Source organism: Chiloscyllium punctatum, chromosome 41 (assembly GCF_047496795.1).
Source record: "Chiloscyllium punctatum isolate Juve2018m chromosome 41, sChiPun1.3, whole genome shotgun sequence".
NCBI classification, from domain to species: domain Eukaryota; kingdom Metazoa; phylum Chordata; class Chondrichthyes; order Orectolobiformes; family Hemiscylliidae; genus Chiloscyllium; species Chiloscyllium punctatum.
This window is the reverse complement of record NC_092779.1, coordinates 61,682,350-61,754,438: the sequence shown is the minus strand read 5'-3', so window position 1 is coordinate 61,754,438 and position 72,089 is coordinate 61,682,350.

The window sequence follows — 72,089 nt, the reverse complement described above, 5'->3', positions numbered from 1 at the left end:
GAATTAATGACTGAACAGTGCGACTTACCAGGTACACCAACAAAAGCCAGGATTGGATAATAAAAATATTGCATAATGTAAAGTACGTATTTGATCCGCCACGATAATGACCTTCGATCATAATACGTAGAAAGAAACCAAACATCCAAATATAAACTCCTGCCCATTCTTGGGACATTCCAGTTTAATGTTCTCAGATTCTGATTAATTGTTGAAACATTCCAGACTCTTGTGCTCAGACTCTGATCTCTCCCCCGGTCTCTGTGGGACTGCTGATTCCTGTTAATACTGTTGGTGATGCTCCCACCATACTGTGGGATAACACATTGAATGGAGCCCAACTATCATTAAAAGATGGAAACCGTCCACTGGGGTAATTGCAACCCATGGAGACTAACATTAATCACAGTCACTGAACAAACAGGTCCAGTTAACCCCTTCCTGACATCACTTTACATATCCCAATAAAAGGGAACATTTACTCGGTGTGGTCGGAATGGATGGGCGTTGCTTAGGGATGGACCATAAATCTGTCAATATTCTTATTGCTTCCTGTGTATGTGCCAGAACACTGCAGGACTGTATATATTACATACTGTTTGTAAACGGCGACAGTGAAAAAGTAACAGACCAACTGCATAAGGTGACTGGTGGGGTAATTTGCAGAGCCAATAAACCAGTGTATATATTTAATGTCCATTTACCTTGTGTAATGTCGCTTCTGGTTTTATGTGCACTGTTGTCAAATTCTTCCATAACCTTGGGACATCATTCAGAGCATCGGGACTGCTGCGCAGGGACAGGAGGAAGTAATTCTGTCCCCTGTCCCTGTTACAAAGGGACAGGGGGAGGCCATTGAGCCTCTCAAGTCTCTTACAGAGGGACAGGAGGAGATCATTCTGTTTCTTGAGTCTGTTATGCAGTAACTATCAGGTATAAAATACTTATGGAGAAGAATACTCCTAATATAAATTTTAAAGTTGTAAGTTGTCTCAGGCCAAATTTGATTGTTTTATGTTGACACTTTGAAAAGCTGCTTTGGAGAATCTATTGGCAGGAAGGTGGAAGACCTTCACAAATGATTGACAGAGACTAGTGACAGCATGTTCCTGTGTATGAGCAGGGTAAGGCTGGTAGGTGTAGGGAATGCTGAATGGTGAGCAGAATTGAGGCTTTGTTCAAGAAAAGGCGGAAGCATACGATAGGTACAGACAGTAGGGATCGAGTGAATCCATTGTGGAGTACCAGGGATGTAGGCTAATACTCAAGAGGGAAATCAGGAGGGCAAAATGGGGACATAAGATATCTTTCGAAAGTAGGGTAAGGGACATTCCAAAGTGATTCTACAAATACATTAAGGTCAAAAGAGTAACTCGAGAGAGAACAGGACCCCTTAAAGATCAGCAAAGTGACCTATGTGTGGAACTATAGTAGATCGGTGAGATACTAAATATTTTGCATCAGTATTTACTGTGGAGTAGGATATGGAAGGTAGAGAACTTGGGGAAATGAATAGTGATATCTTGAAATTTGTTCATATTACAGAAGATGAGGAGCTGGATATGTTAAAATACATTAAGGTGGATAACCCCCCCGACCTTTTAAGTGACTCTTGGTTAGGCACATGGATTTTAGTACAATGAAGGGCATGAAGCATAGTCTGACCCTTGAGTAGGATAAACTGCCAGCACAACATCAGCAGCTCAAGGGCCCGTTCTGTGTTCATGATCCATGAACTAATCAGATGTACCCCAGATCTGTTGGAAAGCTAGAGAAGTAATTGTTCGGTCTCTGGATGAGATATTTGTATCATGGACAGCCACAGGTAAGGTTGTGTCATTGTTTAAGAACAGTTGGTAAGGAAAAGCCAGGAAACTGTAGACAAATGGGACTGCTGGATTAGTGGTGCTGGAAGAGCACAGCAGTTCAGGCAGCATCCAAGTAGCTTCAAAATCGACGTTTCGTGCAAAAGCCCTTACCTCGTAGATGTCATTGGTGGGTAAGTTGTTGGAGGGGATTCTGCCAGACGGCATTTATTTGTGTTTAGAAATGTAAATTCCGATTAGCGATATTCAACATGACTTTGTCTGTGGGAAATCGTGTCCCAATAATTTGATTTAGCGTTTTGAAGAAGTGACAAATAAGATTGACGAAGGCACAGAAATAGAACTGTAGAATAGAATATAGACTTTAGTATAGCATTCAAAAAGGTTCCGCATGGTAAACTGGTTAGCATGGTGAGATCACATGGAATACAGGGAGAGTTGGATGTAATTGGCTCGAAGGTAATAGACGAAGGAAATGTTTGTGAACTGGTATATGTTTTTTGGACTGGAGGCCTGTGACCCGCAGTGTACCACAAGGATCGAATGGATTTTGTCATTTTATATAAATGATTTGGATGAGAATACAATAGGAATGGTTAGTGAGTTTGCATATAAAACCAAAATTATTGAGGTAGTGGAGAGTGAAGATAGTTTACTCAGAGTAAAACGGGACCCTGATCAGATAGGCTAAAGGGCTGAGGAGTAGCTGATGGAGTTCATGTTAGACAAACGGAAGGTGTAACATTTTGTTGAGGCAAATTGTGTTAGCACTTATAAGTAGGATCCTGGGAAGTGTTTTCAAACACAGACAGCTACATAGAAATTATAGAAGCCCTGAAGTGTGGAACCAGGCCATTTGGCCCACCAAGTCCACACTGACTCTCCAGATAACATCCCGAACAACAAACCCAAACGTTACCCCGCTAATTCTACATTTTCCATAGACAATCCAATGAGCCTGCACATCCCTGGATATTGCAGAAAAATTTAGTAAGGTCACTGAACCTAAACTGGACATTTTTGGCTGTGAGAGGAAAACCAAACACCTAGAGGAAACTCACACACACACGGAGAGCGTGAAAACACCGCACAGAATGTCACCAAAGGGTGGAATCGAACCCAGGTAATTGATGCTGTAAGGCCGTATTGCTCTCCACTGTGACACTCAATGACCAGCTGCGCGAGAAACTGCATCCTCCCACTTTCTCTGGATCTGTCACATCTGTTCAAATGATGCCGAATTCCAGTGTGGTGCTTCCAACAAGCCTTCCTTTACCTCCACAGGAACTGAAGCTGTGACTGACACATTGTCTGCTCTTTGCCCTCACCCCTTCCCCTTATTCTCAGATCAAGTTGTCCATTAATACTGCAGCATGCAAGATAATTGCTGATCTAAAATAAAACAAAGAGCTACATATACTGGAGATCAAAAACAAAAGCTGTTCTGATGAAGAATTCCCAAATTAAAAATGTTGACTCACTCTCTTCCTACAGAGGATTAGGAAAAAGTGAATTCTGAAGTGAATTCCTGATGAAGGGCTTATGACCGAAACATAGACTTTCCTGCTCCTTGGATGTGCCCTAACCTGCTGTGCTATTTGACGGCTACACTTTCGACTTTTCCCTTCAAATGGTCCCAGACCCATCGGGTTTTGCCTGCAAACGCTTGTATATCTAATGTCCTGTTTAGAACGTACACTTTTTTTCCCTGCTGTGTTGACTTCCATACACATCTCTCACCAGTGTTTACTTGTACTTCTTGTTTATAACCTCCAGCCAAATTGTTTCTTTGTAATCTGATTGCTAGGGTAAGATGAATGGTAGATTCAATGAGATCTTTCCTGAGGCCTTCCTTGATGTCACAAAACCTCGCTGCACTTTGTTCGAACAATATATGAATTGGAAAGGCAGAGAAGGATATGGGCCAAGTGCAGGGAATTGGGGTTAATGTGGATGGACATTTTGGTTGGTATGGACCAGTTTTGGCTGAAGGCCCTGTCTCTGTGCATGACTGTAAATGAAAGTGGTTTTGGGTATAGACAGAGAGGGTGAGATTGAGCAACAATATCATGGAAGGATGTGCTCACAGGTTTCAGAATGCTGAGATATAGACATTTCGATAGCATCAGGCAAAATAAGCCAGTATTACCAGGAATGATGGTGAACAGAATATAGGTGTGCGTTCAGATGATGGAGAGTTGTGGATGAGGATTTGTTCTGCAGCTCTGTAACAGTGAATGGGATCAGCAGAGTCTTCAACTCATCCGTCTGAATCTAATAATAATTTATCTTTGAGTGATTTTCACTGAGTGTGACAGGGGGATTCTCTGCTCGATGCCAAGCTAGTTTCCTGGTGCTATCTTATCGAACTCACCTCATCAACTACCCACACTAACTCATGGTGTCCCTCTCATTCAATGTTAACCCGATTCTCCCACCCACTTTGGCTGGAGGTACCCACCATCGCCCAGATGCCACTGGATATTCCATTATCCCTGGCGTTGGTGCCATCTTTAAAAGGACAATGGGCACTCAATTGAGCTTTCCTCAGTTTGGAGCTTCCATGTACGTTTTACCGAGAGCACAGCAGATAAGGGTCAATTACACCACGGTTTGTCAACACGGTCACAGATATCTTGGCGGATGGGTTAGTACATCTCTTCCCAGAGTGGGCCACACCACCAGACCCACCGAGCATGATCTGAGCTCACCACCCAGCTCAGTGCAGTATCTGTAATCTGTAGCAATGTCCAGCAATACAGAACAAACATCGATAACATTCCCAGCTCTGTGAGGATAAGGGTCACCGTATGCTGTTGGTCCCTCACACTCAATGTATGTCTGTTCCAGCACCGACACCCGAACAAGGCTCATGCTCCACCACTCTCATTCTTGCATACAGCATGCTCCCCCCTCTCTCTGTGTCTCTTTCCTTTGTAATATCTCCACAGATTGTAGAATGCTCCTGAGAACGTTGATTATGGAATGTTCCAGATAATATTCCAAATACTTCCCAGTGCTCCAGTGTGTAAAACATTGGGTGAAGGAACAGAGTGTTTTTTTTTAATCATATGCAATTAAAATCCATCATGAGTCCATTTCGACCTTCAAATGTGCTGTAGCATTTAATAAGATCGGGGGTGATCTGACTGTCTCCTGAGCTTCACGTTGCAGGAACTTTCAATCATTCAGCCCCCTGGTTTCCTGTCACAAACCAGACGATACTCACGCACTTTCTACCCTGGGTTTCTTCAAGCTTGTGTTTGGGAGGCATTTCCCATGGGGACCAACCCTCCAAAAAATATGTTCCATCAGCTTTTTACTTTCATACAATGGTTATCATGCTTCACACAGACCAACCAAAAATGTACTCATATTGTATAGTTATCGACATCTAATTACAATTTGTAATTCTGGTTATTTCGCTTGGTTCAACTTATTCAACCAAAGATAGCATCCAATCAACTCTCTCGTTATAAAGTACAATTTCCAGCGGATATATTTTTTTTCTCAGCCGTTATCTGAATTGTACCTTTTTTTTCCTACTCATCAAAGTTTATATTTTACTTTGACTTTGGTTATTTCTATCTATAGCAGTTACACAATCTCGCAATCTGTTGGCTGGATGGCTGGCTTGTGATGCAGAGGAAGGCCAACAGCGCAGGTTCAATTCCCCACACAGACAGAGGTTGCCATGAAGGGCAAACCTTCTCAACATCTTCCTGTCACCCGAGGTGTGATGACTCTTAAGGTAAACCATAATTTGTGGTATCACTAATGAGAAAGTGGTCCTTTGGGACTCTATTCTATCCATGTTAACATTTTAATTTTTTCAAAAATATTTTTATTCAGAGAAAATCTTTTTAATGCTTCAATGAACCAATATGTACCCAACTGAACCAACAACGCAAATTGAACACAATTACACCCATGTGCATGTACATAAGAAAAGGTAAATCAACGGACCGAAGAAAAATGAATAAAAATAAAAACGAATACTAGAACTCAGTATAACAAAACTACAGCTGTCAAACTTCAAGAGCATGAACTAATACACGTTCATTTGTTTGTAATTCTTCCTCTCTGGACATTAGATTCATTAGTCAAGTTCGTCATAGCTATATAAAAGTCCTTTTTAGAGTGACAGACAGCCTGTCCCTTGGTAATTCAAAAAGGGCTGCCATGTCTAATAAAAATCCTCTATTTTATGGTGCAAAATACCTTTTAAAAACTCCAAAGGGCTATGCGCCATGACGAGGTTACGACAACCCAATAGACCCCGGGTGTTTTCCGACACCCAACACAACAGAACTCTTTTTCCTGAACTCAGAGAGTGAGGGTATTGAAGTATTTTTTCCTATGCACATCTGAGTAAGATAGACTGGGCAGGCCCAGGAAATGGGAATCCTGACCCATCTCCAATTCTGTCCGCAAGATCCTCTCCATCCCAGCGAACACACCGCTCCTATAGCGCCGGTGGAAGTTCAACAAACAATGAGTAAGAGTGTCCATAGTCATTTTGTATTTAAGACATACTCTCACCTTGAATTTTGAGAGAGTATTTGGGGCCAGACAGAATCTATGAAGAATCTTCAACTTCAGGGCAAGAGTCTTCTTACAGATCGAAATACTTCTTGTATTTTCACAAATATCCTCCCCTGTGTCCGAAGAGATCTGAACCCCCAAAACTCTGTGCAGACCTCAGAAAGGCATAAAGTCTCGTCTAAGGGTCCACTCTCCAACAAATGATAAAGGGTACTGACAGAGAGTGTGTTCTTAGCAATAAGCACCCTCTTCTCTGTATCGGATCTGTACGGGTCTGTTAAAAGTGTGGCTCTTTTCTGAATAACATCTCTTATCTGATAAAAAGAAAACAGAAGAGATCTCTACTCGGTAGTCTATAGTTACGACTTATTTGATCAAAGAACATCCTTGTTTCTCCCTCAGATAAACCATCAAAGCAAGATACACCCACGAGTTGTCCCCAGTTTAAACATGGAATCCAGTATTCCCCGTCGGAAACATGGTACACCACGTTTTGGGGTAAGAAATGAGGTTTGGCTATGTTGTCCCCGATCGGACACATTGCCCTCCCTACTTTAAAATTATTGATATTTATTGGGAAATGGTAATAATTCATAACTGTCCTCATTTTGTCTATGAGTAGCAGACTAATAAGGGAGCACTTTGCCTGAGAAGCTTCAATATCTAATTGTATTGACGCCGAGGCCTCACTACCATCGGGTAAAGAAGAGCTTAATTGTTAGCTTTTAATATCCGGGAGATCTACTCCCCACAAACTGTGGGGTCGTTGTAATTTGGTTAAATTAATAAGGGGTCGCTTATGGTGACAAATCAGAGCTACATCATGCATTTAGTCTCCTAAATGTCTGTCTGGGAAACATCAAATAAAGCATTCACACGGGGTATAGCAAATAAGGAAGGGAATTCATGTTAATAAGAGCTATCTGACCCAGCCAGGATATTGGAAGTGTCTCCCATCTTCGAAGGTCTTGTTTAATTTTGTCAAACAAATGGACAAATCCCACGTTAAATATAAGTTCAAAGATAGGATTAATTAATATACTTAAATAGGGAACAGCTCCATTTCCCCCTGGGACCATTGAAAAGGAAATCAGGATTCTCCCACGGCATCAGTTATTTCCCTGAGTTCGCCCATAAACATGGCCTCCGACTTTATAAAATCAATGGTATAGCCGGAAAAGGCACCAAACGAACTGATGCATTGCATGAGGTGAGGTACCAAAACGGTGGGATTTAACAAAAATTTAAGACCATCATCTGCAGACAATGTAATCTTACGTGACTTCTATCCCAGTTCTGGGGCAGATATGTTGGGGTCCCTGCCAGTGGCTCAATCACCATCGTAAATAACACTGGCATTAACAACTGCCTCTAGAAATATTAATTTTACAGGATCGTACACAGAGGGTCATTTTCAAGGACCCTCACCCACTTGATAAAAACATTGCTGAGACCAAACAATTCTAACGTATACAAGAGATACAGCTACTCAACCCAAGCAAATGCCTTCTCTGCATCTAAAGAATCATTAATACCTGATTAATTTGCTGTTGACACGCTTGGATCATATTGAGTAATCTCCTAACATTGTTGAAATATCTGCAGCCTTTTATAAGCCGGTATGGTATACTTTGACAATGGAAGGATAAATCGTTTCCATCCTCAATGTAAGGGACCCAAACAGAATTTTGAAATCAACATTTAGAAGTGAGATGGTCCTATAGGAAGCACAATCTTTCGGTGTCTTCCTTTTCTTAAGAATAAGAGAGATATGAGCCTCTCTTAAGGATAGTGGGACGCAGTCGTGACTGTGAGAGTGACGAACATAGTAAACATCGGCTCTGACAACAGGTTTATAAATTCCTTATAAAACTCACGTGGACATCCATCAGGACCGGGTGCCCTTCTGCCTGGAAGCTGTTTTACACCCTCCAGCACTGACAACGGTGCATTAATGCAAGACACTTATTTGGGGGTTGCCCCTGGAAGGTCCAAGTTCTTGAAGAAAGATTCGATCTTAATCCATCTATCCTCATAATGCTCAGTCTGATATAATTCAGAATAAAATCTCCGAAATGCTTCTTTAATCTTTATGAGATCGCATGAAAGGGTCCCAGTACCTTCCCTAATTGAAGTAATGGCTTTGGGGCTCTCTTTTTCATTGCAAGATAGGCTAACTACTTGCCCGGTTTATCACCATGCTCAAACAGCCTTTGTTTTGCAAAAGTAAGTTCCTCCTTGGCTGTCTGTGTGAGCATGAAATTCACAGCAGACCGAAGTGTTGTGATCCTCTGCAGCCCATCCACCCAGAGTCTATCACAGTGTGCCTTCTCGGCTGCTTTCAACCGTGCCTGGAGCAAGCGTTCCTGCTCCTGTTTCTGCCGCATCCTAAGGAATTATTCCTTTGGCATAAGCCTTTGCAATTTTCCATAGAATGGATGTGTTACTGGTTGAATCTGAATTAATGGCTAAGAAAGATCTGAATTCATTCCAGAAATACTCAATGTACTTACTATCCTTTAGAATAAAGGGATTCACCAGTGTCTTGAACCTGCTTTATTGCCCTTAATCTTAACCAGTAAGGATGCTGCTGCATGGTCACAAATGGTAATATTCCTAATTGTACAGAAAACCACTGAATCGAAGATTGCTGCACAGTGAGGAAGAGATCAACACTGGTGTTGCATTTCTGCCGGATAAAGAAGAAAGTAAAATCCCTGTTTATGAGGTGTCTCTGCCTCCATACATCCACCAGCCCCAGTTCCACACAAAAATCCACTAATTGCTTACAATTGGAAAGATGGTGCTGGGAGCCTTTCGGCATACTGTCCACCGTGGGTGCAAAAGACAGTTGAAATCTCCTCCTACGATAGTGTGCTACGAAGAAAGATTATTTAATTTGGAAAATGCATCTATCAGGAATTTAAGGCAGTGAGCCGGGGGCAATAAACATTAAAACTACTGCTTTCTTCCCCATATATCTTTGAGGATTATGATCCTCCCGTGGGTTTCTAATACAGTCTACTAATTTAAATGAAAGATTCTTCGTCACCAGTATGGTTTATCTCCTATTCCTAGTGTTAAAAGACGAGACATAAACCCGATCAAACCCACCTTGCTGTAATGTCAAATGTTCCTTGTCATCAAAGAGCATTTCTGCAATACGACAATATCCACTGTCTCATTTTTCTTAACTGGCGAATGGCTCCCCTAAATGTTCCAGATACACCATTTAAGCACGACATTAGCCATTACACACTGAAACAATATTTGAAATCCAGAGAGGAAGAACTCGAATTACAAATCGCTGAACACCAATGATAAAAGAATCATAGAGCTTAAAAAATACAAACTAAAGCTACTACAACTAACAAGCTCTCAAAATGTTCCAAAACTAAATACATACAAATACAAAAAAAGATGCAAAGTGCCAATGGCTCTCAGGAGGGTTATTTACCCCCCGCCGACTGGGGGCATTTGCACGTCACAAATCTCTATCTTCTGCCCCATTATCAATACTGCATCCAGGGCAATTAATCACAAACATCGGGACAGAACTGCACTTAGGAAGGCAATCAGTCATCACGATCACCTTCATAACTCCCTCCAGCTTGAGCTGAACCCGACACACAAACTTAGCAAGAGAAAAACGAGTAGTATTACTAATGAAGAAGTTAAAAGTGTGCACTCTACCCATCCCCGACTATAATTTAACACTGCTTAATACCAGAAACGGTCAACAAACTTTCTTTTAAAAAAGAGAACCAAGGTTATCGCTTTCCATTAACGCATCCAGCCTACGTTCAAGTGTCCACAAAGTTTTCTCATCCTCTGGAGAGCTAGTGGATCTATTGAAAGATCCACTAGTGCATACGGAGCACCGCTGAGTCCATTAAGGAATACTGAATCTCAAGTTCCCTTAATCTTCTCTTGATATCATCAAAAGATTTTCTTTTCTGAATCAATACCGCTGAAAAGACCTGGAAGAACATAATCCTGGAGGCCTCTTCGGGTCTCTTCCCTGTGTTCTGGAAGCTTCCCTAAGTCTTTGTTTGTCCTTGCAACAATGTAATCGCCCAAGGACAGGGTGAGGGCGTTGGTCTGAGCCTGACCTGAGCACCGTAACCCGATGAACTGTCTCACTCTTCACCCGTCCCTCTTCAGCTTCGAAGTGAAGGAATCTCTGCAGCCAGTTCTCGCAGAAAAGCTCACTGGCTGATCACCTTATGTCCGGTCCAGCAGACCGATTATATGAACATTCTTCATCCTGCCCCTGTTCTCTAGGTCGTCACCTTGTTCAGTTAAGGTACGAATCTATTTTTCAAGGGTGAAGATCCGCTCCTTACAGGAATTGATCAGAGTCTCTGCCCCTGCAGTTTGGCTCTCGACCTCATCCGTTCTGTTTCCAAGCCTATCAAGTTGCTGTTCATGTTTTTGGAGCACTGCTGAGAGTGGTTCTATCCTCCCGCTGAATCTTTCTTCAATCATGGTTTCAGTCATTTCCCGTAACTTGGTGAACTCGGTGACCAAGTCCTGGTGAGTGACTCGGTCCATTAAACGAACAGAGGGTGTTACAGGTGCGGCCACAGACATGCTGAAAGCTTCTGACGGGTGTGCTGCGTGTTGGGACTTACTCGATCCTTTCCCATATTTTGTCATTTTCACTTGACAAAATGGCATTAGTAAGGATTCTGTAGCTCTTTTAGTGTTCAGTTGTAAGTAAATGACTGTGGTGGGATGGGGTAGAGCATTATTGTGGTACAGAGATCAGCAAAGCTGACCGTTCAGATCGCTGCCATCTTGTTTCCCCTATAAAACTTTATCGATGTTATCATTTCGTTTAATTCCTGGATATTCTGGAGCCGTGTCATTCAGTACCACTGACTACATTTTCCCCAACACTGCACATTGCTGCCCATTCCTCGATAATTCTTGACTCATCTGTGATTCGTGAACCTTGCCTCAAAAATATTCAATATCTCTACCTCGAATGGTCTGCAGGGAAGAGTGTTCCAAAGGCTCACTACACCCTGAGAAAACAAAACTAAACAGACTCATCGGTGTGTGAGATTAGTTTTATTTTTGCATTCTTATCTGGGAAAGGATATAGTAACATTGGAAACAATTCAGAGGTGTTTCACTTAATTCATTCCATGCATGAAGGGCTGATATTATGGGGACTTTAACAGGTTACCCTTGGAGTGAGAGCTGATCTTATTGAAATATACAAAGCCTTGAGGCGAGTGAACCAGGTATCTACTGACTGAGAGTTTGTAGAGCCCAAACTTGATGCTGTTGTCATTGAACCCCTACAGTGTGGAAGCAGGAAATACGACCCATCGAGTCCATACCAACCCGCTGAACAGTATCCCACCAAACCTGTCCCCCTACCTGTCTATGTAACCCTGCATTTCCCATGACTAACCCACTTAACATTCACATCCCTGGTCACTCTGGATAATTTAGCATGGCCAATCAAACTAAGCTCCACATCTTTGAACTGTGGGAGGAAACTGGAGAACTGGGAAGAAACCCACACAGACACGGGAAGAATGTTCAAACTCCACATAGAGTGTCGGATGAGGTTGGAATTGAAGTCAGCTCCTTGCTGATATGAGGCAGCAGTGCTAACCACAAATCTATCACGCTGCTCCGTTAGCCCTATTAGTTACCTGCGGCTGATGAAATAAATTTGCCTGACTTGTTCCTATCACTGAACCTGACCCCGTCTGAGACCTTTATCATCGGCCATATCACCGACCTGGTTACATTTAAAATTTGTTGTGAGCAGTGGAGGAGTGGGACTAGAAAAGGAAACAGTGACACCCTTCATCCTCAGTCAGAACCGGAGTGAGGAAAAATTCACAATGTCGGATTTCACTCAATGAAATTCCCTTCCCCAGAAGTTTGAGATGGCTGAATCTTTATATTATATCGAGGCTGGCTTTGTCTGATTTTCTATAGACAGGTGAATCAGGGATAATGGTACATGGAGAGAAAAGTGCGGCGGGGACCACAATGAGATGAGCCACGACCATATTTACTGGTAGAGTTGTGTCAAAGGGCCGTTTGGTGCACTCGTGTCCATCAGCTCTGTTCTGATGTTCCATTCAGCCCTTCGGACCTGCTACAAACAGGCAGATCGAAACCACGCCGATGGTTGGGTGTAGTTTCGGAAATGCACTTGGAAATTCCAGGCTTGGTCAGGAAGTGGCCCCCAGCAGCAATCCTTTTTTCCATGCTTCCCCACTCTGTAACTTCTGCTCTGGAATTGCTTTGAATGCAGTTCCCATATTCAATCCAGGGTTAACTCAGGAAAAGTTTCTCCTCTCCCGAATGCAACATTGTACAACACGACTTCCAGGAAAATAAACAATTACTTTCCATAAGCATAACATAAAAAACTAAGAAGTAGGAACATGAGACGGCTATTCGGCCCCTCAAGTCTGAACTCTCATTCAATAAGAACATGGCTGATCTACTTCCGGGCTCAACTCCACATTCCTATCCAATTTCTTGCTTCCCTCCACAACTCTCTGTGTTAGGGAATTCCAGACATTCACTACCTTCTGAGAGAATGCATCATTTTTCACCACAGATTAAAATCAATGTTCCTTATTCAGTATCTACCACCTCGAGTTCGAGACTCAGGGGAAACACCTTCTCAGCATCTACCTTGTCAAGCCCCCTCTGTATCTTGTACATTTCAGTAATAAGCCCCTCATTCATTTCAACCACAATGAATAATCTCCTCACCATTTTAAATGTATTCAATAATTCAACCCTTCCATCTCAGGAAGCTGCCACATGAACCAACCCAGTTACTTGCTGCATCAGCATGCTGACGTTACGTTTCATACTCAGGAACACTCCAATCCCTTTGTACTACTCCTTTATGGCAGTCCTCTTCATTAAGAAGCAGCCTGCATTTTGGTTCTCAAAGTGATCCACTAAATCCAATGGATATTGCACTCAGCTCCCGCGGTCAGGTTATCAGTATAGTTTGTACATAACTGATGCCAGCGGCCTGATATTTGTGGTAATCCAGTAGATACATCTTTATCATAAAGATCCATTAATCATGACTCTCTGATTTCTATGTGTTAAGCAACCAATATCCCATGCTAATTTATTATTCATCATACGACAAGCCTCTGTCTTGTGTCAGAACGATTATTTTGTGATACCTTGCGAAAACTTTCTGGAAAGCCTCATGTTGACCAGTTCCCTTTATCAAATCTGCTTGTCACTATCTCAGGGATTCCTGATGAATGGCTCCTGCCTGAAACATTGATTTTCCTGCTCCTTGGATGCTGCCTGATATGCTGTGCTTTTCCAGCATGACTCTAATCTTGACATTCTCAGGAATCACCAAAAAATAATTTGTATGATTTTACAGAGCAAAAATAGTTTCCCCTTCATAAAACCATGCCAACTCTGCATTAAGCTTTTCTAAGTGCCCTGCAATGCCTTCCTTAATAACAGGCTCCAGCAGATTCGCACCAATAATGGTTAGGCTAAATTGTTCCTGCGTTCTGTCTCATTCCTTTTGTGAAGACAGGCACCACATTGGAGGTTCTCCAGTTTCACTGGAACACACCTGTAATCCAAAGAGCTATGGAATATTGCACACAATGCTGCAAGTCACTCTGTGACCACTTCTTTTAAAATTAACTACGAATTACTGCTGATCTGCCTACCCTTATTCTTATCTGGTAGGTAAATACCTTGTTCCTTTTGTTAGAGACAGTTCAATAACTTCCCTCCTGTTACCACTTTGTTTATACCATCGGCACGCTTACACTACTTTCCTCATGAGGAGTGATTTAAAATACTAGTGTAAATTATCTGCCTGTTCCCTGTGGCCAGTTCTCCAGTAACACCCTCCTAATGGCTTCAATGTACTTTCCACACTTCACTTCCCCCTCAGCTCACACACACTTCTTCAAGCTTTTTTTTTAATGTTGACAGAAAAGCTCATGATGCTTGTTTTAATATTTCTTACCAATTTATTACATCATATCTTTTCGTACATTTTCCTCAGTTTCTACATCCATACAGTCATATCGTGCACAAACAGACCCTTTGGTCCAACTTGTCCATGCTGACCAGGTTTTCTAAATTATACTAATCCCATCTGCTTGCACTTGGCCCATATGCCTCTAAACGTTTCCCATTCATATGTTGGTCCAAATGTCTTTGAAATATTGTAGCTGTACTTGCATCTCTCACTGTTTCTCTGGCAGCTCATTCCATACATACATCACACTCTGTATAAAAAACTTTGTCCCTTTGTCCCTTTCAAGTTTCTCCCCTTCCACCTTAAAGCTATGCATCTGTGTTTGAACTCCCCGATCCTACAGAAAAGACCTTCGCTATTCACTCTATCCATACCTCCCATGATATTATAAACTTCTAGAATGCCACCCTTCATACTCATACACTCCATCTGATACTAACTTCAAGATCAAACGTTTAACGATAAACACTGCAAATTTGACAGAATATTAAAAATGACAGATGTAGAAAACAGCCCAAACTTCATACTGTTAGCTTTGCTCTATGTTACAAAACTAAGGCAGCATGAAACTTTTACTCGTGGTAATAAGAGGTCAAGCACCTGAATTCCATAGTATGAAGGCAGTGATGATGTATACTGTGAAAACATATAGATCTAGATCTATATAATACCACATTGTCGACATTCTCTCTCTTGTTCTCCCTATGACCTTGTGTGGTTGTGTCTCTTTATCTTACACTCAACGAGAGAGAACCCCTTTCCCCCATTCACACCTTAATATAAACCCATTTTGCATCATATTCTCGTTCACCACTGAAAATAGCCCGTTTATCTTTTGCCACGCCCTCTTTTCCAAGTCACCCATCCCCCATCTCCGGCAAGGTATTAAAAAGCCAACCCTTTTCAGTTCAGAACAAGTCACATTGGACTTGTTACGCTAACTCTGTCTCTCTGTCTCTGCAGATGCTGCCAGACTTGCTGAGGTTCTTCAGAAACGAATAGGCACAGCACAAAGTTTCAATGAAACAAATAACTATGGATACTGGAAATAAATACAAAGTGAATACAGAAATTGCTGAAGAAACTGTGGGCTTTGTAGAGGGCCACTGGACTCGAAAGATTAACTCTACATTCACTACAAAAGATGCTGCCAGAGCTGCGTTGTTTCTTCAACAATTTCTGTTTTTGAACAAGTTCCAATGACGTGTTTGAAAGCTGCTCAAACGCCCTGTCCAACACGGAGCGCCCTACACTGGGAACTGAAGTCCACACATTCATTCGCTCAGAAACTGCATAAGGCTGGCATCACTGACACCACAGAGCTCTTACTCATGGTCAGGGAGAAAACCAGAGGGAAACACATTTAATTCAAACGCAGATGGCACGACGAGCAAGGAAAAGATTCAGATGAATATGTTAAAGGGTTTGAGTAATGTAACAAATTGGAAGCATGGCACCAAGGAGAACCATCAGCAGAATGAGAATATGAAAATGGAAATATTACTGCATTAAAAACCAGGTGATGTCACTGAGTACACAGCTGATCGGTGGATTGGTCTCGATGTTAACTGGGGGACAGACAGTAGAATTGAATTGCAGATATTGCAGCTCAAACTGGGCTTTCGTGTGATGCTGTAGACAACAGCAGCAACAGAAGCAGGATTGTATTCAAACATAATCTGTAACATTTTCCCCAGGATATTCCATCAGTCTACCATTACCATCAAACCGAGTGATGGTTCAGTGACGAGTGTGGGTGAACCTGCCAAGGTCAGAACCATGTGTACCTAAAGCTGATGACAAACCATTACAGTTACGGCGCTTGAGTGCTTTCATTCCAAACAGCAGAACTAACATCTGATAGAGATGACGAAATGATCCCAAGACCAACAGATCAGATCTAAGCTCTACAGTCCTGCCACATCCAGACATAAATGTCGTTGTACTATTAAACAACTTACTGGAGGAGAGGACTCCAGAAATATCCCCATCCTAAATAATAGAACAGCCGTGCACATTAGTGAAAAAGATAAGGATGTAGTATCTGCACCATCCTCAGCCAGAGGTGTTGAATCGATGATCCACCTCATCCTCGCCATGATATCCACAGAATCACGGATGGCAGTGTTCAATCAATTCGATTCGCTGCATGTGATATGAAGATACCGCTGAACACAGTAGATACGACTAAGACAATGGGCCCTGAGACCATTCCTGTAATAGGACTGAAGACTTGTGCTGCACAACAAGCCGTGTCCCTGGGGAAGCTGTTTCATTCCAGCTCCAACACTGACAACTCCATGGCAATGTGGAAAATTACTCAACTATGTGAGGTCCCCTAATAGCTGAATAATTACATTCTGACCATTTAACACCCCCCCCCCCCAGTCCCTTCACGATAATCAAATTGGTGGGGGTTCTTTTTGACAGAGCTGACAAGCAATCCAGAAATATCCCGCTCTTTGTGGTTTCCGATAGGTTCCTATGTGGAGATGGTGCAGTTGTGGAAATGTCACTGGATTACTAATCCAATACAGGATAATGCTCTGGCAGCTGGTGGAAGTTAAAAACAATTAATAAATTATCAAGATCTAGAATCCGGTGATTGTAACAGTGACCTTGCATCCAATGTTTATTGTAAACTTTGATCTCCTTCCCCAACGTACTGTCAGGAAGTGAATCTCCTGTGCTTTTCTTGTATGGCCTAAAAGTGACTCCAGACACACAGACATGTGATACACTCTTCAATGGTCCCTGAAACAGCCAAGCAAGACACTCTATTGCATCACACTGCTCCGTGGTCTTAAAGGAAAAAAAAAACAGACAGAATACCCTGCACCAGTCTTGATATCAGAAAAGAGAGCGGGAATCACAGTCCTGTTGATCTTGCAGATACCCCCTTCCTAACATCTGAGAGCTTGTGACAACATTTACAGAGCTTTCCCACAGACTGCACAGAATCATCAGGAAAGGTCATACAACACATTGAGCTTTCCCCATTCTAGTTCATGGAGAAAATCTCCTCAATGCAGTTTTCCCGACACAGTGTTCATATCTACTAATATGTTTAAACATTGTGAAATATAAAATAAGAACTGTTGTAGACCTTCAGTCGATCAATCTTGCTCCTCGATTCAATATACAGGCAGTTCTCGGATAATGCGTGTTTATTAAAAGTGATTTGACTGCAATGCAATTCGTGAATTGCGCACCTTTTTTCTATAAAGTGAACACCCGTTCACTGTGACGCGAATCCTTACCAGGCACCAGGTGAACAACAAAACCCAGCTTCAGGATCCTCTGTCTGCCAAATGCACCCTCTGAGTGTTTAGCTAAAACAGGAATGCAATCCGCTCTGAAAGCTTTGAACCTGAGCTTGAAACGGGGAATTGCTCTCTCCAATTAGAAGGAACTTTATTTCAAACCAGGGTAGAATCTTCAGGAGAACTGGAATTCCATGTTGGCATCACGTGGTCAGTCAGTCCTGCGTACTTTCTGGTGAAGAGTTTGGTGAAAGGTACAGGGATGTAGCCAGTGACTGCATTGTCATTATTAGCACTATTTCATTACAATATAAGATTTAAAGGTTTAATTAGACTGTGCTAGTGTGTGTCAGACTAACTTCAGTTTTTGTTTTTTACTGATATTTTGCAGTTCGCCCATTATCCTCCTTTCCCCATAGACCACATCATGAAAATGGCATGATTTTCTGCAACACAGTGATGCACAGGAACGCAACTACCACGTTACTGGAGAACAACCTTTAATGGTATCTGATCCTCTATCTTCATACCATACCCTGCTCTCTCCCTATCCCTTTAGTTTCCAGAAATCCATTTTTATATTCAGTGCCTTGGTTTCCACAGTCTGATCTGGGAGATAATTCCTCAGGTTCACCATTCTCTGAGTGCAGACATTTATTCTCATCTCAATGGAGAATGGCCTGTCTTTACCTAATACTGTGGCCCCTTGTTTTGATGACCCAGCCAGGGGAATTGTCACCCCTGTTTCCAATCTGTCTGGTCCTAACAGAGTTTTATATATTTCACTGAGATCTCCACTCATTTTCCTAAAGCCCATGGAATACAGTCATAGCCGCCCCAAACTCTGCTCCCACACAAGCCTGTCATCCCAGAGATCAGTCTGGTTATCCTTTACTGCTCTCCCTCAATGTCAGGTTTCTCCTTTATTAGGTAAGGAGACCAAAACTGCACACAATACTGCACAATGTTCGAGATGAGGTCTCACCAAGGCCCTGCTCACCTGCAGTAAAGCACCCTTACTCCTGGATTCAAATCCCCCTGAAATGAAGGTGAATACACGATTTATCTGCTTATCTGTTTTCTGCTCCTGCAAAATTGCTTTCAGTGACCGGTGCACAGAGAGATCCAGATCCTTTTCAATGCTACACCTCCCCCCTTGTTGGGTCTGAGTACACTGGTCAGCGTCCTAATGCCATTCCCAGTACTGACTTCTGGATTCAGATCTCACTGCCCTACACTGACCTCGGAGGGCTGCACAGAAGGAAACAAAAATGCAGCTTAAGTTGCTTTATAGATCAACATTTTTCAAACAATCCCTTTTCAAATGATAGGCTCCCGTTCTGGTTTTACCATCAAAGGTCACAATATCACATATCCCCCATAGACCATACCCCCCACCCCTCATTGCTCTCCATCTGCCATGTATTTACCCAGACACTCCACTTGTCGCATTCACCTTGCAGTTTTTTGACACCCTGCTCACCCACTCACAATCCGATATTGTTTAGTGCCATCAACAAACTTGGAAATATTGAATTTGATCCACTCAATAAAATATATGATGTGCATTGGGAATAGCTGGAGCCTAAAACCCCGATCCTTGCTATATCCTCCAAGCCTTCCTTTCAAAAAACCATATTGTTTTATTCCTACTCACTGCTTCCAGCCAGCTGTCCCATTCGAAAACCATATTTGTCCAAGTCCCAGAGGATTTGAATTTGCATAATAGGCTTGGGGCTGTATCAAAAATCTTTCTGAAAATACAATCATATTGCATTGATTGCTTCTCCATAATTATGCTCAACGTCACTTTCACAAATATGATTCCCATTTGATCAATCTCTGTTGACTTTGTCTGTGCTCATTACTTTCAGTTCCAATACTCGTGGGCGGCACGCTGGCACAGTGGTTAGCACTGCTGCACTCACAGTGCCAGAAACCCGGGTTCAATTCCCACCTTAGGTGACAGACTGTGTGCAGTTTGCACATTCTCCCCGTGTCTGCGTGGGTTTCCTCCGGGTGCTCCGGTTTCCTCCCACAGTCCAAAGATGTGCAGGTCAGGTGAATTGGCCATGCTAAATTGCCCGTAGTGTTAGGTGAAGGGGTAAATGCAGGGAAATGGGTCTGGGTGGTTTGCTTCGGTGGGTCGGTGTGGACTTGTTGGGCTGAGGGCTTGTTTCCACACTGTAAGTAATCTAATCTAATCTGCTTCCTCTAAAACTGTTTGGTTGCTAATTTCATTCTATTCCCTTTTTCTCAACAGACTACTTCACTAGTAATGTTGGGAAGTTTTGTTTTTTGTTTTGTTTTTTTTTTGAAGACATTAATTAAAGTATTTGCTCCATAGTTCTGCCTTTTCCCGGTCCTCAATTCTCTGGTACCCGACTGTAAGAAAGCTGCACCTTTTTCCACTTAATTTTGCCATGGACATATTTTCAGAAGATATTACCAGTTCAATCTTAAAACCTTCGTTAATATACTCTTCAGAAACCCATCAATTCCTATCTTAAGTTACTCATTGATTGACCTTCCACAGCCGTACAAACACAGAAGCACAGACTTTGTCCAATCAACAATTCAACCCGGTCTACATTAGCCCCACTTTCCGACACAAGACCCGTAGCCCTGAATCTTATGGCGTTTCAAGTATATTTTCTAATGATTTCGAAGTTACCATGACAACTCCTCTCTCAGGAAGGGCGTTCTTGACCCCAACACCCCCGGGTAAAAAACAAACCTCAATTCCCTCCAAATATCAAACCCGTCACTTTAAAATGTGCTGCATTGTTCTTGACCCTTTGACTAAAAGGAACAGCTGCTGTCTATCCATCCTGTCCATGTCCCTCGGAATTCTATCCTTCTGAATCACGGCCCACTCAGCCTTCTCTGCTCCAAACTAAACAACCCAAGCTTATCCACCTCTCTCCATAGTTGATATACTCCATCCCAGGGAGCATCCTGGTGAATCTCCTCTGAGCCCCCTGCACTACAATCACATCCTTCCCGTAATGTGGTTCCCAGAACTACACACAGTATTCCATCTTGGCCAAACCAAAGTTCCGCATAGCTCTTATAATCTATGCCTTGATGAATAAAGGTTATGTTTACGGTCCCTTATGCTTTCTCAAAATTGTTCATTAACGTATTTAGTCACATTCAGGGAAGTGTGGAGAAACACCCTCTGAGCTTCCTCATCTGCTGCCATTCATTGAGTACTCCCTGTCCAGTTCCTTCACCCAAAGTGTATCACATCATATTTATTAAGGTTACATTCCATCTGCCATTGTTCTGCCCATCTGACCATTCCATCTCTATCTTCCTGTAACATAAGACCTTCCTCCTCACTGCCAACCACCCGGCCAATCTTTGTATCAAACACAAACTTAGTTGTCACACTCCCACCACCCCCGTCTATAGTCATAGCTGCATCATTTATGAATACCACAAATAATAAGGTTAACGATCACACAACAACAGGTTACAGTCCAACCAGTTTATTAGGAGGCACTAACATCGAAGCGCTGCTTCTTCATGAGGTGGTTGTGTGCTTTGAAAGCTCGTGCCTCTGAATAAACCTGCTGGACTATTGTTTGGTGTTATGTGATTTTTAGGTTTGTTCACCCCAGTCCAACACCAGCACCTCTGAATCACTGCACTGATCCCTGTGATACACCATTGGACATCGGTTTCTAGTCACAATAACAGCCTTCAACCACTACCCTCTGTCTCCTAACACTAAGTTGATTTGGATGCAACTTGGCAAGTCATTAATGACTCGTACCTGTTCCCTTGTTATACATTTCTGCTAAAACACACTTGCAGAATATCTGGAGATTTTCCTTAATCTTACCCTTCCAGCAGGTTTCTATGACCCTGTTTTAGGCAGTTCTGACCGTGTGATGAATTTCCTCAAAATTACGGTCTTAAGTGGCCAATCCCTTATCTTGCCATTATTTGCCGTGAATTTGGATTGGGCAGCCAGGGAAGCGTCCTGTTAATTTTCAATTTGTCATATGTTTTGTGAATTTTGTAAATTTCTCTGTGACCCACGTCTCATTCTTTGAAACACTAGAGAACATAGGCCGGGTTTCCTCATCAGACATTCTCACTATCTGTGGGATTAATCTGGAGAACGTCCATTGCAGTTTTATTGTGGTCAGTATATTCTCTCACAGATTGGGTCACCAACACTGTTCACAATGGATGCAGGTTTGCTCGCTGAGCTGGCAGGTTTATTTCCCGACGTTTCCTTACCTTACAAGGTAACATCTTCAGTGGACGTCTAGCGAAGCGATGCTGCACATTCCTGCTTGCTTTTAAAGGGTTTCTTTGGGTTGTTGATGTCATTTCCTGTGGCGAAGTCACTTTCTGTTCCTTTTCTCAGGGGGTGGTAGATGGGGTCTAACAACTAATAGCACATCGAGGTAGACATCTGCCAGAAATACATGTGGATTCTCTCCATTGATCCTATTAATTTCTAAATATCCAATGTCACATGCTACATAATAGATTCCAACAGTTTCCCGGCAGATGTCAAGTTAATTGGTCGCCAGTTCTCCAAACTATGCCTTTTTCCCTTTATAGATGTTTGGATCCCTTCCATTAATCTATAGTGCTTGGACCACGTTTTCTAACTTCCATTTATCCGAAATGGCTTCCGGCCTCTGCAGAGTACACAGGAAAATAAAACACAGTCATCGACAGTGCAATTAATACTTCTGTTGCTGATTTATGTCTGACATTTTAATATGAAGTACGTCAGGTTTGTCAGGCTGAGCAATGGTCAATCCAGTTACACTTTCAAATACTACCTTGTTACTGATATAAATTGACTTTTCGTCTTCAGTTGCACAAGTGCTACATGATCACTTGGTATTACTGGCTGATTTTATGGTTCTTCCTCCTTGAAGACAGATACAAAGCAATTGATTATTTTCTTGGCCATTTCCTTGTTCTTCACAATAAACTCTCCTCTCCCAATTACCAATTTCCATATTTGACCTTGCTTTCACTTTGTTTCCTTTGAAATACAGATTGTAGATTTATGCAGTGTTTTTGTTCCTGTTTGTTAGCATTCATGTTCTATTTTTTGATTTCCTTATCAGTTTCATGGCCCTAGTTTCTGGATCGTGAATTTCTGAGAATTCTCAGGTTTCCACAATGACTGAAATTCTTCCGAAGCCATTTCCTATCATTAATACATTTTCGAATTTGTTATGTTAAACATCATTATGTCACTTTCCCTTTCTTTGATGCTTGGATCTAAAATAAAAAGACTTTGCAATATTTCTATAAATGTCCTGGTCCTGATCAGATATATTCAGGAACACTGCAGGAGGACATAGAAGGAATTGCCGGAGCCCTGGCTGATATTTTTGCATCATCGCTGGCCAACGGGTGAAGTCACGAAGGACTGGAGGACAGCGAATGCTGTGTCTTTACTCAAGAAGTGCTACAAAGAAAAACATGGGAACTATAGACCAGTAAACGTAAAATCTGTTGTAGGTAACTTACTTGAACAGGTTCTGAGAGATAAGATATACATGCATTTGTAAAGACAAGGTGTGATTAGGAGCAAGATTAGGGTGGTGCTCGAAAAGCACAGCAGGCCAATCAGCATCCAAGGAACAGGAAAATCAACGTTTTGGGAAAAGTCCATCATCAAACTCAGCACGGCTTTGTGCATGGGATATCATGGCTCACAAATTTGTTTGAATTCTTTGATTAAGTGACTAGCAACGTTGAGGAGGGCAGGATGGTGTATGCAGTCTTTATGGATTCAAGTAAAGACTTCAATAAGGATCCACATGGTACGTTGCTCTGGAAGGTTAGATCGAATGAAATTGGGGAGGAGCTGCCAAATTAGATACAAAATTGTCTTGATGGTGGGAAGCAGAGGGTAATAGTGGAAGGATGCTTGTCAGCCTGGAGGCCTGTGATTAATGGAAAGCCTCATGGGTTAGTGCTGGGTCCACTACATATTACATATATCTATGGTTTAGATTAGAATGAACAGGCATGATTTGTAAGTTTGAAGACAACACTAAAATAGGCAGCATCATGGAGAGTGAGGAAGGTTATCAGAAATTTCAGAAAATACAGCAGTACCTTGACCACCTGGAGAAGTGGCTGAGAAGTGGCAAATGGATTTTGATATAGATCAATGTAAGTTCTTGCATTTTAGAAAGTCGAATCAAGTTTGGAGTTTCATGGTTCCTAGGGAGTGTAGTGGAAAAGAGGGACCTTGGGATTGAGGGGTATGGTTCTCTGAAATTTGATTCAGAGGTAGATAGGGCAATGAAGAAAGCTTTTGGCACACTGGCTTTCATCAGTGGATATCACTGAGTATGTAAATTAGGGAGTCACATTGCAATTATACAGGATGCTGGTGAGGCCATACTGGGAGCGTTATGTTCAGCTGTGTTCACTTTGCTATGGGAAGGATGGTATTAAACTGGAAATAGTGCAGAAGAAATTTACAAGAATGTTGCAAGTGACTCAATGGTCTGAGTTATTGGGAGAGGTTGGACAAGTTAGGACTTTTTCCTTTATGTATGAGGCTGAGGGGGAATCTGAGAGAAGTGTATAAGGTCATGGGAAGGACGGACAGAGTGAATGGGCTCAATTTTTTTTCCAGGGTTTGGCAATCACGGACAAGAGGGCAACAGTTTGAGGTCAGAGGGGAAACAATAAAAGGGAACCTGAGGACCAACTGCTTTTCACACAGGGGCTGGTACGCATATGGAATGATATGCCCGCGGAAGAGGTTGAGGCGGGAATATTCGCAACATTTAAAAGGCATTTGTACAAATACATGGACAGGAAAGGATAAGAAAGATACAGGGAAATGTCAGGGAAATGGAGTTAGCGTGGATGGACATTTTGGTTGGAATGGATGTGTTTGGGCCGAAGGGCCTGCCTCCGTGTTGTAGAATAGAAACATAGACATAGAAACATAGAACAATACAGCACAGAACAGGCCCTTCGGCCCACGATGTTGTGCCGAACTTCTAACCTAGATTAAGCACCCATCCATGTACCTATCCAAATGCCGCTTAAAGGTCGCCAATGATTCTGACTCTACCACTCCCACGGGCAGCGCATTCCATGCCCCCACCACTCTCTGGGTAAAGAACCCACCCCTGACATCTCCCCTATACCTTCCACCATTCACCTTAAATTTATGTGTCCTTGTAACACTCTGTTGTACCTGGGGAAAAAGTATCTGACTGTCTACTCTATCTATTCCTCTGATCATCTTATAAACCTCTATCAAGTCACCCCTCATCCTTCGCCGTTCCAACGAGAAAAGGCCGAGAACTCTCAACCTATCCTCGTACGACCTACTCTCCATTCCAGGCAACATCCTGGTAAATCTTCTCTGCACCCTCTCCAAAGCTTCCACATCTTTCCTAAATTGAGGCGACCAGAACTGCACACAGTACTCCAACTGTGGCCTAACCAAAGTCCTGTACAGCTGCAACATCACTTCACGACTCTTGAATTCAATCCCTCTGCTAATGAACGATAATACTCCATAGGCCTTCTTACAAACTCTATCCACCTGAGTGGCAACCTTCAAAGATCTATGTACACAGACCCCAAGATCCCTCTGTTCCTCCACCTGACTAAGAACCCTACCATTAACCCTGTATTCCGCATTCTCATTTGTTCTTCCAAAATGGACAACCTCACACTTGGCAGGGTTGAACTCCATCTGCCACTCCTCAGCCCAGCTCTGCATAATATCTAAGTCCCTCTGCAGCCTACAACAGCCCTCCTCACTGTCCACAACTCCACCTATCTTCGTATCATCTGCAAATTTACTGACCGACCCTTCGACTCCCTCATCTAAGTCAATAATAAAAATTACAAACAGCAGAGTACCCAGAACTGAACCCTGCGGAACTCCACTTGTAACTGGGCTCCAGGCTGAATATTTACCATCTACCACCACTCTCTGCCTTCGACCGGTTAGCCAGTTTTCTATCCAATTGGCCAAATTTCCCTCTATCCCATGCCTCCTGACTTTCCGCATAAGCCTACCATGGGGAACCTTAGCAAATGCCTTACTAAAATCCATGTACACTACATCCACTGCTCTACCCTCATCCACATGCTTGGTCACCTCCTCGAAGAATTCAATAAGACCTGTAAGGCAAGACCTACCCTTCACAAATCCGTGCTGGCTGTCCCTAATCAAGCAGTGTCTTTCCAGACACTCGTAAATCCTATCCCTCAGTACCCTTTCCATTACTTTGCCTACCACAGAAGTAAGACTAACTGGCCTGTAATTCCCGGGGTTATCCCTATTCCTTTTTTTGAACAGGGGCACAACATTCGCTACTCTCCAGTCCCCTGGTACCACCCCCGTTGCCAGTGAAGACGAGAAGATCATTGCCAACGGTACTGCAATTTCCTCTCTTGCTTCCCACATAATCCTAGGATATATCCCGTCAGGCTCGGGGGACTTGTCTATCCTCAAGTTGTTCAAAATGTCCAACACATCTTCCTTCCTAACAGGTATCTCTTCTAGCTTAACAGTCCATTTCACACTCTCCTCTTCAACAATACGGTCCCTCTCGTTCGTAAATACTGAAGAGAAGTACTTGTTCAAGACCTTTCCTATCTCTTCCGACTCAATACACAGTCTCCCACTACTGTCCTTGATCGGACCTACCCTCGTTCTCGTCATTCTCAGGTTTCTCACATACGCATAAAATGCCTTGGGGTTATCCTTGATCCTATCCGCCAAGGATTTTTCATGCCCTCTCTTAGCTCACCTAATCCCTTTCTTCAGGTCCCTCTGGCTATCCTGTATCCCTCTACTGCTCTGTCTGAACCCTGTTTCCTCAACCTTATGTAAGCCTCCTTCTTCCTCTTTACTAGACATTCAACCTCCCTCGTCAACCAAGGCTCCCTCACACGACCATTTCTTTCCTGCCTGATCGGTACATACATATCAAGGACACGTCGTATCTGCTCCTTGAAAAAGTTCCACATTTCCACCACATCCTTCCCTGACAGCCTATGCTCCCAACGTATGCTCCTCAAATCCTGTCTTACAGCATCGTAATTTCCCTTCCCCCAATTGTAAAATCTTCCTTGTTGTGCGCACCGATCTCTCTCCATAACCAAGGTGAAAGTCACAGAATTGTGGTCACCATCACCAAAATGTTCACCCACTAACAAGCCTACCACTTGTCCCGGTTCATTACCGAGTACCAAATCCAATGTGGCCTCCCCTCTGGTTGGACACTCTACATACTGCGTTAGAAAAGCTTCCTGGACACACTGCACAAACACCGCCCCATCCAATCTACTTGATCTAAAGAGCTTCCAATCAATATTTGGGAAGTTGAAGTCGCCTATGACTACCACCCTGTGGCTTCTGCACCTTTCCAAAATCTGTTTCCCAATCTGTTTCTGCACATCTCTGCTGCTATTGGGGGGCCTATAATAAACACCCAACAAGGTGACTGCACCTTTCCTATTTCTGACTTCAGCCCATACTACCTCCAGAGGCAGATCCCCCTCATACTTCCTTTCTGCAGCCGTTATACCATTTCTAATTAGCAATGCCACCCCCCCTCCTTTTTTACCACCCTCCCTAATCTTACTGAAACATCTGTAACCAGGAACCTCCAACAGCCATTCCTGTCCCTCATCTATCCATGTTTCCGTGATGGCCACAACATCGTAGTCCCAGGTACCGATCCATGCCTTAAGTTCACCCACCTTATTTCTGATACTCCTTGCGTTGAAGTATACGCACTTGAGCCCATCTCTGTGTCTGCAAGTAGTCCCTGTCAGTGCTACCTTCTCCACAGCCTCCCTACAGTCTTGGGCATCCTGACACACAGCTAGCTTACTTGCTGGACTACAAGTCCGGATCCCATCCCCCTGCCAAATTAGTTTAAACCCCCCTGAAGAGTGCTAGCAAACCTACCCCCCAGGATATTGGTGCCCTTCTGGTTCAGGTGCAACCCGTCCTGTTTATACAGGTCCCACCTTCCCCAGAATGCAGTCCAATTGTCCAAATATCTGAAGCCCTCCCGCCTACACCATCCTTGCAGCCACGTGTTCAACTGCACTCTCTCCCTATTCTTTGCCTCACTGTCACGTGGCACCGGCAACAACCCAGAGATGATGACTCTGTCTGTCCTAGCTTTTAGCTTCCAGCCTAACTCCTTGAGCTCTTGAACGACCTCACCACCCCTCTTCCTACCTATATCGTTGGTGCCAATGTGTACCACGACTTCTGGCTGCACACTCTCCCCCTTGAGGATTCTGAAGACACGGTCCGAGACGTCTCGGACCCTATCACCCGGGAGGCAACAAACCATCCGAGAGTCTCGCCCATGTCCACAGAACCGCCTGTCCGTCCCTCCAACTAGAGAGTCCCCTATAACTAGCGCTCTCCTCCTCTCTCCCTTTCCCTTCTGAGTCTCAGAGCCATAGACCCCTTCACTGCAGCTTACACCTGCAAGGCTGTCCCCCCCAACTGACTCTATGACTCCAAAAAACATTGCTTGCCTCCCACCGTATGTTATATTGTACTTTCCCAATTCACTGGAGCGAACTTGACCCTTTAGCCTCCAGGCTACCATGATGTTTAACCAGAACGTTCAAGCATTCTATATTCATGCAGACACCGTGTAAAATGCGCCTTATTAACGTCTCTATTCCTTCAAAGCTGATTCAAAGCAAGGTTATTAATTCTTCCTTCTGATCACACAACACCAAACCCAAAATAAACTGCTCTCTCGTTTGCTTCACAACATACTATTCAACCCACCTCACATACACGTACAGAATTTATTTTGCACAGCATCAGCAGTCACTTCGTAAATACAGTTTAGATGCAGCTTGAGAACATCTAATAAAACTGCAGTATCCATGATACTTGCATATCTAAGTTCCAGAGCATATGATGCTCAGATTTTCTACAACCGATATATAACACACCAATATTTGCTGCGCCTTATTATTTGTAAGTTCTACATAAACTAGTTCTGTGGAATCTGAGGGACAGGTCTGTGTCATTATTAGTGATAGACTTGGACAGGACATTCGGGGAGGCTCACCTCGACGCTGAGATGATCTGAAGATATCTCCATCAATATAGGACAAGCATCAATATTCTCCCGGCTCTGTCAGGATAATGGTCACCAAATTCTCTCTGCTCCATCTGTATGTCTGTTATAGCACCTACCCCCAGAAAATCCTCATGCTCTATCTCCAAATAAGGCTCAGGCAATACCGATCTCACTATTGAATTCAGCAACTTCCTTCCCACACTTTCTCTATCACCTACGCAATACCCCCCACATTAATAATACTATATGGATTCAAAACTGTCGACTGCCTCATTCCAGGCGCCTCACAATTCCTCCCAGATCCACCTCCACCAACACTAACAGTCCTGTCCTCACTCCTTCCATCACTTCCTTCTATTCCAAGAGAAACAGCCTGGAATAGGACAGAAATGGCCAAGCCAGGTGGTGGAGTGCCCAATATCCATTCCTTCACCCGTCTCCCACACCCGCCATGTGGGGAGGAAGCTAGTACAAGATGAAGCGGACTGGGATGCCTCGCGTGAAATTTCTGAAACATCCATGTCCCACTGACTGATTAAGGAGCAGTGCTCAGTGAAAGACAATTTTCACTGTAAAAACACTGGCATTTCAAACGACAGTCCTTTAACTCCAACCACCCCCCCCACCCACCACCCCCAAATGCAGTCACCTCACTGCACAGAGATGCAGACACAGAAATACAAAGAATTATTGGTAATATCCCAATAAATGAACAAACACAATGCATACAAGGGAATAGGCATACACGCACGTAGAAACACACGCAGACATATTGAGTCACACACAAATAGACACAAACATAGATAGAAACACACAGGCTGATACACAGAAAGACAAACGTACATGCACAGATACACAGATGACAAGCAGATGGACAAACATACGCACACGTAGACACAGATACAAATTGATATTTTTATTTGTTTTATAACAGGATCAAGGATTCTTGGGGGAAGGCAGGAGAATGAGGTTGAGGAACATATAAGAAATTATTGAATGGCATATCAGACTCGATGGGCCGAATGGCCTCATTCTGCTCCTTTTTTCATGTGGTGCTATGCTAACAGGTAGTCTCTTCCTGAGACAGCAGCAGAGGCTGGGTTTGATACATATTCGATTGGAAAGGTTCAGTGGGAATGTGGGACAGGTTTGGAGTCCGGAATGGTTTATGTTCATTCCTAATTATTCTGCCCTTATATCTACAAAGAGATGGCGATTTGATGTTCAGTTAACAAAGTTTTAAAATAACAGGTCCCACAAAGAAATAAGGACTTACCTTTCACTTTAGTCATGTGCTACCTGTGGTGTCCTCATCCTCAGGGAGCAGTGAAGACTCGTTTCTAGAGTCATAGAGATGTACAGCATGGAAACAGACTTTTCAGTCCAACCCGTCCATGCCGACCAGATATCTCAACCCAATCTAGTCCCCCCTGCCGGCAACTGGCCCATATACCTCCAAACCCTTCCAATTCATATACACATCCCAAATGCCTCTCAAATGTTGCAATTGTACCAGCCTCCACCACTTCCTTTGGCAGCTCATTTCATACAAGTACACCCTCTGGGTGAAAAACGTTGCCCCTTAGGCCTCTTTTGTATCTTTCCCCTCTCATCCTAAACCTATGCCCTCTAGTTCTGAACTCCCCGACACCAGGGAAAAGACTTTGCCTATTTACACTATCCATGCCCCTCATAATTTTGGAAACCTCTATAAAGTCACCCCTCAGCCTCCGATGCTCCAGTTAAAACAGTCCCAGCCTGTTCAGCCTCTTCCGGTAGCTCAAATCCTCTAACCCTGGTAAAATCTTTGTAAATCTTTTCTGAACTCGTTCAAGCTTCACAACATCTTTCCGATAGGAGCGAGATCAGAATTGCACGCAATATTCCAACAGTGGCCTAACCAATGTCCTGTACAGCAGCAACATGACCTCCCAACTCATGTACTCAATACTCTGACCAAGAAAGGAAAGCATACCAAGCGCCTTCTTCACTATCCTATCTACCTGCTACTTCACTTTCAAGAGCTATGAACCTACACCTACAAGGTTTCTTTGTTCAGCAACACTCCCTAGGACCTTGCATTAAGTGTATAAGTCTGAGCTTGACTGATCTTTGTTGGAAAGGAGAGTCAATGTTTATTGGGAACAGACAGGAGACGGATGGACACACTCGGATCAGCCATGAGCATTCTGAATAGTGCCGCCAAATGACCAACTGTTGCCCCTACCCCGTGTGTTGTTCCCTCAATCTACCCTCGAGGCTATTACATAGTAGGGGACCACCCTATTCAATCAGACAGGATCGATACAATGAGACAGGAGGAGACCATTCTGTCTCTCTAAGGAATTGCACAGCAATATAGAATGAAGTAATTCAGCTCGTTGAGTACATCACACAGCCCAGCAGGAGGCCATTCAACTCGCCTGAACGGCTACCCAGGAGCAGGAAACATTGACTCTCCTGTCCAGCAAAGATCAGTCGCTAACAGGAAATAGACAATAGAGTCAAATGTTTATTTTTAGGCTGCAAAGCTGTAACTGATGGAGTGCCTCAGAGATCACTGTGGGGTCATCAATGTTCAACAATTTGGATCAAAGATCTGAAAGAAGGGGAGGGAATTGCTTGGAGCTCAATTAGCTCGTAAACCAAGATGGTCATTTAATGTGTTATCAAATGAAGATAGTGAGTCTGCAATGTGATACAGACAGGGAAGGTTAGTGAGCAAACCTTCAGCAGAAATAACAGAGGGTAGGTTGTCTATTTTAGCATGAAAAATAAAACAATGGTAAACAGTGTAAATGCAGAGAGATTGTAGATCTCTGTGATTCAGGCGGTTTCCATGCTCTTGGGACATGAATCATATGAAGTCAGTCTGCAGATGCAGCAAGTGATTTGGAAGGTAAGTGGAATGATGTTGCTTTTGGCAAAAGGTATCAGATTTAAGGCAGGAATGTTTAACTGCATCGGTACAGGGCATTGCTGAGACCACGTTTGATGCACTGTGTGCTGTTTTGATCCCGAAACCAAAATGAAAGGATGTAATTCTTTTCGAAGATTTTCACAGAGGTTTACCTTTACTCAATCCTGGAATGCCGGCCTTTTGTTATGGGGGATTATCAGTTTTGATCTTAGCTGAGAAATAGAATTCAACCATCCATGACGTTCTGAAGAGTGTATCAACTGGATGCACATTATCTCTTGTCAGGAAGACTAAAGCTAGAGAATAAATTTTAAGAAAAAGATGCATTGATATTAACACACATACTATGAAGACACCTACCAATATTTACAACTTACACAGACACCTGTAAGCATGTTATCAAATTATAAAGTGGGGACGTTTTTGCGATTGAAATGAATGCACTTGCATATAATCTATAATCGGGTTTTCCAGAGAATCTTCCAGAAGAGCACACCGATCCAGTTTGGTGTTCAGTTGACGTTATCGTATGTTTCAACACAGAGAAGGAGAAAAATGTCCCCTGCCTGAGAAGCAGCAGCCTATTGATCTCTCTTTCTTACGTTGTTCCATCCGATAGCAAAGTGTGAGACCATAAAATCCCTGTGTTATCTTTACCACTTGTGAAGGATTTCGGGTGAGAATTCACTGGAATCTCTCCACTGCCTGAAACAAAAGGAATTCAGCCAAATTCAACTGTTCCAGAGTGAAATCCCACTACCAGGAGCTTGTGTGAGCAGAATGACTTCAAACGCAGTATAACGTTTGGGGCACTCTATCATTTTTCCATTTGTTATTAGTCCAAGTTTCTGTGTCTCACACCTTTCTAGAAAATGACCTACTCTGAGACCTACATCATTGGTCACATCACAAAAATGGTTCCATTTAAGATTGGTGTAACCAGTGGAGGAGTGGGATTGGTAAAGGACGGAGTAACCTTTCAACATTGGTTGAAACACAAATGAGAAATTTTCAAAGGGCTGTTCAAGTGGAAATTCCCTTCCCCAGAAGTGTGTGGTGCCTGGATGCTTGCATTTTATCAAAGTTATATTTGGTGACATTTGACAGACAAGTGAATGTAGGAAAATGGTATATAGACAGAAAAATGCTGCTGCGACCACATTCACATCACCCATGGAATTTGTGTGTGCTGGAGCGATGACAAAGTGTCTAATAGCCCACTCCTGCTGCTCAGTCCTATGTCCCTATGTTCTATTCAGCTCCTCATAGCTCCTGATATTAGCATATGGAGGCCAAATACATGGTCCACCGGAACACAGGATATCATTCAATCTCTCAAGACTGTCGCACACGGTTTGGTGTGGGTTGGAAAATGTTATTTGGAAAACCAGGCTGGTTTCAATATACACCTCTGGTCTCTTTACAGAGTGTCTCCTCTCTGCAACTTGTGCTTCATTTGTTGGTCATGTTGGAAACCCAGATTCACTGTGAATACAGCCCCCATACCTCACCCTGAGATGACTCACAAAATACTTTATTCTCTGTTACTGCAACATTCAATAACAGAACGTTCAGGAAAATTACAATTATTTATTTTGTAATTACAGAATATGAGAACATAAGAAGCAAGATTAGTGACTCGGACGATCAACCCATTGTATACAATCATGGCTGACCTCCTGTTAGCAATAACTGATCTTTAATGTCCAATTCTTCACACCCTTTAGCTCTTTGACAGGTCAAAAATTCATGTACCACCTCTTTGAATACTTTCAGTTATGTAACTCCCCTCACTATCTAGCCCAGATAATTCCTGGCATTGATTACCCTGTATGAGAGGAAAACACTCCCAACACAGACCCCATCATCTATTGATATGAACAAGAGGTGAACACAGGGGCTCAGGAAAGGGTGAATGGCCTTTATATCAAGGTAGGATTTGACTGAGGATAGCATCAGGACTATCTTATTTGAGCTTAATGGGAATCAGGTGTACTCTCCTCACTGGTTGGGGTCTTTTACAGCACAAAGGAAGATGTTTGTGGTCGGTGACCGACAATCTTCTCAGTCCTGGGACATCTCTGCAGGAGATCCTCAGGGTAGCTGCCTCAAAACAAACACCTTCAGCTGATTCATCACTGTCTTTCCTCATCATAAGGTCAGAAACGGGGATGGTCACTGAAGATCACCCAATGGTCACAACAATGTGTCGCACCTCAGCTCCTGGACTAGTCTGTGTCCATGTGCAGTAAGTCCCAGACAGCATTCAGGCTTGTGCTGTTAAAGTGTCAGTAACATTCATGTAACAGCAAGGCCAGACACTCTACATTTCCACAGTTAAATGAACAGCTCATTCAGCTTTTCAGGCACATTAGAAACGGATATGTAGAAGCCATTCAGCCCATCGAAACTACTGAACGAAGAGAGGAATAGCCGATTCAATCCTCCTGCCTGTTCCACAGGAAGAGAAGGGGTCTGATTATCACATCAAGTTGTTAAACAGGAACAGGCAGAGCCACGTCAGACCCATGAACCTGTTCCATGGGACCTGGAGGAGGCTATTCAGCCCCTCAAGACACTTATACAGGAACAGGAGGGTGTCATTGATGCTCCAACCTGACAAATCAATGGAGCAGAGAATGCACTCAGAGACGGATCCACGATGTTCTTCATGGCTCCATTACCTGTGGGACACGTGACACTTTGACGTGTTTTGCTGGCAGTGAGGAAGGTAGCCAGATGCTTTGTCTCAAGTCTCAGAGAGGCATCTTCCATCTCTGAGAAGACAGGCCCATGTCCTCCATGGATGTCAGAAGCTGGGGGGAATAGTTGACTGTTTTAGAATTATGTATTGTGGCTGTTGTCGGGATTGTGGATAACATGAAGTTTAATGCAGGATCACACACTAAATACACTGCATTAATGTGGGGAGAATTTAATCAAAGACTGACCCTCTGTCTCTCTCAATCAACATATGGAGTGGGGGTGGGCTGAGGGGAACGTCCTCTGAGGCTCTTAACCTATTGACAATCATTTAACCCGAGTTAATAAAAGCCATGGAATTTATCATCTTATCAGTGCCTGTTTAGAACATCATGAGTGACTGTCCATCCCCCTTCAGGTTCAATACAATCATCTCTTATTCTGTCACACAGTTTCACTCACTGCTCATGGTGCCATCACCCCAGGGATTAGTCTGGTGAAACTTGAGAGAAAGTCTATCTAGAGTACCCCAAATACTGCCTCCACAACACTCTCGGGGATGATTGCAATAATCCTTTTCTCTCACTTAGACATCGCCATTTCTTTCCTATGCCACAAAAAGCCATTCCTTCTCTCTGTATTATGACTGACATGGAATGTATAAGTTCCTTACATCTGTACGTCAGCATTAATAAAGCCAACACCAGAGATACGTATGGACATGTGCATCACTCTTGGGGAGAATTTCAATGAGACTGAATACACCTAAGTTAGGGGATGATCACCTGAATAGAAATGAGCTGTAGGAATACGGGAAACAGACATAGGAAGGGAGCTATCATTACTTCTGTTCTTCTCTCACAGGATGTAGGCAGCCCTGGTCAGGGCAGCATGTTATGCCGATCTTGAAGTGAGTGTTTGGTTCAGCTGTTCCACACGACAGTAAAGAGAAAACCACATTCCTGTGGGATTGTAGTGTTACAACACAGGATACATTCTCCTGTTTAATGTAAAACCAGCAACAGGGAAAAGATGTATCCACTGCAGTAATCCATGATAATTCTAGAGTCCAAAACTATTTGAAGTAAAAATTAACAACTTTATTTCTTAAAGTATAATAGGGAATAATAGACGAACGAATATTTACAGCTTTTTCCTCTAAGCTATATTTTATCACCCCCCGCCCCCAGCCCCCACCCCAACCCCCGACTATACTAGTCCGATTAGACTCCTAATTAAGATTTATAAAACAAAACTTCTTATCTCAAAACCAAGAAGCTTTCGGTTCTTCTCCATATTCCTGTCATCTTTTCTTCTTTGAGATTCTGCTTTTACCAGTTACTAATCAATAAAGTTACCGATAGGAGAGCTAATTTTCATGCAGTCTTTGCCTGCTGGTAACTTGGCAGTTCTCCTTTCAACTGTCAATTTCCCGCGGTCTTGTACCCCCAAACCATTGGACTGTGTCATTGGCTTTTAAGATTATCAATGTACTAAATTAACACTTGATTGGAGGTGGGCATTTTGGGTTATAATTTAAACTATTTGGCTGAATTTGTTTATGTCTTGAGAAAATAAGCTAATCGAGACGTTCAACCAAATGTTACATTAAATCTATTTTTCAGAAGACTTGGTGCTGTCAGGTAGTTATTGCTGGCTCTTAATTCTGTTAAAGGTGCAGAACACCCACATGTTCATCACAGAAGTCACACTGAAACCTGAGCAGGGAAGAATGACACATTGCCTTCGCTTAAGGACTTGGAGCAAGCAGATGGGCTTTTATGGCAAATGAAAAGAGTTGCTTTTAATTTCCCTCATGAGATATCAACAGACTATTATTCTGTGGCTCTAGAGTATGAGTCTTGAACACAATAAATTGTCGTCCCATTTGTACAGAGAACAAGTTTAACATCCTCCAGAGCAATTTTTTAGTGACGGACATATAGTTAGAAGGAACTTGAAACTGTTGCATCCGGATTAAACAAAGGCACAAATTATGATTTATTCAGAAGTTGCAATGAGACTGAGGATGTGACTGGGATATCATGACGGTAATATTGGATAGGATTGGTGAGTGGGGACGAGATAGAGATGTAAATCTGTGAAGGACAAAATGGATTATGGAGTTTGAGAACAGTCTGGTTCCTTCTTGCATATCAGTGAGTAATTGAGAAATAGTAGTTTGATACTGATTAATATAAGAAAAGGTGTTTTTGTTTATAACTGAAGACATTGTCTTGCACTTTCCAAATTTTATATATCATGAGCAGAAATTCAGTTCAACCCGGTTTAGTAGACAAAAATAGTGACTTACCAGGAACACCAACTAACGCGAGGATAGGATAGTAACCACCTTGAATAATCCAAAGGATATCCTGGATCCGTGATGCTAATGATATCAAAGGCCGAGAAAGAAAGTAAAGTCCCCAGAATAAACTCCTGTCTGTTATTGTAATATTCCAGTCTAATATTCCCAGATTCTGATCGATTGTTGAACCATTCCAGTTTAATGATCTCAGATTCTGATCCATTGTTGTACCATTCCAGTTTACTGATCTTAGATTCTGATCCACTATTAGAACATTCCAGTCCAAAGTCCTCACATTCTGTACCATTATTGTAACGTTCCAGTCTAATGTTCTCAGATTCTGATCTCTACTCCCCCTCTCTCTCGAGCTGATGATCCGTGTTAGTACTGTCAGCGATGCTCCAACTCATACTATGGGATAACACGCTGAAAAGAGCCCATTTATCATTCACTGATGGAAACGCTCCACTGGGATAATTAGGATCCACGGAGATTGACATTAATCACAGTCACTGAACAAATAGCTCCAATTAACCCTTTTCAATTTAATATTGATTTTATTAAAATTCAAAAGAACGTTTAAAACTTGGCATGGGATATGTGGGAGTGACTGAGGGACGGAATATTGGAGATGGGAGATTGAATGCGTGCACTCATTCAATCTGCCTTGGATATGGGAGTAACGTCAAAGGATTGTCCGAACATAAACAAGTTTCTCCGTTTATAAATGGAAACATACAGTCTGTAACTACTGATCAGAGATTATAATGTCAGTAAAATATAGCGAGAACTTTTCTAGTCCAGAATCTGACAGGAAAATGTGCCTACGAAAACATGAGTGATAACGGACAAATGACATGGATATGGTAACAGAGAATATGATGTGACAGACAATTCAGGTGGTTATTCGAGAGTCAGAGAGGGCAGGTGAGGGTCATGCTGTTAATGTTATCGATGTCAATCAACTGTGATTAAGTACCATTGGATTTCAATTGCAGTGTGATTATGTTGTTGGGGACACGGTGCTGAGACTGGAGGGAGGGAACATGATATTTCCCATTCATCAGTAGTGAAAGATTCCTCTTTGTCAATCACTTGAAGATCAACTTGAAGGATACAACTCCAATGAGGAATGAGGAGAGCCAATATTAACCATACGACCAGAAGGCATTGGAGCAGAAATTTGGCCATTCTGCAAATTGAGCCTGCTCTGCCATTCAATGATGGCTGTTAAGCTTCTCAACCCCATTCTCCCGCTTTCTACCTGTAACCCTTGATCCCCTTTACAGTCAAGAACCTATCTGTCTTACTCTTAAATATACTCAATGATATGGACTCGACAGCCCTCTGTGGCAGTGAATTCCATAGATTCACCGCTCTCTAGCTGGAGAGGTCTCTCTTTATCTCTGTTTGGAAAGGTCTTCTCTTTACTCTGTCCCTTCGGGTACTAGTCTTTCCTATCATTGGATATATCTTCCCAAAGTCCACTCTGACCCAGGACATTTAGTATTCTGTACGTTTCAATTAGACCTCCTAACATCTTTCTGAACTCTATCAAATACAGACCCAGAGCCCTCAAATATTCTTCATATGTTAAGCTTTTCATTCCTGTCACCATTCTCGTGAATCTCCTCTGAAAACGCTCCAGGACCAGTACATCCTTCCTGAGATATAGGACCCAAAGCTGCGCACAATAATCCAAATGTAGCCTGACCAAAGCCTTGTAGAGCCTTAGAATTACATCCCTGCTTTTATATTGAAGCCTTCTTGAAATAAATGCCTTCCTAACTACTGACAACATGCAACTTTACCTTTCAAGACTCCTGGATGAGAACGCCCTCGTCTTTTTGCACTTCAGATTTCTGAATTTGCTTGCGATTTATAAAATAGTCCATGCCTCTATTCATCCTGGCAAAATGCTTTTCCACACTTTTCAACGTTGTCCTACATCTGCCACTTCTTTGCTCACTCTCTAAACCTGTAAAATTCCTTCAGCAGGTGAAAGTGAGGACCGTAGATGCTGGAGATCAGAGTCAAAAAGTGTGGTTATAGAAAAGTAAAGTCTGTCAGGCAGCATCGGAGGAGCTGGAGATTCGACGTTTCAGGCATAAAACCTTCATCAGGAATGTGGGGTGGGCGGAAGGAGCCAGAGAGAAAAATGAGAGGGGCTGGTGCTGGGAGGAAGGTAGCTTGGAAGGCGACAGCGAGATGAAGGTGGGTGGTGGAAGTGATAGGTCTGAGTGGAAGGTGGAGTGGATAGATGGGAAGGAAGAGGACAGGTCGGACAGTTCAAGATGGCGGTTCTGAGTTGGAGGGTTTGATCTGACATAAGGTGGAGGGAGGGGAAATGAGGAAACTGGTAAAATTGTCCTTGATACCGTGTGTTTGGAGGGTCCAAAGACAGAAGATGATGCGTTCTTCCTTCACACGTTAGGTGGCTAGAATTTGGCAGTGGATGAGGTCACAAACCTGCAAAGCCTTGGCGGAGTCGGAGGGGGAGTTGAAGTATTCAGCCACAGGGCAGTGGATTGTTGGGTATGTGTGTCCGAGAGTGTTCCCTGAACCGTTCTGCAAGTTGACGTCCTGTCTCGCCAATGTAGTGGAGACCAGGAGCAATGGACAGACTAGAAGAGGTGTTTAGATGCACAGGATGTTATCTGCCTGATGTGGAAGGATCGTTTGGGGCCTTGGGTGGAGGTGAGGAGGGAGGTGTTGGCACAGGTTTCATATCTGTTGTAGTGGCAAAGGGAAAGTGTCGGGAGTGGAAGGTGGCTTGTTGGGGTTGCGTGGACATGACGAGGGAGCTGTGAGGGAATGGTCTCAGCAGTATGATGATAGGGGTAGGGAGGGACGTTTATCTCTGGTGGTGGAGTGACTGTTGGTGGCAGAAATGGTGGAGGATGATGTTTTGTATCCTGAGGTTGGTGGGATGGAAGACAAGCACCAGCGAGGTTCTAACTGGTTGTCGTTGGAAGAGTGGAGTCCAAGGGCGGAGTTTTGGGCAGGTGAGGAGATGCGCTAGAGCACCCTCCTGCAGCTGAACCACCTCTTCAATGCTACCTGTCCCTCTATCTATCTTTGCACTGTTTGAAAGCTTAGCCCAATGCCCTCAGTTCCGTCATATCGATAATGAATGCACAAAGTGAAAAGTTGTGGTCCCAAAACTGAGTCTTGTGCAACACCACTTGTCACTGGCTGCCATCCTGAGAAGGACACTTTAATCCACACTTTCTGCTTTCTGTCAGACAGCCGAACTTCAACTTCCACCGTGCATCCAACACCATGGACCCATATCATTCTCAATAGTCTCATGCATGGCACCTTGTCAAAGGATTCTTGAGGTGCAGATGGATAACATCTACCGGTTCTCCTTGATCAAATCTGCACATTACGCCCTCAATGTATTCTAGCAGGTTTGTCAGGCATGACCTCCCCTTGGTGAAACCATGCTGACTGTGTCCTATTTTACCAAAGACCTCCAAGTATTCAGAAATCCCATTCCTCACGATGGATTCCATGATGTTACCCACAACCAAGGTTAGGCTAATCAGACTGCAGTTTTCCATCTTCTGCCTAACTCCCTCATTAAACCGGGTCTCATGTTTGCAATTATACAGCCACTTGTCCCTTTCCTGATTTTAGTCATTCCTGAAAGATTACCACTTACACTTGCATTAACTCTTCAGCCATCTCCCGTTCAAGGCTAGGGTGTAGTCCATCTGGTCCAGGTGAGTTATCCACATTCAGGCCATTCTGTTTTCTAACATGTTCTTCTTGGTAAATGCCACTCTATTTAGGACTGCCCTCTCACTCTCTTCAAACCTTGGGAAATGACTCGTGTATTCCACCGTGTAGACTGATGCAAAATTCCTGAGACATTTCTTTGCTTCCCACTGCTGTCTTTCCAGCATCATTTCCCAGTGGTCCATATTCATATTTACCTCTCTTTTGCACTTTATATATCTAAAGAATCTCTTACAGTTTCCTTTATATTACTGGTTAGCTTACCCCCATACTTAATCTTCTCCCTTCTTATTTATTTTTTCTTGCCTTCTGTTGGCCCCAGTTCTCCAGTTCCGCACTGCCCTTCACTCTGCTTGCTTTTTGCTTCTATGCAATCCCTGACTTCCCTTGTCAGCCCTGGTTGCCTCATCCCCCCTGTACCATGCCTCGATTACTCAGCATGAATCTCTGCAGTGTCATTTAAATTATCGTGGAATCTCCAGCCATTGCTGTTCCCCTGTCTTTCCTGCTAAACGCCTGTCCAGGTCAATTCACAATCACGAAGGACTCAAAGCCCTCCGCTTCCTCCTTTCCCGCAGAACCAACCAGTACCCTTCCACTGACACCCTCTTTCGACTGACTGAACTGGTCCTAACCCTGAACAACTTCTCTTTCCAAACCTCCCACTTCTTCCAAACCAAAGGAGTAGCCATGGACACCCGCATGGGCCCCAGCTATGCCTGCCTCTTCGTAGGATATGTGGAACAGTCCATCTTCCGCAGCTACACTGGCACCATTCCTCACCTTTTCCTCCGCTACATCGATGACTGTATCGGCGTTGCCTCGTGCTCCCACGAGGAGGTTGAACATTTCATCCACTTTACCAACACCTTCCACACCGACCTCAAATTCACCTGGACTGTCTCAGACTCCTCCCTCACCTTCCTAGACCTTTCCATTTCTATCTCGGGTGACCGAATCAACGCGGACATTTACTATAAACCAACTGACTCCCACAGCTACCTAGACTACACCTCCACCCACCCTGCCCCCTGTAAAAACGCCATCCCATATTCCCAATTCCTTCCTCTCCGCTGCATCTGCTCCCAGGAGGACCAGTTCCAATACCGTACCACACAGATGGCCTCCTTCTTTAAAGACCAGAATTTCCCCCCAGTCGTGATCGACGATGCCCTCCACCGCATCTCCTCCACTTCTCGCTCCTTCGCCCTTGAGCCCCGCCCCTCCAATCGCCACCAGGACAGAACCCCACTTGTCCTCACCTCCCACCCTACCAACCTCCATATACAGCGTATCATCGGTCGTCATTTCAGCCACTTCCAAACGGTCCCCACCATCAGTGATATATTTCCCTCCCCTCCCCTATCAGCGTTCCGAAAAGACCACTCCCTCCGCGACTCCCTCGTCAGATCCACATCCCCCACCAATCCAACCTCCACTCCCGGCACCCTCCCCTGCAACCCCAAGAAATGCAAAACTTGCGCCCACTACACCCCCCTTACTTCCTTCCAAGGCCCCAAGGGATACTTCCATATCCGCCACAAATTCACCTGCACTTCCACACACATCATTTATTGCATCCGCTGCACCCAATGTGGCCTCCTCTATATTGGGGAGACTGGCCGGCTACTTGCAGAACGTTTCAGAGAACACCTGTGGGACATCCGGACCAACCAACCCAACCACACCGTGGCTAAACACTTCAACTCCTCCTCCCACTCCACCAAGGACATGCAGGTCATTGGACTTTTCCATCGCCAGACCATAGCAACACGACGGTTGGAGAAAGAGCACCTCATCTTCTGCCTAGGAACCCTCCAACCACAAGAGATGAACTCCGATTTCTCCAGTTTCCTCATTTCCCCTCCCCCCACCTTGTCTCAGTCAAATCCCTCGAACTCAGCACCACCTTCCTAATCTGCAATCTTCTTCCTCACCACTCCATCCCCACCCCCACTCCGGCCTATCACCCTCACCTTGACCTCCTTCCACCTATCGTATTTCCAACGCCCCTCCCCCAAGTCCCTCCTCCCTACCTTTTATCTGACACTGCTGGACACACTTTCCTCAATCCTGAAGAAGGGCTCATGCCCGAAACGTCGATTCTCCTGCTCCATGGATGCTGCCTGACATGATGCGCTTTTCCAGCAACACATTTAAAGCTCTGATCTCTAGCATCTGCAGTCCTCACATTCTCCCCGGTCAATTCTACCCAGCTTCTCCCTTATGCCTCTCCAGTTGCCTTTATTCAGCTGATTTACTGTTAACTCTGATTCTATCTTCGCTCTCAAATTGCAGAATAGATTCAACCATGTTCTGATTACTGCTTCTGAAGTTTTCCTTCACCTTAAGCTCCCTTGTCTAGCCTGCGTCATTAAACCTAGTATCATCTGTTCCCGAGCGGGCTCCACCACATGATGCTCCAAAAAGCCATCCCATAGACATTCTTCAAATTCCTTTTCTTGCGATTCACTACCAACCTGGTTTCCCATTGCACTTGCATATTGAAATCCCCCATGATCACTGTAACTTTGCCTTTCCTACAGATCTTTTCTATCTCCTGGTGTATCTTGTGCCCCAGCTCCTGACTACTCTTTGGAGGCCTGTGCAAGTCTCCAACTGTGGTTGTCATGCCTTTGTGGTTCCTCAATTCTACCATGCAGATTCTACACCATCTGACCTTACTTCCTTTCTTATTGTTGATTTAATTTCATTTCTTATTAATAATGTAAACCCACTCCCTCTGTCTTTTCCATTGGATATATGTCCTTGCATATCCGGATCCCCTTGCAGCCACTTCTCTGTGATGCCCATCACATCATATCTACCAATTTCAGTCTATGCCACAAGCTCATTTACCCTATTCCTTATACTGCACGCATTCAGATATAATCCTTCAATCTTGTATTAACGGTCCCTCTTCTCATTGCCATTTGTTTTTCCAGTGTGATTGAAGTTTGATTGCTTACTCTTTCCATACACTCTGTCCTATTAGCGTCTATGCTGGTGATTTTAATAACCTCTCCTGAGCTCTGTACTCTTACCTGCTCTTTTCTAATTAACCCCTATAACCGAACCCCCACCCCACGGACACACACACTCGTAATCAGTTTAAAGCTCTGTCTACCTCCGTGGTTAGGATTCACGCGGACTCTGGTCCAAGCACGGTTCAGATGAATAATGTCCAATCGGAACATGTCCTTTCTTCCTCAGTAATAAAATGTGTTTAATGTTTGTGAGAAGATTTGTAGCTCGGGTGCTCGTTGTTGTGGTTCTGATCGCCGAGCTGGGAATTTGTGTTACAGACGTTTCGTCCCCTGTCTAGGTGGTATCCTCAGTGCTTGGGATCCTCCTGTGAAGCGCTTCTGTGATCATTCCTACGGCATTGATGAAATTGTGCGGGTTTCTGTTTTGGCGAATACATTGCATAGGTGTTCTTCTTCCTCTTTTTGCAGTTCTGGTATACTGCAGTGTGTTGTGGCCCTTTTGAATAATGTCTTGATGCAACTTCTTTTGTGTCTGTTGGGGTGGTTGCTTTCGTAGTTCAGGACTTGGTCTGTGTGTGTACCTTTCCTGTAAACCTTTGTGGTGAATTCTCCGTTCGGTGTTCTCTGTACCATCACGTCTAGGAATGAGAGTTGGTTGTCCCTTTCATTCTCTCTAGTGAATCGGATTCCTGTGAGTGTGGCGTTGATGATCCGGTGTGTGTTCTCTATTTCTGTGTTTTAATGATTACAAAGGTGTTATCCACATATATGACACAGAGTTTGGGTTCAATTTGCAGTAAAACTGTTTGTAAGAACAGCCTTTCCACACATTATCCATGAGACAACTCAGTCATTGCAGCTATCGGTCTAGTAAACCTCCTCTGAACCACCTCCAAAACACTTACACTTTTCATTAGACAATGAGTCTAGGGCATTTCAAGGATGTGTAAGAGGTCATAGACTCTTTCTAAAATTATGTCCCACTGAAAGGTCAGTCACTTGGCCAGGCTCATTAGCCAGTATGAGGTCCAGTATGGCTCTTCCTCTCGTTGGTCTGTCAACATACTGTTTCAGTAAATAAATTCTGCCCCATCTAAGCCTCTTGCTCCAAGGGACTCCTTGTCATTACTGGAGATATTAAAGTCACTCACTATGACCAGTCTGCTTTTAATACACCTTTCCTTAATCGACGTACATATCTGTTCCTCAATCCCTCCGTGGTTGTTGGAGGGATTATAGTAACGCAATGCTTGCAGCCATCTTATTTTTGAGCTTTACCCATATTGCTGCAGTGGATGACCCCTCCTGTATGTCCTCTTGAAGTACAGATGTAGCATTCTCCCTTATTAGTAAAACACCTCGTCCACCTCTTTTACCTTCCTCTCCATCTCGCATAAAACAATGAAACCCTGGAATGTTGAACGGCCAGTCCTTTCCCTCTCTCAACCAAGTCTCTGTAAAGCTGCAATATCATAGTCCCATGCACGGATTCAGACTGTCAGTTCATCGGTCTTAACCATAATAATTCTTCCATTGAAATGAATACTCTTCAGCCCAACTCCATCAGATCCTGACCTGATATTTGGTTTGAGTTTCCCTGATGTGAATTCTCCTCGTCTATTCTCTGGTAATAGGAGATTAGAAAAGACTGTCAGTAAAGCAGAACATATTGCAAACAGACAATTTGTTTCCTCCCTTGTCCCTTCTATCTGTACATTGCATCACACACTGCCCAATTCCAATAAACTGCTGGATAATTATTATGCTTCAAACAACAGTCTCCAGCCTCTCAATGCACATTCTTCAACTCTCTCTGCACCTATTGGATTAACTGTTTTCTGATCCCTCTCTCAACCAAATCTCTGTAATATTTTTATCGTAGTTTTGTACACTCATTCAAACTCCAAGCTCCAAGCTCATCTGTCTTGCCTGTCACACTGCTCACATTAAAATCAGCACACTTCAGACTGCCAGCCCCATTGTGTTCACTCCCCTCTGCCAGTGTGTTGTTGGTCTTAGCTGTACTGGGATTAGTCTCCAACTACTCTTCAGTCACTGTGCTTGTGGACGTAATGCTCTGGCTCCCCCCCTTCCCCACACCACCACACTAGTTTAAACCCTCCTGAGTGACAATAACAAACCTGCCTGCCAGGAGATTGCTGCCGGTTCACGTCCATCCCATCCTTCTTGTGTATTTCATACTGACCCAGGAATCCCAATGACCACATATCGGAGATTGCTGCCAGTTCCGATGCATCCCGTCCTTCTTGTGTATATCCGACCAACCCCGGAATCCAAATCATCCACATATTGGAAGTGCTGCCTATCCTACCAGCTCTTTGGCCACGTTTTTAACTGTACTGCCTTCCTATTCCTAACCTCACTGACACGTGGCATAATCTCGTCTCTCCAATATTCAAAAATCCTTTCAGCACAACTCTGGCAAGATCTTCACTTTGAAATGGATAGACTAGACAATAAATACTTAGTGTGATCTCATTAACCAGGAAAGTGGAGGCCAATCAATCTGTCGCAATGATCTTGAATCTGATATCTATCACCTTCACCAAAACTGTATGACAAGGTATACATATGGAGCATCTATTTTTAGATGGACGAGGATAAACAGAATTAGTCCAAAAGACCAGAAAATGTCAGAACAGATGGCTGCCATTCAGCCTGTTTACTCTGCTTTGTTGTGCAATTGGATTTTAGCTATTCTGTTCCTTTTAATGGCAGAGTCTTTGCCCCGCATCCCTGGTGGATCAGAAAGTGCCCAGAACTTACTATTTGTGCGCTCCTTGCGTAGGGAGCATCCAGTGCCAGGCGATGGGGTGTGGGGAATCCTGGTGTGGCTCGATGAAAGGCTGCATGCAGTGACGGATGGACTCAGGGATTGAGAGAGACAGAGTAGGTAATCAGAGACATGCACTTACATAAGTAGCTGGGCAAGATTCCCCTGTACTCGGGGAGACTGAGCACCAGTGCCACTTTTACAACAAACCCATCATATTTGCAGCAATTCTCCATCAAATACAAGTAAATATACTGCAGATGGCAGAAGCCTGAAACAAACATAGAAACATACCATGGAGAGAGAAAAGAGTTAATTCTCCCAACGCAGACACGGGGAGATTGTAAAAAAACTCCACAAAGACAGGGTCCAGAGATTGGAATAATTCTTATTTGATGAAAATAGTCTTATCAGTGATAGGCAACATGGTTTCGTGCAGAGAAGGTCATGTCTTACCAAATGAATGGAATTCTTTGAGGAAGTGACAAAGTTTATTGATGAGGGAGGGTCTGTAGATGTCATGTACGTGGACTTCAGGAAGGCGTTTGGTATGTTTCCCCATGGTCGGGGTATGTCGAAAGTGAAGTCACTTGGCGCGCGAGCTGGTGAATAAAGAACTGGCTGGGCAACAGGAGGCAGAGAATAGTAAGGGGAGGGAGTTTCTCAAAATGGAGAACTGTGACCAGTGGTTTATTTTAAGATGTTTCTGGAAACTTACATGAATGGGCAGGGGACAAAGAGGTACAGATTCTTAGAAAATTGGCGACAGGCTTAGGTAGAGGATTTGGATTGGCGCAGGCTTGGACCATCGAATGGCCTGTTACTGTGCTGGAATGTTCTTTGTTATAACATTATCAATGACCCATCAGACCCCAGTAATATTCTCCTATAACCTCTTCCATCAGACTAAAAGGTACAGAAGCTTGAAAACACTGAGCAGCTGGTTCAAGAACAGTTTCTTCCTGACTGTTATTAGACTGATGAGTGTACTCTCTAATCTCAGATAATGCTGATCTTGTTCCTGTTGATCTCGCCTCGCCCACCCCCTGTGCAGCGTAACTTGCATGGCTCTAAAACACATTTTATAGCCATTGTTCTGTACATCATTGTTTACTATGCTTTGCCTGCATATCTTGGTACAGGTCAAAGTAAATCCTCACCTCCTTTCCCCCAGTTCCTCCAGTGCTCACTCCCAGCTGTATCTGATCCCCACCCCCAGCACACTGTGACCCCATCCCCACTCCCTGTGTGCTTTGTATCTCACTATTTCTCTCACACTGTCTGTTTCCGTGTTTTCCTTTTCTCTGTCTTCTGCTTCTTTCCCAGAACTTACTATCTCCCCTTCCTCCTGTTATTGTGACTGTTTGTTTCCTTTCTCTGTTTTACTGACTGTCTTGTTTTCCTCGCTGTGTTTTCTCTCTCTCCTTATACGCGTCTGTCTCTTTCTCCCTCATTGTCATGGTGATGGCTTCTCTATTCTTTTGAAGCATGTGATGGCTCTTTGGTTGGATGTTGGCAATACAATAAACTCAGTTTGGTCTCTTAGACATAATTTAAATTTATTGGTTAAATTTCAATTGTTGTCAAAACAGCAATCAGAATGTAGATATCCATTTAATGGTCAATTGTTACTTCTAAATATTTTGGAATTGCCTTCTCCCAGTGCTCTGCATACTGGCAACGGAAAGCATTCTATTCATGTGCACAATAGTGTGACGGTAACCGCTCTTCCCAGGACCATAAGAAACTACCGACGGATTTATGCACAGCCCAGACAATCATGGAGGACAACCTTCCATCCATTTATGCTTCTCGTTGTCAGTGAAAGGCTGGCAACATCAAATATCTCTCCCAAAATGGTAATGATCTCCTACAACCTCTTCCAAAAGGGAGGGGATACAGAAACTTGAAAACATGGACCAGTATGCTCAGGAACACCTTCTTCCCTACCGTAATTAGACTGACGCATTGACATCTCTAACTTTTCAAATAATGTTAATCTTGCTAAATTCGATCTTGAATTCCACTGCTCCTGTGCAGCTGTCACCTTGTCCGCCTCACTCTGTGTAAGTGCCCTGTGAGGCTCAAGGTCTTCTCAAGGGCAATCAACAAAGTGAACTAATGCTGGCCCACCCAGCGATTCCTATATCCCATTAATAAATATAAGAACATGACGACACTCAGGGAACACAGACAGGTCGGATCAAATCGCTTTAAACATGATCTTAGATAGATAGAGATTTCCCTCGGTATCTGAAAGTAGAGTGTTCCTACAAAGCCTTTCATTCGCTGAAAAGTCATAAAGTGAAGTCGCATTAATTTATGTGTGAAAAATTTACTTTTCTTGTTAAAAGTGAAAATCCTCTTCGGATTTCTTTTGGTTAGCGAAAACAGGACGTAATGGAGGTTTTTCGGAAAGGGAAGTGGCAAAATGCGAATTTTTGAAAAGCGGGGGATACGTGTAGCAGCATGGGCGTGATATTCAGGAAGATGTGAAAAGTTAAAAATAAATGAGGTGATTCTCACATTTTATTTCCACCCCAGCTGATCATCATTCCCTTTGTTTGCGCTTTGTCTTCTATCTCTCTCTTTCTCTATCGATTCAACTCACTCCTCCTGCCCTTCAAAGCAGACTTCCCTGTCACCAGCATTGTTCACACTATTTTCCAGCTGCTTCCAGTTCAGAAAAGCTTCCCAGCACTTTCTGATCTGTTATTTGCATTATTTATGCAATTTCAGATCTCCAGCATCTTTCTTTATTTGGTTTATCCTTCAAATGTGTTATTCCGAGGGATGTCGGCATCTCTGCCAAGGGCAGCAATTGTTACTCATCACTAATTGCCCTGACTCTGACGCCATTCCTCAAGCCAATATGAAGTCAAGCACATTGATATGGGTCTGAAGTCACACTTAACCCAGACCGGGTAGTAACGTTAGATTTCTTTACCGACGGTCGTCAGTGGAACAGGAAACTGTTCAGACAAAATGTGGGTTTTATAGTTGTTTTTCGTGAAATTCACTTTTATTCCAATTCTTATCATTTTTATTTAAATTCTGCCATCAGCTGTGGTAAGACTTGAAACAAATCGCTTGAAACAAAGTCTTTCGTTTAATAAGCTTTGCTCCTGAATTACATCCAGCGACATTCCGACTCTGATATATTGTCCTAAGCATGAAGTAACGTCCGAGACTAGAACAATTTTGTGATTGAAATACTTGTCACTGGAAAAGTGGCCAGCAGAGAGCTTGAAATATAAAGCCTGAATTTTATCAACGTGCAGACAATGGTTTGTTCAGCACTGACGCAGAGATGGAGACTGGGAATATTATGAGCTGGTAGTGGACAGGGTTCGTGACAGAGAGAACAAGAGACATAAATCAGTTCAGGGCAAAAAGGGATCTCGAGGTTGTGCACAGTTTTGTTCTCAGATATAAGGGTGTGGTCTGCAATTCAGATGAATAGAAACTGCAATTGAAATTGAAGATAAAAGTTTCTTTCATTGGAAAATATAGATAACAGTAATTGCAATGAAGTTCAGAATTGTTTATGGGATTAATGAATGGACAGAAGTAGAGAACTCCAACAATAGCAAGAATAGGTTATGATTTGGAGATGCTGGTGTTGGACCGGGGTGTACAAAGTTAAAAATTACACAACACCAGGTTAAAGTCCAACAGGTTTAATTGGAAGCACACTAGCTTTCGGAGCGTCGCTCCTCCACCATAGGTTAGTCACACACTCTCCACCCCGCCCAACCAGCACCACTAATATCCGATAAGGTAGAAATATCCAACAGAGGGAAATGTTGAAATGTCCCAAGGAAAGCCTCCTCTCCATTGGTGTAATTATCCAGTCCATTATTCTCAGATTCAGACCTGTCCTCTCCACGTCTGTGCAGCTGCTGAGCTCTGTTACTGTTGGAGCTGATGCATCGGCTCCTAGGCTGGGATAGCGCACTGAGTGAAGCCCCTCACCAATAGGACACAGTTACAATGCATGGAGACTGACATCAATCGCAGTCACTGAGTAAACAGCTCTAGCTTTCAATACAGCACATTCAGTTCACAATATAACTGGACTGGACTGGATGCTGACATAGCTGGCTATTGGTCACATCTCCCATCACCAATTCCCCTAGTGAAGTCAATTGTAAGGTAGAATGATGGACGTTTTCTTATCGCAGGCTAGAATACTCTGCCTTGTTGTACGTTTGCAATGCTGTCACCATCGTACCCCGAATCTCTGCCCCTCCACTAAATAAAAAGAAACACAATCAGGATGTTGTTACTGTGCTGATCTCTCCTTCACGGAAACAAACCCCAGCCAACAGACTGTCACAGGGCACAATTGCCCTGAACCTAGACAGGAAGTTTGGACTTCTCTGAATGGTCATCTCACTTCTCTAATAAAGAAACGTTGGACTTTCCATATAAAATATGTTTCAGTAATTAATTTATACAAATTGATAAACATCTTAATGCAGTTTTATTTGCTGTAAAGCAATAATTTTTCACTTTTTTCCCCCTCAATCCGAAATCAAAAGTGAACTTATTCATTAAGACTTATGAATTAATAAGTCAGGTTTAGCTAGTAGATAGGGCAGAATGGGGGTAGTGGCTGTGGAGACTGCATGGGGAGTACAATGATATTCCCCAATAATTATCTCTCTTAACGTCAGATAGAATTAAATATAGTTCACAACAAGGAACGAGCCAACGTTTGGGAGATGCAATGCTGAATGACAATGTGAAGTGGACCGGATAATTTTAAATGTGATAAAGTGAACTATATTTTATATACACACCATTTAATCATTGGGAATACAGATGAACTAGTGTCACCGCATCTGAAGCATTGACTTTGATGTCTCTTCAGAGATACAGCCAGACCTGCTGAGCTTTCCCTCCAACGTCTGTTTTTGATTGAGATTGATCATGTTGTTCATATCAGGCAGGATGCTTACAATTAAAAGCAGATGCTAATAACAAAATGTACAGGGCTACGGGGACAATACAGGAGAATGATAGTCGAAATATCGCTAATTCCAAAACTGGAAGAGACAATGGGCTGAGTTTTCACCACCTTTGCTGTAATAATTCTATGTTATGCATTGAAAGCTTTTGGAGATTGGGGAGTCAAGCTAGTTGAATGAAGGACACGGAGTGTTCCATCATCAAAAACCTATCCCTATTAATTCATGAAGTTCAGCTGCCTCTAAAATGTATTTTCAAACAAAATAGATTTCCTGAGATTTAAACATGTTCAGATTTTTTTTACTTTCTAATCTTAAAAAAGAAACAGATTTCGGCTATAATTCAGGTGTCACAGACACAGCAACTGTAATAGAAACATGAAAGTACCACATTGTCCAAATATTACCAAGGTCAACATGTAGACCTGTCAAGAAACATGAAATATAGAGATAATGGAAACATGAAATGCAAACAGAAATGCTGGAGAAACGAAAAAGTTGAGGAAGTGTCTGCCGAGAGCAACAGAATTAACATATGTCATATGATGTGACACTGTTCTGAAAAGTCCTATTAGAATCAAAGGTTAATTTTTTGCATCTCTGTTCAGATGTTGCCAGATTTACTGAGTTTCGCTCCAGCTCTTTAGATTTCTTTCTTCTTTCTGAACTGTGACGAAGTGTCTGATCTGAATGATCGCAGCAAAGCTGTTATCTCTCAGTTGAATCTCGAGTAATTTGTTATGGACATTAAATGAGAAATTACAAAGTTCCTATGTTTGACAGGCTCTAAATATCGATGACGTATTGCATTGTGAGACCTTGCGATGAAAATGTTGAAACAAAACAGAAGTTGCTGTAATCGCTCAGCAGGTCTGGCATCATCTGTGCAAAGAAATCAGAGTTAACATTTCAGGTCCAGTGCCCCTTCCTCAGAACTGATAGTAACACGGAAAATGTTGGTTTATATGCAGAAGAGACTGGATAGCTCTTAATGGAGACTGTTCGTAGCTAACAATAGGGTGTGAGAAATGGAAGGCTATGTGACAACTCGGCCTGGTGTATGGATAGGGGGCTCGGACTTTGGGGAGTTCAGGCCCGAAAATTATTGAACTTCTTATTGAATCTAAAGGGCTGCAAAGTCCTCACATGGAAAATGAGGTGTAGTTCTTTCAGCTTGCGCTGAATTTGCCTGGAACACTGCAGCAAGACTGACACAGAGATATTGGTCAAGGAACAGGATGGGCTGTTAAACTGGCAGGCAACTGAAAGCACAGAGTCGTCTGCAGCGGTCCAACTTGGATGTTCTGTGAAGCGGTCACCCAGTCTATCCTTCATTTCCCCAATGTAGAGGAGACCACATTGTGAGCAGCGCATATAGTAGACCGGATTGCAGGATTGTTGGTAAGGTGCTGCTTCACCTGGAAGGTATAGTTGGGCCCTTTGATAATGATGAGTCGGGAGGTAAATGGGAAAGTGTTACACCTCCGGCAGGGGAAGTGAAGTGGACCTGTGGTGGGAGTGAATAAAGAGTAGACCAGTGTGTCCTGGAGGGAATAATCCCTCTAGAATGTGGACAGGGGAGGAGAGGTGAATATGTGCAGGTGGGGTCATCTCGCTGGAGGTGGGGGAAATGTGGGCTGATGATCCTCTGCATGTGAATGCGGCTGGGATAGTAGGTGAGAACAATGGAAACTCTGTTGTGAGAGTGAAGGGGAGGGGGAGTCTAGAAGTGCAGGAAATGGGTCAGACTCGGTTGACGACCCTGTTGACAATAATGATGGGGAATCCCTTGACGGAGGAACAAGGTGGACACTTCAAAGGCTTCCTTGTTGAATGTAGTATCATCAGAAGCAATGCGGTGGAGATGGAGGAACTGGGGGAATGAAATTGAGTCTATGCAGGAAACCAGGTGTGAGGATGTATACTCCAGGAAGCTGTGGGAGTCGGAGGATTAATATCGGATATCAGTGGCCTGGCTATCCCCAGAAATGGAAGCACAAATGTTGAGGAAAGGAAGGAAGGAGCGAGAGATCGACCAGGTGAAAGTGATGGAGAGTTTCAACTTCCAAGCGAAATCGGTGAACTTTTCCAATTCCGGACAAGAGAGAGAGATGGAGCAGCGATGATATCATCTATGTATCGGACAAAGATTTGTGGTTGGGTGCTGGAGTAGAACTGGAACAGGGAATGGTCGACGTCCCCCAAGAAGAAACAGGCATAACTGGGGCCCAAGTGTGTATCCATGCACTTCCTCTGTGTGGCAGGGGCAGGCTGAATCAATGGGTCTGCCCAGGCAGTTCAGTTTGTGAATTTTGTTTTGGGGGGGGGGGAAGATAGAAGCGAGTTCTACTATCAGAGGACCATTAACTTGGGGGCAGTTGGGGGGAGAGATGAGTGGGGCAGGAATCTCCAGATGCAAGATGGTCAGTTATCATAGTTGCTACAATGGCCTGATGTGCCATGGTAAAATCATGGTGCAGGAGGAGATTAGAGGAGGTATCTGAGAGTGGGCGTTCAACCTCTGCAATTTCAAAAGCAGTCCACCAGACTTATCCGGACACGTTAAGTAACACAGTCAGGGTTGGATCTCAGCACATGGAGTGTAGGCTGTTCGGACAGCGACAGGTTGGATTTGGTGAGGGGAGTGCAGAGACATTAAGACAACCAATGTTATGTGGAGATTTCTCAATGAACCGAGTTAGTTCAGGTAAAGGCCAGAGGGCGGGGTCCAGGTCGAGGGAGAGTGATGCAGCTGGGAAAGCTGGTACATGGGACAGGGAAAGGAATCTTGCATAAAGAAACGGGCACTGAGGCGAAGACAGTGGAAGAGCTCAACTTAATGTCATCCCTAAAATTCATTAAACTGGGGGCACAGAGAGGTAAAGTTCAGATATTTGCTAAGTACAGAACATTCAGCATTAGAGAGTGGAAGTTCAGGAGGGATGGTGAATAAACGACAAGAGGTAGAGTTTGGGGAGAGCATGGAGTCAGAGGGCAGGGTATGAGAGGGGAGGAAGGTTCCAGAGGGTCAAGGGCATCACCACGTTGTTGAAAATTGTGTGCCCAGTACATCTGGTTAGCACGACGAATAAGCCGGTGAATAAATTAGAATTGTGGAGTGGTGCAGCTTTGAGACAATATAATGCGATGCTGCTGAACAGAGAAAACGTTGATCTCAGTGGTACTGATATCGCACGATCAGTCCTCAGAAAGTAACTGACTGAAAATAGTTGGGAAGGTAATCTTATTGTAACGTCCTGATTTCACTGGAGTGACACTCGACCAGCAAGGTCTTACTTTTTAGAGACTTTAGACCAATCTGAAAACATCATATATCTTGATGTTATTAACAGGGCAAATTTATCCATGGTTTTTGAAGGCACTAGCAAGGACAGGGTTTATTTGACATTCCCAATAGCTCTGAGCAAAGTGTCATTGTTCTGTGAGGAAATTACCAGCGCAGAATTTCCTGCGATTCCCATTTACCACAGTTTACTCAGGATCCTGGATGTCACATGAGTCAAATACTACTTTGATGCAACGCAAGTTACTCTGACCTCACCTGATATTGTAAAATCAGTGACATGAATAAAGAACAAAAGGATAGTACACGGCCTGTTTGAACAATGTTCAAACAATGTTTAAGGGAAAACTGATGCATGGATTTCTGATTCTGAGGAGAGGTTTGTCCGATTTGTGATGAGGCTGTTTGGTTAAATGCTGTGACAGAGAGACAGAAAGACACTCCACTCTGTACCATGAGGAACAAAACCAGCCTGTTCACGGTGCATCAGACAATAACAGAAACTCACTATTGTCTGTTCCTATTGGACATTGATCATCTCAATCTCATCATTTACGGATGACCAAGAGCAGCACAGAAGCCAGCGGCTCCCACCATCCCAGTTGGAAAGCAAAAAGGGGAAGGGATGGCCAGAGAAAGTGGGAGTAACGGGAATTGGTGTAACTTACAGTGGGAGTGGCAAAAGAAGAGTGTGAAGGGAGATCATCAGTGGAAGAGTATGTAGCAGCAGAAAAGGTAGTGCAAGGGAAGTTGGACTGGAAGAAAAGAGTAGGACGGAGGAGGAAGAATGGCAGATGAAGTTTTAGTGACAGGGAAAAGCTTGCATTTGAGAAAATGAGATTGGATGAGAAAACATCACTGTACAAGAAAATCGGGATCTGGATTCCATTCAAAATTTCGAAAGGATTCCTTGTACTCTCTTTTCTATCACTTGATTCTTGTTCAGGTTGGACATGTACTGTATATTTCTATAGCTTCATCAAGTGGAGACGACATGTTTCTTTCTCCCCTACGTGGTGTTTCAATATTTTTGATTTTTTTACAGTATATATTAGCTTCAAATTCAAGGTTGATATGCGAATATGATTTGATCTTCTGCAGTTTGCCCATTACATAGAATTTATGTAAGGGCACTCATCACACTCGATGATTTATACAAACAATGAATGAGTCCATGTCCATCCTGCAGATGAAACATTTCGTCAGCTTTGGTTATTGCGGGGAATGTTACAAAGAACAGTTCCACACAAACTGCTAATGTTCCACTGCAAGGTGTCAAACCCTAGTTTATCCTAAATTATTTACAATGCTTATAAATAAAACATGCAGAGTGGCAGAATGTAAAAGTTGAATTCAACTCTGTGTCGAAATGACATTTCTGGATCCCTCATAAGATGTGTTAACTACATCACGCATAACTTCACCAAAATAGGAAAAGCAAGAGACTGGAATTGTCAAATCGTCCTCTGACTAACATCTGGAGAACAGGAAGGAAATCACAGTTTGTTTGTGATATTCAGAAATGACGATTGTGAGAATGTGGAGGTGGGGAGCAGTGAAATGATGACCAATGTTATGGATGACACAAAGATGAGCTGGGTGGATCACAGTCAGGAGGAAAGTGTTATGCTACAGGAGGATACAAACAGATTATTCAAACAGTCAGATCAATGGCCTGATGAAATTTAACATCGATAAATTTGGAAGATGCAAGTCAGAAGTAACAAGATAAGAGAGTACTCAAAAGTGAGTATGAAAGAGGAGGGCTAAATTTGCTCGTTTTTTCTTTGCAGCAGGGAAGATTAAGGAGGGAATATGGTACAGGTGTACAAGAGCGTAAGGGGTATGGAGAGGATGAACAGACAGCAGCTATTTCCCTTGTCAAAGGATCAACAATGAAGGGACACACTTTTAAAGTGAAAGGCAGGGAATTGAGAGAGGATTTGTGGAATGTGTTTCGAACTGACATAATGGTATGAATCTGGAATGCGTTGTCTAGGAGGGTGGATGAGGCAGGTAACCTCACAAACTTTTAAAAAGCCTTTGGATATTCACTTTCTGGCACAGGCGTGATTGGACTGTTTTTCATTGCACGGTTTTTTGCAGTGGCAGCCATGAACACTCTGATATATACTGAAACAATAAGCAAAGGCAGTTGCTGCTTTGTTCCTTTGTCTGTACTCAGTAAGTATCTATATTACAAACCAGCATCATCTCATGCAGCTTCAGCACTTACTCAACCAAAGGCAGCCCAGCCATCTCTGGGAACATCCAGGGTAATTTATATGCTGAGTGTAAGCATTGTCCAACGACAGCACTGATATTATTCCAGCTGTTTGCCACCATTAGTATAGCTAAAGCCATAATATGAACACAGCTTTTCCTCCATTATAATGCAGACCTCTAGCAAGAAGGGTGTTATTTCTCTGAAGCATAATAAATTATTTCCCAGGTATTCACTTTGACAAATAGCAAGTTTTCCTGTGTTTTTCTGCCAGTTGTTAATCACACAATTCCCCAACCCAACCCCTTTCCCCTTTAACATTTTCTTCTGCACTGTCTCCCTGTTCTCACACACCTCATTCCCTCACAACCCCCACACTCTCCATCCTTATGTGTTAAGCATGTATTGACATTTATTCCAGAGAGCCTCTAATATCAACATGTAGCAGATACAAAAATGGGCGGGGCTGTGCCGGGCCTCACTGTGGGGAATGAAGCCAGTCAGGTGTTGCAGGCAGAATTGGGAGAACATTGTCGGACCAGTGACCATGACGCATGTACTTTAGCTTGTTAAGGAAAAGACCAAAAGATAAAGGTTTGAAACATAAGAATAACTTGGAAGAGGGAGGCAGATTTTATCAAAACAAAGACAAGGATTTGGCTACAGTGCAGTTACTTCTGGGTGAAACTGTAGCAGAACAGCGTGGGGTTGGGGGGGTGTCACATGCTCAAAATGGAATTGATGAGAGTGTCACCGCAACATGTTACACGGAAAATGAAATTTAGGAAAACCAGCCCAGTGAAGCTTGGATGTGTACAAATATTCAGAACGGATTACAAAATGAAAGATAAGCTTAGAGGAGAAATAAAGTGAACAGGTTAATGGAGGTCCCAGAAGAGCAGAGAGCATGTAGAGCAAAACACAAGAAAGTAAGTAGAAGAGCAAAAAGGAGGTGGGGGGTGGGGAGAGATAAAAACATTACTGGGCGATATCTTCAAGAATCCAAAGATATTTTATTGGATTACTAAGGGCAAGAGGGTAACAAGAGAAAGGATAGGGAGTATTAGGGACTGAGGAGGCAACCTGTGCACACAGCCAGATAATATCCAAAACACTTACTACATATTGGTCTTCACTTTGGAGAAGCAGTTCCTGGATTCACCGTCTGTTCCTGACAGTGTGCAAATTGACACAGAAGCTGAGGAAGAAATGGAGGTTGATGCAGGATAAAAAGTGGACAAATCCCTCGATTTGGATAAACTGTATCTTAGCCTGTTGTGGAAGATCAGGGAGGGGATTGCAGGCTCTTTAAGTTTGTGTTGTTTTTTGTTTTGCCTCTGGCAACAGAGGTGGTGTAGTCCAACAGGACAACATCTAATGTTGGTTCAACTTCCACACAGAGTGCTCGAAAAAATGCCATGGGATTAAAGACGACCAAGTCTCATACCAGTGGGATGGAAACAAATGTAGAAAATTGTGAAAGTTTTTGAGGCTGGATCACTAAATATCTTCAAGTCTGAGACGGGCAGATTTTTAAACAAGGGTTATGGGGAAAACGCAGGAAAATGGAATGGAAGGTTATCAGAATAAATATACACCAATTGAAAGGAAAAAAAAAACAGACTCAGCGAGCGGATGGGTATAATATCACTCATTTGTCTAATGGTAAACTTTTTGTCATAGTTTGTATTCACTGGACCATCAACCTTTCTCCCTCCGGAGTGAGACACAGTTTGGAATGCAATCTATAGATTCAAGTAATTCATAAATGCAGTACTAATAGACAGAAAAGACCAGAGGACTGCGACAACGCAGATTGACTGTCGGGGTGACTACTCGCACCAGCGCAGTCACCACTTCTAGAAGGAAGACCTCAGCAAGACAAAGTCTAAGCATGGGCCTGGTGTTAAGAGGGCATAAGGCCCAAATGCTACATCAGTCTAGTGTCTCCCTCTTTCCCGAACCAAAACAAAATGTGGAGTGGTCTATTGACGTGGTGCTAGTCGCAGAGTCGGTAGTAATGTTTTGGTTTGAGAGGTTTCGGTGAGCAGCAGCTCACCAAAAAGTACAGGTACGCTCAGGTAAAGTCCTTTTTAACGCTAGTCTGACAGCTGCTGATATGGCAGTTAGGGCAGTTGCACGTTCCTCCTGCAGGATGTAGGAGCTCAGGGAGATTTCCAGTGTCCCTGATGACTACACGTGTGGGCAGTGCAAGCAGCTGCAGCTCCTTGGGAGATCGTGTTCTGGAGCTGGAGCTGGAACTGGCTGCTCTTCGGATCACCCAGAAACGGAGCACTTCATCAATAAGAGCTTCAGTGAGGTGGTCACACCTAAGTCCCTCCCTGAGCCAAGTTTCTGTAAAGACTATCATATCCCAGTCCCATGTAAAGATCCACTACCTGAGTTCATCATCCTTGCCTGTCAGCCCTGTTTGATTTAAATAAGTGGAATTGAATCCAACAGGCTTTCATTGCTTCCTGTCGTGTTCCAGGCAGAGAGTAGCTGGGCGACCACCAGAAAAGGCAAAGGGAGTAGGCAGGGAGTGCAGGAATCCCCTGTGGCTATTCCTCTCAAAAACAAGTATACCATTTTGGATACTGATTTTGTGTGTGTTTGGCGGATGGGGGATGGGTGTCTGGAAATGATCGTTCAGGGGAAAGCAGCAGTAGCCAGGTTGGTTGCACTACGACTGGCTCTGGGTAGCGCCAGGAAAGGATAAAGATAAACAGGGTCTTAGAGATAGGGGATTCGATTGTTAGAGGGACAGATCGGAAATTCAGTGGCCGCAAACGGGAAACCACGATGGTGTGTTGCCTCTCAGGTATCAGGGTCCAGGATGTCTCCGATCGGCTGCAGAGCATTCTCAAGGGGAGGGTGTTCAGCCAGAAGTCATTGTGCACGTTGGCACAAATGACACAGGTAGATATAGGAATCAGGTCCTACACAGAGATTACAGAGAGATTGGAGAAAAGTTAAAAACCAGGATCTCAACAGTGGTAATCTCCTGATTATTTCCAGTGTCATGGGCTAGTGAAGGTAAGGATAGGAGGATATGGCAGATAAATATGTGACGAAAGAATTGATAGTGAGGGGGGATTCAGACTTTTAGATCATTGTGATCTTTTCTGTGACAGAGTTGACCTGTTCAAGAGGGACAGGTGGCACATGCAGTGGAGGGGGGACCAACAGCTTGGCAGCCAGTTTTGCTCGTGCTACATGGGGAAGTTTAAACTAGATTGGCGGGGGACGAAGGGGTGGAGTTATCCTCATGATCATGGAGGAAAGTTCAAGGCTGAAAGGACATACAGTAGTCAGAAACAGTAAGCTGGAGAGACAGTTCAGGCTAGAATACCATAGTGAACCAGGAATGTCTGCTAATTAAATTGCATTTATTTCAAGATAAAAGAGCTGACTGGTTAGGCCAATGAACTCAGGGCATGGATACGTACGTGGGACAGGGATATTTTAGCCATTACAGAAACCTGGCTAAAGGAGGGACAGGACTGACAACTTATTGTACCAGGATAAAGTGCGTTAGGAAGGACAGGGTGGTGGAAGGAGGGGAGGGGGCGTTACGTTTTTGATTAAGGCGAGTATCACAGCAATGATCAGAGATGATATATAAATAAAGGATCAACCAGTGAGGGTTTGCGGGCGGAACTTAGAAATAAGAACGGGATGGTGACTTTAGTGGGGTTCTACTATACGTCCCCAAATTGTCAATGTTAATTAGAGGAACAAATATGCGGGAGAGAGGGGAGACTTGCAGGAACAATTGGGTTGTCATAATAGGGGTTTTAATAGGGCAGACTGGGTCTGTCAGAGCTTTTAGGGATTTTATGGAATGGAATCCATAAAGTGTGCCAGGAAAGTTTCCTCAAGTGGTATGTAGAGGGTCCTGTTCGGGAAGGGGCAAAAGTTGACCTACTCTTAAGAAATAGGGCAGGACAGGTGATAGAGGTGACAGTGGGTGAGCATTTTGCGATCACTGACTATAGTTCTATTGATTTTCAAATGGTTATGGAGAGGGAAGATGAAACTGCTCCACACGTTCAAGTTCTAAATTGTAGCAAGATGAATTTTGGTGGATTTATACAGGAGCTTGTAGGGTTGATTGGAGCAGTTTGTTTGCAGGCAAAGGGAACTCTGGCAAATACGAGACAGTTAGAGTTCAAAATCTACAGTATATGTTCCTGTGAGCGTGAAAGGAAAGTTGACAAGAATGGGGAACCCTGAATGACAAGAATTATTGAGGCTTTGACCTGAAAAATAATGTGGAAGTGTCGCTCAAGTCCAGGCAGGTGGGATCAATGGAACTCCTGGATGTATGTAAGGGATACAGGACTTTACTGAAGCCGGAAATCAGGACAGCAATAAAAGGCTATGAGATAGCCTTGGCTGAGAAGTTTAAGGTGAATTCAAAGAGGTACTTTAAGTCTATTAAAGGAAAAGCATTAACTATTGAGAGAATAGGACCACTCAATGACCGAAGTGAGCACGTATATGTGTAACCATAAGAGATGGGTAATGCCTTCAAATTATATTTCTCCTCTGTGTTTAACGTGGAGAAAGACACGAATACTTCGGAATTGGGGAAAGTTGAATATGATATCTTAGGGACAGTCTATATCACAGTAGAGGAGGTACAGTGTGTATTGGAAGGCTCGAAGTTGGATAAATCTCATCGTCCTTACCAGATATATTCAAGAACACTGCAAGTGGCTAGAGGAGCTATGGTGGTCCTGGCTGATAATTTTGATAATCATTTACCAAAAATGAGATCCCGAAAGACTGGGGGATTGCAAATGTTGTACCCTTATTCAAGAAGGACTGAAAAATAAAGTCAGGGAACTATAGACCAGTAGGTTTAACATCTGTGGAAGGGAAATTACTTGAGAAGATTCTGAGGGATAACATACATTTGGAAAACAGGGTTTGATTACGAATAGTAAGCATAAGTGGATGTTCACACCTGATGAATGTGTTTAAAGTTCTTTGATGGTGTGATCAGGAAGTTTGACTAGGGTGGGCCGGTAGACGTCGAAACGTGTAGTACTGGCAACAGACAGCAGGTCAGGCAGCAGCGGAGGGGCAGGAGAATAGACGTTTCGAGCATAAGCCCATTTCAGGAATGTCCAAAACATCAATTCTCCTGCTTCTCGGATGCTGCATGACCTGCCGTGCTTTACCAGTGTCACACCTTTCGACTGCAGTGCTCACTTTCTCCAATGGTGGTAGATCTGTACTATATGGATTTACACCAGAACAAGATGAAACTTTTCAGCCCATGGAGCCTGATATACAGTAACAGGAGGAGACTAATCAGTCCCTCAAGTCGATAAAACTAGACCCAGTTTAGATCATGCAGTAACAGTATCAGTCTATGCAGCTACTTCAAGTCAGTAATACAGGAAATGGAAGAGGCCACAAAGTGAGTGGACAATGGGGTTTACTGGAATAACACTAGGCTACATAGCTCCTCAGGTCTGCCCTTCAATTCAGTAAGGTCATGGCTGATTTGTTCTTGGCCAGAATTTCTCTTTCATGCCCACTTCTTTGTAGCCCTCAACTCCCTAACGTGTCAAAATCCATTAACACCACCCCACGCCCCAAACCTTTCAATGACGTAGCTGTCTGGAATAGAGAGGCCCCAACAGTCACTATCCTCTGAGAGAAGGAAACACTCCCCACACATATGCCTTGGCCTATTGACATGAGCAAAAGATATGAACACGATGTCAGAGTGATTGGCCCTGACATCACTGCAGGATTTGACTGAACAAGGTGTCAAGGAAGCTGAACAAGATTGAAATCCCCACTGTTTGGGTCATTGAGAACACAATGTGGCTGGTAGCGATCAATCCTCTCAGTCCCTGGATAACTCTGAAGGCGATCCTCAGGGAATGTTTCTCGGCACAAACAACTCCAGCTGATTCATCAATGTCTTTCCCTCTACCATATGATCAAAAGTGGTGATGTTCAGTCAAGATCACACAATGTTCAGAACATTGCTCTCCTCCACAGGTGCTAAAGTATCAATAACAGACAGCATTCAAACTTGTGTTGTTAAAGTGTCAGTAACATTCATGTAATAGTGCGATCAGAACCTACACATTTCCATGGTTAAAAAAAAAGGAAGCTCATGCAGCATCTCAAGCTGGTTTCACAGGAATGTCAGAAAGCCATTCAACGCATCAAAACTATTGGTAAGAAGAAGCACAGCCCATTCGCTTTCTCCAGCCGACTACACAGGAAGAGGTTTTGAAAAAAAAACAATCTACGCATGTTGGAATCCAAAATAGACATGCAGGAGGCCGAAGATTACAACAAGCCAGGCAGCATCAGTAGGTGGATAAGCAACACCTTGGGTATAACCCTTCTTCATTACTGCGGGCACATAAGGGAGCTAAAGATAAAGAGGCGGGGCGAGAAAAGAGGAGGCACGGTGGTGAGGTGGGGATAGGTGGATACAGGTAAAGGGGTACCACTCGGTTGGACTATGAGAGGACTGAATCTGGGTGGTAGCCGGGAAAAGGTTTGATCAGTGGAAAGGAAGGGAGGGGAGAGGCTGGGAAGGGAGTTGGTGGATTAGAAGAAAGTTTACCTGAAATTGGAGAACTCAAATGTTGTGTGACTTGCTGTGTTCTTCCTGCCCCCTGCCTGTCTACTATTACCGAGGAAGGTAAGGAGTCTAGACAGTACATCACACTGGTAAGCTTGAACCAAGGGTCGCCCAATAGTGTCCATGAAACTTTTTACTGAAACCAGGAGGAGGACATTCCGCCCCTCGAAACACTAATGCATGAAGAGAAGAGGGCATTCAGCCCCTCCAGACTGTAACAGAAAGGAGGGTGCCATTGATGCTCCAACATGACAAATCAATGAAGCATAGTCTGCACAGACAGGCTCTTCCGTGTTGTTCCTCTTGGCTCCATTGCTAATGGTACACACGTCTTACATTAACGATACCATGTTTGCTGACAGTGAGGAGGGACAGCGGATGGTTTGTGTCAAGTCTCAAGGAGGCATCTCCAATCACTGAGAAGACAGGCTAGTGTTCTGTATGGAGGTCAGAAGCTAGTGTTAATGGCGAACACTATCAGAGTGTGGCTACTTACAGATTTGTGAACAACGTGACGTTCAGTACAGGGTCACACACCAGCTGCACATTGAGGTAGAGAGAGTTCATTCAGAACCTGGAGCTCTCACTTCACGAACATGAGGCCCCACTCAGGTAAGTATAGTATCATAAAGTCCGACAGAACGGAGACAGGCCGTTCAGCCCAAACTGGTCAATGCTGACCAAAATGTCCATTTTTGCTAACCCCGTTTCCCTACACTTTCCCCCTGCCCTTCAAATCGTTTCCTTTCTATATATCTGCCCAATTGTGAAAGCATGTATCGCAGATGTTTTAAATAACGCTGTCAATGTTCCGTTTTGAAATTAATGAGTGTTGATCCATAACCCTCAAGTTTTAATACAATTTTTTTTGTAGTGATACAGATTATTTCTTTCACAGTCTCTTCGAAAGACCATCACCACAGGAATTAGTCCAGTGAAACTCCTTTACACTGCCTCTCTGTAGTAAAGTGATCATTCCTAATAAAGGAAAAATAATCCGTACATAGTGCCCCAATTACTTTCCGAACAACAATCTACGACAGCAGGAAGGTGTCTTCACTCCTATACTTGAATCATTTTGCAATGAAGAACAGCACACAATTTACTATGTTGATTACTTGCTGCCTGGTATGAATTCTGTTCGTGACTCATGATCAAAGACACCCCGCTCATTCTCGCCAAGGGCATTTCCGATCCTCTAATCTTTAAATAAAGAGAAAATTAAGAAGGAAAGTATGTTTTGCAAAACCATTCCTTCGCCTCGTGAACAGCTGTGTTTCAATCATAGCCACACCAACATCAACATTAATATTGCTAATGGCGATGGTTGGAGATGCTGGGAAGGTGACGTCCTTGAGGTATTAATAATCCAGGGACCCATGTGCTGATCCCCACCCCAGAATCGAATCCCACGACGGCAAGTGGTAAAACTTGAATCCAATAAAATCAAATGAAGCTATGAAACATTGGCAATTGCCACAAAATCCTACCTAGCACTCTAATATCCTTCAGGAAATGAAATTTACCACCTTCAGCTGTTCGGGCTTACATGTGACTCCTGCAATGCAGTTGACTCTCGATTGCCCTTTGAAATGGATACGCCAGCCACTCATCTATAACACTCACTACAAAGTCTCAAAGAAATGACACCACATGAACCTAAGTACTGACTATTTTCAGCCACGGACTGCAGTGGGTCAGAAAGGCAGCTGATCAACACCTTCTCATTGATAATGAGGAAAGGGAATTAAATACTGGCCCAGCATCCCACTAATGAATGAGGGGAGATAACGAATACACTCAGGGAAGAGAGACAAAGGGACATAACTCACTTTAAACAGTGACTTTAGTGTATACCCGACATGGCATGATTTTCAGTAATGTAAGAATGGAAGAAAAATAAATAAGATTAATCTCATTTTTATTTTCTTTCCAGCTGATCATTAACAATTCCTTTGTTTGCTTCTTGTTCTCTCTCCCTGTCTTTATCTACTCAAGTCATCCCTTCTCCCCTTTACCACAGATGTTCTTTTAACTCTCTCTTTCTCTAACTATTCAACTCCCTCCTTCTCCCCTTCATAACAGACATCCCTGTCCCCAACATCAATCACAATATTTTTAAGCTATGTTCAGTTATGATGGAGGGACAGTGGACTCGAAATCTCAATTCTATTTTTCCCTCGACCCAAGGGTGCCAAGTCTGTTCAGTTTCTGCAGCAGTTTCTCGATTTATTTTTGTTTCTGATCTCTTGCAGCATTCTTTGTTTTGTTTAAATTTCAATATTGTTATGAGATGGCATATCTGCATCGCTGGTAAGGTCAGCATTTGTTGACCACTAAAATGGCCGTTACTGTGAGGTCATTACTTCAGGCAGTAAACAGCCAAGCTCATTGCTGTGGGGCTGACATCAGTCTTCAGCCAGACCAGGTTTCTTTACCAAAGATTTCCTAACCAAAGAGCCTCAATGAAACAGATAAACTTATTGAAAAAAAGCTGGTGCTGTTATTGTTGATATTAGTGACATTAGCTCTTATTTCCAATTCCTGTCATTTGAATTTAAGTTCTGACATAATCTGAGGTAGGATTTGAAACAGTGTCTTTAGTGTAGTAATCTGGGCCTCTGAATTACATGTCCAGCGGCATTCCTTCTCTGACACACTGTCCCTCTCATGAATTTACTTTAGAGACAAGAAAAAAGGTTCTGATGGCCATATTTGTAACAGACAGAGTGCTTAGAAGAGAACTCGATGCAGAAAGTCTGAATTGTACCAAGGCATAGATAATTATTTATTTGGGACCCGCACTGACGTCAAGTTGGGGACTGGGAATATTACGGACCTGGTAGTGGGTATGTTTAATGATTGGGATAATACCGAGAAATAAATCAATTCAAGGCAAAAGGTAATTTGTGATGGTGTACAGTCTAGTTCTCAGATGTTTGTGCGGACTGGGGTGTTGGGTGGTTCAGACGTTTATAGTAATGAGTGCAATTTGTATTTGAAACTGAAGACAATAGTTTCCGTCTTTGCAAATAAAGCTAACAGAAATAGTAATGAATTTCAGCATGGTTTATGGGATTAATAAATAGATAGAGATGGAAAGACTTACCAGGAACACCAATAATTGCGAGCATGGGATAGTAACCCGCCTGGATAATCATCAGTACGGCTTCGATCCGATTTTGTAATTTTGACCAATACCACGAAAGATAGAAAAGACCCAAGGATAAACTCCTGTCCATTGTTGCAGTATTCCAGTCTAATATTCTCAGATTCTGATCCATTACTGGAAAATTCTAAACTATTCTCAGATGTTTATCTATCCACTTCCCCTCTCTGCAACTGCGGATCCCTGTTAGTGTTAGAGGTGATGCATCTGCTGCTACTATGGGATAAAGTGCTGTAATAGGCCCCTTAAAAATAGAAGAGGGAAACCATCCAGTGACACATTTGGAATCCATGGAGTCTGTCATCAATCACAGTCACTGAACAAACAGATCAGTTAACTCCTGTCAGTGTGGTATCTTCAGATCACAATAATAACTGGACTCGGTTGAATGCTGGCATCGCTGGCTATTGGTCACATCTCCCATTACCAATCGCTCGAGTGAAGTTAGTTGTGAGGGAGAATGATGGATGTTTTCTTATCTCAGGCTAACTGTTTCTGCTACGTTGTCCATTTGCAATGCTGTAACCGCCTGAACCTCCTACCACCACCCCCAAACACATAATCTATATAGTGTTAGCGTGCTCCCCTTCACTCGAACAAGCAGCAACCAGTAGATTTTCAGGGGGCATATTTGCTCTGACCATGCACAGGAAGTGTCGATTTGCCTAGGCATTCCTCTAATTGTTCGAATAAGGCAATTTTGTATCTTCAACACACAATGCACTTCAGCATTTTTTTGTATAAATTCACAAACACCTTAATACACTTTTATGGCTTCATTACAGTGAGACTTACATTTATTGAATTCAGTCCAAAGCGAAAGGTGGCATGTTGTCACAAAGCCGGTCCCTTTACAATGTTATGTTGTTCGTGATTTTTCTTAGAGAGGTTCTAAATGACCAATATGTCTGAATTCTTAAAGGTTTATTGGCGTCCTTTTGTTTATACATAACAATAATGCTGCAGGCAGACAACTTTCAAGTCTTTAAAAAGAAACGTGTATTATCAGGAGGACGTGGCCACCTCTCTAGTTGGTCAGATAGGTTCAGTCTGGGGTAGGTTGAGTCAGTGTCAATGTTGAAATTGGATTTTCTCCCCTCCTTCTGCACTTCTTAACTCATAACCTGTTTAGCAGAAGCCTTTTAATCAGAATGTTTCAGGAATCTAAGGAGGGAACCTGGTCAAACCTATTTTGAATTTGAAAGGATCAAGCAAGTAATTTTGATAGATGGATAAGAGCTTAAAAATCAAGAAAATCTACGATGCTCGGTGAGAGACAATTAACTTGGAGGGGTTCAAAAATGCTTGCATGATATAGTGCAAACTCATTTGGAAGAGCAGAAAGGTAAAACAGCTGAAGTGGTTGATGATTATGAATTGATCCATACAACACGGTGTGGCTTCCAGAATCAATGTCAGTCCATGAGGGATAGAAATTAGGCCAAAGAGAAATCCTCACGTGGAAAGGGAAAGGTAGATCACAGTGAAGATATTAAGAACAATTTACCACAGGAAAAAAGGAAACCCATGAAGAGGATAAAGAAGTTAGAAAAGCTCCGGTGTTTTCTTTGCAATAACTTAGGTCCGGGGGGATAAAAGTGCAGATGTAGGAAAACAGAATAAGCCTGGGAGTTTTGTTGGAGCGGTAACAGAAAGCACAGTGGAAGCTATAAAGCTGCAACAGAATGTGCAAGCTTATTGGAGGTTGAAGTCTTTCTGTCTCTGTAAGCAGCTCAGAAAAAGCCGTTTAGACTCGACAAGGCTCCGTTACCAACAAGCCATCGCCTCTCTATTTCCTTTGCCTTATTCAGTGTCTGCAACTCTCCCTGTATCTTTCAGAAACCTGCTTTCGGCACTGCAGATCTGCCTACCTCCCCAGATAACCTGTTCCATCTCCGACAGCTCGCTCAATCACTGTAACCCCCTCTTCCCCGTCTAATCCTCCTCTTTTTCACTATCTTCCAGGCACAGCGGTGATCCTGTGAGGGGGCAGTGCAGAATGGGATATTATAAATCTCAGCTCAGGCTTGAGGAATACAATTACTTGGGAGTCACAAAGGCAGAGAACCTGAGAGAGAGCAGCACAGAGTGAGAGAATATAAATCAGCAGCGAGGATCGAGGCCGACTGGGACTTGGAGTTGGAGAAACAGCAGAGGAGGAGGCTCGAAACTAGCACTGAGTCACAGAAGGAGTGATCATGTGAGGGACCAACTTGGAGCAGGAGCATGAGGCCAAATCACACCTGGGAGTTTAAGGCACTAAAGTGGGAGGATATAAATCAGCGTTGAGGATCGAGGCCTAATTGTGCCTGGGAGTCACAGAGTCGGTGACCCTGTGAGGGAGCAGAGTGGAGTGGGAGCTGGAGGATTACACATACCTGGGAGTCAGAGAGTCGGTGACCCTGTGAGGGAGCAGAGTGGAGTGGGAGCTGGAGGATTACACATACCTGGGAGTCACAGAGATGGTGACCCTGTGAGGGAGCAGAGTGGAGTGGGAGCTGGAGGATTACACGTACCTGGGAGTCACAGAGTCGGTGACCCTGTGAGGGAGCAGAGTGGAGTGGGAGCTGGAGGATTACACATACCTGGGAGTCACAGAGACGGTGACCCTTTGAGGGAGCAGAGTGGAGTGGGAGCTGGAGGATTACACATACCTGGGAGTCACAGTGTCGGTGACCCTGTGATGGAGCAGAGTGGAGTGGGAGCTGGAGGATTACACATACCTGGGAGTCACAGAGATGGTGACCCTGTGAGGGAGCAGAGTGGAGTGGGAGCTGGAGGATTACACGTACCTGGGAGTCACAGAGTCGGTGACCCTGTGAGGGAGCAGAGTGGAGTGGGAGCTGGAGGATTACACATACCTGGGAGTCACAAGAGACGGTGACCCTTTGAGGGAGCAGAGTGGAGTGGGAGCTGGAGGATTACACATACCTGGGAGTCACAGTGTCGGTGACCCTGTGAGGGAGCAGAGTGGAGTGGGAGCTGGAGGATTACACATCCCTGGGAGTCACAGAGACGGTGACCCTGTGAGGGAGCAGAGTGGAGTTGGAGGATTATATGTACCTGGGAGTCACAGAGACACGCCTTTCTGCGGCTGTGACCCCCTGAATTGATTTTGAAAGTCACACAATCGTCTTCACAGAAGAAAATGTAAGTTCATTCGCTGTTAATAAACCGTTACTTGCTGTAAATTGCTGCAAATTGACATTTTCTTTCTTGGAAGTTGGGCTGAAGGCTGATATGTCAGTAATAAGTGAAAGTCTGAATCAGTATAACAAAGAATCTCAGTCACCTACAGGTCGATAAGCGAAGGAATGTTGAACGTGTGCCTCTGATATTAACTTTATACAACGTAATTCATTGAGTAAGACTAAACACGTTTCAGCTTATGTTGTGGTAGTGCAGGTTGGTTCAATGGAAAACGTTTTCTTTTACATTGGGAAGTCATAGCCACTGCTGATGTTCGAGACGAACACCAAGTCATGCAGCTAATGCCTGGAGATTATGTGAGACATCTATGATGAGAGTTAGGTGGACAACAAATTCATGGAGGGGATCACACTGCTGTCATAACGGCCTGTAAAAAGGAAGGGAATGGGTGATCAGTCAAGAGCTACAGCCAGGGAATACAGGATTACCCTGGAGGGGAGGGGAGGTGAGATTCCCTCCTAATTCAGTTTCCCAGTTTGGAAGCTGATGAAGGTACTATCTGCTCAGGGGAGGGCAGCCAGAGCCATGTTTGTGGTACCACAAGCAGCCTGACTGTACAGGAAGGGAGGGAGAAGAAAGAAGGAGCAATAGTCACAGGGGAGTCAGGAAATTGAAGAAGGTGTCAGTGTTTCTGTGACTGTCAATGTAATTCCAGGATAGTGGGGTCAAGAATCTCACTGTGTCCATCGAGTCTGCTCCACCATTCAATGTTGACTGATCGGTTTTTCAAGCCCATTTTCCTTCTTCCCCCCTTTAATTCCGGGCAATCAAGAATTTTTCTATCTTTGTTTTAAATCTACTCAATGACCTTTCATCCACAGCACTTAAAAAATGTAAACTGTGAGGAAAACGTTGTCGAACTCTAAACATACATTGCCAACTTCTTAGAAACAGTAGAGAGGTGATTGATGAAGTTTGGCACATTGGAACATGAGAAAATGCTACTTTCTTACAAGAAAATTAAAAGACCATATAAAATAGGCAGGAAAACAGAAGCACATGATGTGCAAAGATCATTGAAGTTTGTAGGACATTAAACATTGGCAAAGCATACAGTATTCCTGTCTTTATAAATACTGACAGTTCAAGAGTAAAGGGGTGATGTTGAACTTGCATCAACCACATTCGACTTCAACTGTGTCCCATTATCGGAAGGATATAAACCCATTGGAAAGGAGAAAGAACTGATCTAAAAGAATATTTCCAGGAATGAGTAAGATCAGTTATGAAGTCAGACTGTTGGAACTGTTCTCAATGAAGTGAAGGTGGCTAAGAGGAGATCGGATGAAGTTTTTCAAACTCATAGGCAGACTGAATAGATTAGATTGGATAAAATGGTACCCACTCACAAAACGAGAGGACACAGATTTCAGGTTATGTACAATAGGGGAACTATGATAGAAGTAAGAACCTTTAAACTTGGCGAGTATCTAGGATACACTTGGAAGTGTTGTAAACGGATGTTCAATGGAATTTTTCAAGAGGGGATTGGATGATTATTGCGACTAAATGAAATGTGTAATTGTTGTGGTTCTGTTTGCCGAGCTGGGAATTTGTGTGGCAGACATTTCGTCCACTGTCGAGGTGACATCCTCAGTACTTGGGAGCCTCCTGTGAAGCGGTTCTGTGATCTTTCCTCCGGCATTTGTAGTGGTTTATCTCTGCCGCTTCCGGTTGTAAGTTCCAGCTGTCCGCTGCAGTGGCCGGTCTCTTAGGTCCAGGTCGATGTGTTTGTTGATAGAATCTGTGGATGAGTGCCATGACTCTAGGAATTCCCTGGCTGTTCTTTGTTTGGCTAGTCCTATGATAGTATTGTTGTACCAGTCGAACTCATGTTGCTTGTCATCCGCGTGTGTGGCAGAACACTGAACGGAGAATTCACCACAAAGGTGTACAGGAAAGCCACACACAGAGACCAAGTCCTGAACTACGAAAGCAACCACCCCAACACACGCAAAAGAAGTTGCATCAAGACACGGTTGAAAAGGGCCACAACACACTGCAGCACACCAGAACTGCAAAAGGAGGAAGATGAACACCTCTACAATGTATTCACCAAAAACGGATACCCCCGCAATTTCATCAACAGATGCCTAAGGGAAAGACAACAGAATGAGGACATGCCACAACCCAAAGGACTAGCCACGTTACCATACATCAAGAACATTTCTGAACTGACAGCCAGACTACTACGACCACTAGGACTCATAACAGCACACAAACCAACAGCCACTCTCAGACAACAACTCACCAGAACGAAGGACCCGATACCCAGCATGAGCAAAACCAACGTAGTGTACAAAATCCCATGCAAGGACTGCACAAAACACTACATAGGACAAACAGGAAGACAGCTAACGATCCGCATCCATGAACAC